This window comes from Lolium perenne, chromosome 1 (assembly GCF_019359855.2).
Source record: "Lolium perenne isolate Kyuss_39 chromosome 1, Kyuss_2.0, whole genome shotgun sequence".
In the NCBI taxonomy this organism is placed as follows: Eukaryota; Viridiplantae; Streptophyta; class Magnoliopsida; order Poales; family Poaceae; genus Lolium; species Lolium perenne.
In genome coordinates, this window is record NC_067244.2 from 137,225,969 (window position 1) to 137,298,057 (window position 72,089).

General features: G+C 45.3%; 2 protein-coding genes across 3 annotated transcripts; one reads left to right on the top strand and one right to left on the bottom strand.

Annotated features, from left to right (window-relative positions):
- The first annotated feature begins 23,083 nt into the window (after nucleotides 1–23,083).
- Nucleotides 23,084–24,244, top strand: LOC127305745 (protein CDI-like). The gene has a single exon (XM_051336277.2). It carries the CDS (start codon nucleotides 23,286–23,288, stop codon nucleotides 24,093–24,095), a length of 810 nt encoding a protein of 269 aa, XP_051192237.1. The 5' UTR covers nucleotides 23,084–23,285; the 3' UTR covers nucleotides 24,096–24,244.
- A 781-nt stretch (nucleotides 24,245–25,025) lies between these two features.
- LOC127305729 (electron transfer flavoprotein-ubiquinone oxidoreductase, mitochondrial) lies at nucleotides 25,026–30,758 on the bottom strand. Of its 2 annotated transcripts, none has more exons than XM_051336259.2 (18): nucleotides 30,366–30,758; nucleotides 30,167–30,243; nucleotides 29,706–29,812; nucleotides 29,523–29,604; nucleotides 29,343–29,451; nucleotides 29,086–29,132; nucleotides 28,895–28,969; nucleotides 28,282–28,398; nucleotides 27,578–27,646; nucleotides 27,386–27,478; nucleotides 26,911–27,013; nucleotides 26,676–26,800; nucleotides 26,508–26,557; nucleotides 26,361–26,427; nucleotides 26,192–26,271; nucleotides 25,763–25,891; nucleotides 25,577–25,643; nucleotides 25,026–25,327 (listed from the first exon to the last, which is right to left on the bottom strand). In XM_051336259.2, exons 1-18 carry the CDS (start codon nucleotides 30,625–30,627, stop codon nucleotides 25,244–25,246), a joined length of 1,743 nt encoding a protein of 580 aa, XP_051192219.1. In that variant the 5' UTR covers nucleotides 30,628–30,758; the 3' UTR covers nucleotides 25,026–25,243. The 2 variants fall into 2 exon arrangements, with proteins under 2 accessions (XP_051192219.1, XP_051192226.1); XM_051336266.2 differs by having other exon boundaries at nucleotides 30,370–30,498.
- Nucleotides 30,759–72,089: the final 41,331 nt, after the last annotated feature.

The window sequence follows — 72,089 nt, forward strand, 5'->3', positions numbered from 1 at the left end:
ATTAGGGTAAAAAATAAATCTATCAAAGGAAACCTTTATTGTTCATAGAGGATGACATGTGGGACCGACCTGCCAGCTGCACCGTCATCGTTTCAAAGGGGGTAGGGGATCAAAAGAAAAAGGCAAATAGCCAGAAATTAGGGGTAAAAAATAAATCCAACAAAGGAAACTTTTATTGTTCATAGAGGATGACATGCGGGACCCATGAGCCAGCAGGTTCCTTAACGTTTCAAACTCGGCATGAGATTGAAAGAAAAAGGCAAGTGACCAAATATCAGGAGCAAAAAATAATCCAAGAAAAGAAATTTTATTGTACATAGAGGATGACATGCGGGTCCCATTTTGCAGCAGCGGTCTCAATGTTTCCAAGGCGGCACAGGACCAAAAGAAAAATGAAGTAACCAGAAATCAGGGGGTGAAAAAAATCCAAGAAAAGAAAGATTTCAATTGGGCTGCATCTGGACATCTGAGCCTTCGAACTATCCTGCTGGGCCTTCTGACTCGTACAATTTCAGCCCACTCCAAAACAGGAAAGTTCGGATTTATCTAAAAAAACAGGAAAGTCCTATGCTTCGCAAAAACACAAAACAAGGAGATTCAACATATAAGTTTGTTTATGTAAAAATAAATATTTAATTTATCCGTTTGCAATAGCTCAGAGCGAAATACAATGTTTATTGTCTGCAAAATAATCAAGATATCACATGTTTCTTGTACGGGGAGGCTGACATCGGGACCCATGAGCCAGCAGCGTCGTCAACGTTTTAAAGGCGGCAGGGGATGAAAAAAACCAAAAATCAGTTGGTAAAAAAATCGAAGAAAAGAAAACATTTATCGTTCTGAGAGGATGGCATGCGGGACCCATGAGGCAGCATCCTCAACGTTTATTGTTTATAGAGGCTGACATGTGGGACCCGTGAGCCAGCAGCCTCTCGACAACGTTTTAAAGGAGGCAGGAGATCGAAAGGAAAAATAAGACAAAAATCAGTTGGTAAAAAAATCCAAGTAAAGAAATATTTACCGTTCTGAGAGGATGACATGCGGGACCCATGAGGCAGCAGCATCCTCAACGATTCCAAGGCAGCAGGGGATCAAAAGAAAAAAAAAGGAAATAGCCAGAAATTAATTAGGGGTCAAAAATAAATCTACCAAAGGAAACTTTTATTGTTCATAGAGGATGACATGTGGGACCGACCTGCCAACAGCGTCCTCATCGTTTCAAAGGGGCAGGGGATCAAAAGAAAAAGGCAAATAGCCAGAAATTAGGGGTCAAAAAATAACTCCAATAAAGGAAACTTTTATTGTTCGTAGAGGATGACATGCGGGACCCATGAGCCAGCAGCTTAGTCAACGTTTCAAAGGCGGCATGAGATCGAAAGAAAAAGGCACGTGACAAAATATCAGGAGCCAAAGATAATCCAAGAAAAGAAACTTTATTGTACATAGAGAATGACATGCGGGTCCCATTTTGCAGCAGCGGTCCCAACGTTTCAAATGCGGCTTGAGATCAAAAGAAAAAAGAAAGTAGCCAGAAATTAGGGGTAAAAAAAATCCAAGAAAGGAAAGTTTTATCGTTCATACAGGCTGACATGTGGGACCTATGAGCCAGCAGAGTCCTCAACGTTTCAAAGGCGGCAGGGGATCAAAAGAAAAAGGAAATAGTCAAAAATCAGAGGGTGAAAAAAAACCAAGAAAATGAACTTTTATAGTACATAGAGGATGACATGCGGGTCCAATGAGCCTGCAGGTTCCTAAACGTTTCAAACGTGGCATGAGATCGAAAGAAAAAGGCAAGTGACCAAATATCAGGATCCAAAAATAATTCAAGAAAAGAAACTTGATTGTACATAGAGGATGACATGCGGGTCCCATTTAGCAGCAGCGGTATCACCGTTTGAGAGTCTGCACGGGATCGAAAGAAAAAGGCAAGTGACCAAATATCAGGATCCAAAAATAATTCAAGAAAAGAAAGTTTTATAGTACAAAGTGTTGGAGATATGCCCAAGAGGCAATAATAAAAAGTGGTTATTATATATCTTTATGTTTATGATAAATGTTTATATACCATGCTATAATTGTATTAACTGAAACATTGATACATGTGTGATATGTAAACAACAAAGAGTCCCTAGTATGCCTCTTAACTAGCTTGTTGATTAATGGATGATTAGTTTCATAATCATGAACATTGGATGTTATTAATAACAAGGTTATATCATTATATGAATGATGTAATGGACACACCCAATTAAGCGTAGCATAAGATCACGTCATTAAGTTATTTGCTATAAGCTTTCGATACATAGTTACCTAGTCCTTATGACCATGAGATCATGTAAATCACTTATACCGGAAAGGTACTTTGATTACATCAAACGCCACTGCGTAAATGGGTGGTTATAAAGGTGGGATTAAGTATCCGGAAAGTATGAGTTGAGGCATATGGATCAACAGTGGGATTTGTCCATCCCGATGACGGATAGATATACTCTGGGCCCTCTCGGTGGAATGTCGTCTAATGTCTTGCAAGCATATGAATAAGTTCATAAGAGACCACATACCACGGTACGAGTAAAGAGTACTTGTCAGGAGACGAGGTTGAACAAGGTATAGAGTGATACCGATGATCAAACCTCGGACAAGTAAAATATCGCGTGACAAAGGGAATTGGTATTATATGTGAATGGTTCATTCGATCACTAAAGTCATCGTTGAATATGTGGGAGCCATTATGGATCTCCAGATCCCACTATTGGTTATTGGTCGGAGAGAGTATTCAACCATGTCCACATAGTTCGCGAACCGTACGGTGACTCACTTAAGGTTTGATGTTGAAATGGTAGAACTTGAATATGGAATGGAGTTCGAAGTATTGTTCGAAGTCCCGGATGAGATCCTGGACATCACGAGGAGTTCCGGAATGGTCCGGAGAATAAGATTCATAGGAAGTCATATTCCAAGTTTGGAGATGATCCGGTGCATTTATGGAAGGTTCTAGAAGGTTCTAGAAAAAGTCCGGAAGAAATCACTTTGGAAGGCGGAGTCCCGAGGGGACTCCACCACCCATGGCCAGCCAACCCTAGTGGGGGAGTCCAAGGTGGACTCCACCCAAAGGTGGCCGGCCACCCCCTCCCAAGGGAAGGTGGGAATCCCACCTCAAGTGGGAGTCCTAGCTTGGGTAGGTTTCATGCCATATGGAAGGTTTTGGTTTGGGGTCTTATTCGAAGACTTGTAGACCAACTCTTGGGTGTTCCACCTATATAATGAGGGCAAAGAAGAGGGGGCCGGCTACACCAAAGCCATTGTGGCCGCACCCCCTATAGTGGCCGGCCACCACCCCCTCTCCCAAACCCTAGCCGCCCCCTCTCCTCCACTTCTCCCGCATACGCTTAGCGAAGCTCTGCCCGAAATCTCCATCGCCACCGCCACCACGCCGTCGTGCTGCCGGATTCACTGGAACGGGGAGAAGGACGTCGTCTTCATCAACACCGAACGTGTGACCGAGTACGGAGGTGCTGCCCGATTGTGGCACCGTCATCAAGATCTTCTACGCGCTTTTGCAAGCGGCAAGTGAACGTCTACCGCAACAACAAGAGCCTACTCTTGTAGGCTTTGGAAATCTTCAAGGGCGAGACTCGATCATCCCCTCGTTGCTCCCGTCTTCTAGATTGCATCTTGGCTTGGATTGCATTCTCGCGGTAGGAAATTTTTTGTTTTCTATGCAACGAATCCCTACAGTGGTATCAGAGCCGTGTCTATGCATAGATGGTTGCACGAGTAGAACACAATGGTTTTGTGGGCATTGATGCTCTTGTTGTCTTCAGTTTGAGTACTTTGCATCTTTGTGGCATAGTGGGATGAAGCGGCTCGGACTAACTTTACATGACCGCGTTCATGAGACTTGTTCCTCGTTCGACATGCAACTTGTATTGCATAAGAGGCTTTGCGGGTGTCTGTCTCTCCTACTATAATGAAGATTCAATTTACTCTTCTATCGACAACACTAGTATCACCGTTGTGGTTCATGTTCGTAGGTAGATTAGATCTTACTCGAAAACCCTAAACCACGTAAAATATGCAAACCAAATTAGAGACGTCTAACTTGTTTTTGCAGGGTTTGGTGATGTGATATGGCCATAATGTGATGATGAATATGTATGAGATGATCATTATTGTATTGTGGCAACCGGCAGGAGCCTTATGGTTGTCTTTAAATTTCATGTTGAGTAGTATTTCAAAGTAGTTGTAATAGTTGCTACATGAGGTGAACAACCATGAAGACGGCGCCATGGACCTTGACGCTACACCGACGATGATGGAGATCATGCCCGAAGATGATGGAGATCATGTCCGTGCTTTGGAGATGAAGATCAAAGGCGCAAAGACTAAAGGGCCATATCATATCACATATGAACTGCATGTGATGTTAATCCTTTTATGCATCTTATTTTGCTTAGATCGCGACGGTAGCATTATAAGATGATCCCTCTCACTAAAATATCAAGATAATAAAGTGTTCATCCTTAGTAGCACCGTTGCCAAGACTTGTCGTTTCGAAGCATCTCGTGATGATCGGGTGTGATAGAATCAACAAGTGCATACAACGGGTACAAGCCAGTTTTGCACATGCGGATACTAAGGTGGCCTTGACGATCCTAGCATGTACAGACATGGTCTCGGAACACGTGATACCGAAAGGTAGAGCATGAATCATATGATTGATATGATGAACACTTTGAGTGTTCGCCATTGAAATTACACCTTGTCTCGTGATGATCGGACTTAGGTGTGGTGGATTTGGTTCGTGTGATCACTAAGACAATGCGAGGGATATTGTTTTGAGTGGGAGTTCACCTAGATTTTTAATTATGTTGAATTAAAATTTGAACTCAATTTTTCATAAACTTAGTCTAAACTATTGCAAATATATGTTGTAGATATGGCGTCCCCAATCAATTTTAACCAGTTCCTAGAGAAAGAAAAGCTTAAGAACAACGGTAGCAACTTCACCGACTGGTTCCGTCATGTGAGGATTTTCCTCACTGGCGGAAATCTGCAATATGTGCTTGATGCACCGCTAGGTGACCCTCCTGCAGAAACAGAAACCGATGAAGTAAAGAATGTTTACGCAACTCGGAAAACTCGGTACTCTCAAGTACAGTGTGCCATCCTATGCAGTCTAGAAGCCGATCTTCAAAAACGTTTTGAGCACCACGATCCACATGAGTTGGTCAATGAGTTGAAAACTATCTTTGAAACTCATGCGGCCGTGGAATGCTATGAAGTATCGAAACACTTCTTCAGTTGCATGATGGAAGAGGGTAGCTCCGTTAGTGAGCACATGCTCGTTATGACCGGGCATGCGAAGAAACTCAGTGACTTGGAAATAGTTATTCCTAACAGACTGGGGATTAATCGTATCCTTCAATCACTGCCACCTAGTTACAAGAACTTTGTGATGAACTACAATATGCAGAACATGAACAAAGAGTTACCTGAACTCTTCGCCATGCTTAAAGCTGCTGAGATTGAGATCAAGAAAGAGCACCAAGTGTTGATGGTCAACAAGACCACCAGTTTCAAGAAACAGGGCAAGTCTAAGGGAAAATTCAAGAAGGGTGGCAAGAAAGCTGCCACGCCTCCTATGAAACCTAAGAACGGCCCTAAGCCTGATGCTGAGTGCTATTACTGCAAGGAGAAGGGACACTGGCAGCGTAATTGCTCCAAGTATTTGGCGGATCTGAAGAGCGGCCTTGCCAAGAAGAAGAAAGAAGGTATATCTGATATACATGTTATAGATGTTTATCTCACTGGTTCTCGTACTAGTACCTGGGTATTTGATACTGGTTCGGTTGCTCATATTTGTAACTCGAAACAGGAACTAAAGAATAAACGAAGACTACTGAAAGATGAAGTAACGATGCGCGTTGGAAACGGATCCAAAGTCGATGTGATCGCTGTCGGCACACTTCCTCTACATCTACCTTCGGGATTAGTTTTAAGCCTAAATAATTGTTATTTTGTACCCGCGTTGAGCATGAACATTATATCTGGATCTTGTTTAATGCAAGACGGTTATTCATTCAAGTCTGAGAATAATGGTTGTTCTATTTTTATGAATAATATCTTTTATGGTCGAGCACCTGAAAAGAATGGCTTATTCCTGTTAGATCTCGATAGTAGTGATACACATATACATAACATTGATGCTAAGCAAATTAAATTGAATGATAATTCTACTTATATGTGGCACTGTCGTCTTGGTCATATTGGAGTGAAACGCATGAAGAAACTCCATACCGATGGATTACTTGAATCACTTGACTTTGAGTCACTTGATAGATGCGAAGCATGTCTAATGGGAAAAATGACTAAGACTCCATTTTCTGGTATGATGGAGCGAGCTACTGACTTATTGGAAATCATACATACCGATGTGTGCGGACCAATGAGTGTAGCATCGCGCGGTGGTTATCGTTATGTTCTAACCTTCACAGATGATCTGAGTAGATATGGGTATATATATTTCATGAAACATAAATCCGAAACTTTCGAGAAGTTTAAGGAATTCCAAAGTGAAGTAGAAAATCAACGTAACAAGAAGATTAAATTTCTACGATCTGATCGCGGAGGTGAATATCTGAGTTATGAGTTTGGCATGCATTTAAAGAAATGCGGAATACTTTCACAATTGACACCGCCGAGAACACCACAACGAAACGGTGTGTCCGAACATCGTAATCGAACTCTCCTAGATATAGTTTGTTCTATGATGTCTCTTACTAATTTGCCGTTATCATTTTGGAGTTATGCATTAGAGACAGCCGCATTCACTTTAAATAGAGCACCATCAAAATCCGTAGAAACGACACCGTATGAATTATGGTTTAATAAGAAACCTAAGTCGTTGCTCCTTAAAGTTTGGGGTTGCGAAGCCTATGTAAAAAAGTTACAACCGGACAAGCTAGAACCCAAAGCGGAGAAATGCGTCTTCATAGGATACCCTAAGGAAACTATAGGGTACACTTTCTATCACAGATCCGAAGGCAAAATCTTTGTTGCTAAGAACGGAACCTTTCTTGAGAAAGAATTTCTCACTAAAGAAGTGACTGGAAGGAAAGTAGAACTCGATGAGATTGATGAATCTTTACTCGTTGATCAGAGTAGTGCAGTACCGGAAACTGTTCCTGTGCCGCCTACACCAGCAACAGAGGAAGCTAATGATAATGATCATGAAACTTCGAACGAGGAAACTACTGAACCTCGCAGATCGACAAGGGAACGTGCCACTCCTGATTGGTATGATCCTTGTCTAAATGTCATGATTGTGGACAACAATGATGAGGACCCTGCGACGTATGAAGAAGCAATGATGAGCCCAGATTCCAACAAATGGCAAGAAGCCATGAAATCCGAAATGGGATCCATGTATGATAACAAAGTGTGGACTTTGGTAGACTTACCTGATAGCCGCAAGGCTATCGAGAATAATGGATCTTCAAGAGAAAAACAGATGCTGATGGTAATATTACTGTCTATAAAGCTCGACTTGTCGCAAAGGGTTTCCGACAAATTCAAGGTGTTGACTACGATGAGACTTTCTCACCTGTAGCGAAGCTAAAATCTGTGAGGATTTTGTTAGCAATAGCTGCATTTTTCGATTATGAAATTTGGCAGATGGATGTCAAAACGGCGTTCCTTCATGGAGACATTGAGGAAGAGTTGTATATGGTACAACCCAAAGGTTTTGTCGATCCTAAAAATTCTGACAAAGTATGCAAACTTCAGCGTTCAATCTATGGACTGAAGCAAGCATCAAGAAGTTGGAACCGACGTTTTGATAAGGTGATCAAAGACTTCGGGTTTATACAGTGTCATGGAGAGGCCTGTATTTACAAGAAAGTGAGTGGGAGCTCTGTAGCATTCCTGATATTATATGTAGATGACATATTATTGATTGGGAATGATATAGAACTATTAAGCAGTATAAAAGGTTATTTGAATAATAGTTTTTCAATGAAAGACCTTGGTGAAGCATCGTGTATATTAGGCATCAAGATTTATAGAGATAGATCAAGACGCCTAATAGGGCTATCACAGAGTACATACCTGGACAAGATTCTAAAGAAGTTTAGAATGGACGAAAGTAAGAAAGGGTTCTTACCTATGTTACCAGGCAAGGACTTGAGTAAGACTCAAGGTCCGGCTACGGCAGAAGAAAGAGAAAGGATGAGTCAGATCCCCTATGCTTCGGCAGTAGGCTCTATTATGTATGCCATGCTATGTACTAGACCGGATATAGCACATGCTGTTAGTTTGACTAGCAAATATCAAAGTGATCCAGGAATGGAACACTAGACAGCGGTCAAGAATATCCTGAAGTACTTGAAAAGAACTAAGGATATGTTTCTTTGTTATGGAGGTGACCAAGAGCTCGTTGTAACAAGTTACACCGATGCAAGTTGGAACACTGATCCTGATGACTCTAAGTCACAGTCTGGGTATGTGTTTATATTGAACGGTGCTGCAGTAAGCTGGGCAAGCTCGAAGCAGTGCACGGTGACAAAGTCTTCAACTGAATCAGAGTACATAGCGGCTTCAGAGGCTTCATCAGAAGCGGTATGGATGAAGAGGTTCATTGTAGAGCTCGGTGTGGTTCCTAGTGCATTGGACCCACTAGTCATCTACTGTGACAACATGGGTGCCATCGCCAATGCACAAGAACCAAGGTCACACAAGAGGCTGAAGCATATCAAGATGCGTTACCACTTGATTCGCGAGTACATCGAAGATGGAGAAGTAAAGATTTGCAAAGTACACACTGATCTGAATGTAGCAGATCCGTTGACTAAAGCTCTCCCTAGGGCAAAGCATGACCAACACCAGAATACCATGGGTGTTAGGTACATTACAATGTAATCTAGATTATTGACTCTAGTGCAAGTGGGAGACTGTTGGAGATATGCCCAAGAGGCAATAATAAAAAGTGGTTATTATATATCTTTATGTTTATGATAAATGTTTATATACCATGCTATAATTGTATTAACTGAAACATTGATACATGTGTGATATGTAAACAACAAAGAGTCCCTAGTATGCCTCTTAACTAGCTTGTTGATTAATGGATGATTAGTTTCATAATCATGAACATTGGATGTTATTAATAACAAGGTTATATCATTATATGAATGATGTAATGGACACACCCAATTAAGTGTAGCATAAGATCACGTCATTAAGTTATTTGCTATAAGCTTTCGATACATAGTTACCTAGTCCTTATGACCATGAGATCATGTAAATCACATATACCGGAAAGGTACTTTGATTACATCAAACGCCACTGCGTAAATGGGTGGTTATAAAGGTGGGATTAAGTATCCAGAAAGTATGAGTTGAGGCATATGGATCAACAGTGGGATTTGTCCATCCCGATGATGGATAGATATACTCTGGGCCCTCTCGGTGGAATGCCGTCTAATGTCTTGCAAGCATATGAATAAGTTCATAAGAGACCACATACCACGGTACGAGTAAAGAGTACTTGTCAGGAGACGAGGTTGAACAAGGTATAGAGTGATACCGATGATCAAACCTCGGACAAGTAAAATATCGCGTGACAAAGGGAATTGGTATTATATGTGAATGGTTCATTCGATCACTAAAGTCATCGTTGAATATGTGGGAGCCATTATGGATCTCCAGATCCCGCTATTGGTTATTGGTCGGAGAGAGTATTCAACCATGTCCACATAGTTCGCGAACCGTAGGGTGACACACTTAAGGTTTGATGTTGAAATGGTATAACTTGAATATGGAATGGAGTTCGAAGTATTGTTCGAAGTCCCGGATGAGATCCCGGACATCACGAGGAGTTCCGGAATGGTCCGGAGAATAAGATTCATATATATAGGAAGTCATATTCCAAGTTTGGAGATGATCCGGTGCATTTATGGAAGGTTCTAGAAGGTTCTAGAAAAGTCCGGAAGAAATCACTTTGGAAGGCGGAGTCCCGAAGGGACTCCACCACCCATGGCCGGCCAACCCTAGTGGGGGAGTCCAAGGTGGACTCCACCCAAAGGTGGCCGGCCACCCCCTCCCAAGGGAAGGTGGGAATCCCACCTCAAGTGGGAGTCCTAGCTTGGGTAGGTTTCATGCCATATGGAAGGTTTTGGTTTGGGGTCTTATTCGAAGACTTGTAGACCAACTCTTGGGTGTTCCACCTATATAATGAGGGCAAAGAAGAGGGGGCCGGCTACACCAAAGCCATTGTGGCCGCACCCCCTATAGTGGCCGGCCACCACCCCCTCTCCCAAACCCTAGCCGCCCCCTCTCCTCCACTTCTCCCGCATACGCTTAGCGAAGCTCTGCCCGAGATCTCCATCGCCACCGCCACCACGCCGTCGTGCTGCCGGATTCAAGGAGGAGCTACTACTTCCGCTGCCCGCTGGAACGGGGAGAAGGACGTCGTCTTCATCAACACCGAACGTGTGACCGAGTACGGAGGTGCTGCCCGATTGTGGCACCGTGATCAAGATCTTCTACGCGCTTTTGCAAGCGGCAAGTGAACGTCTACCGCAGCAACAAGAGCCTACTCTTGTAGGCTTTGGAAATCTTCAAGGGTGAGACTCGATCATCCCCTCGTTGCTCCCGTCTTCTAGACGCTATGGAGGAACTCTCACTATATTGGCCTTCTAAATTTTTCACCCATTTCGGCAATTGGTGCCAATGGGGGAGAAGTTTGGAGGGTTTAAGGGAATTTGGTTATGTCTTTGCTTTGTGCTTAAGCATGTGCCTTTATTGCATTGCATCATGTTGCTTTGCATAGTTGAATATTTAGAGGAAACTCCACTAGGCTTTGAATGCCAATATATGCAACGAAAGTCAAGATCATTCACACATGCATATATTATGGGGGAGTTTTCTCTATATATTCAACTTATTTGTTACTTAAATTCCTTATATAAACCCTCTCAAAGAGATTGTCATCAATTACCAAAATGGGGGAGATTGAAAGTGCATGGAGCCCCCATGTGTGGTTTTGGTAATTAATGACAATCCCTATGGACTAATGTTTGCATTGAGTTATATTTGTAGGTGTTGTCCATAGGCAATGCTTGAACCATTTGTTGGCTTCAAGGTTGCAATAAGAAGAAATTGATGAAGGATATCAATTGTCAAGTATGTCTTGAAGATGAAGATGAAGTGAGCCCTCAAGTTACTTCAAGACATCAACATGATGAAGAATGAAGAAATGAAGTGCAAGTTCAAGATGAGCCATCTCGAAGAGATCCTTTGCTTGAGTCTTGCCATCCAAATGAAGAAGATCAATTCTCAAGTATGTCTTGAAGATGAAGATGAAGTGAGCTCTCAAGGTTAACTTCAAGACATCAACGAAATGAAGTGCAAGTTCAAGATGAGCCATCTCGAAGAGATCCTTTGCTTGAGTCTTGCCATCCAAATGAAGAAGATCAAGTCTCAAGTATGTCTTGAAGATGAAGATGAAGTGAGCTCTCAAGGTTAACTTCAAGCCATCAACGAAATGAAGTGCAAGTTCAAGATGAGCCATCTCGAAGAGATCCTTTGCTTGACTCTTGCCATCCTTATGGTGATCATGGATATGTGAAGATGCGCCGAAGAAGAAGCTCTCCCATGGAGGATTATGGGGGAGCAATCCACAAGACTTCGTCAAGCAAGCACAATCAAGAAAGGCGTTCCATCTTGTTGAGGTCCAGATCGTCGTCATCGAGCTCAAGTGGAATGCGCAAGCATAAGGTTTGCTCTTGATAGGGTTTCTTTCTCACCGGTCTCATAGTGTAGTTGGAGACCGGTTTATAGTTTAGTTGCCGTATTATCAAGAGGGATCTCGAGTGAGTAACTCGATCGTATCGTTCGGAGAGAGATCAAACCTTTGCATCTTTGCATCATCTTTCTTGGTTGTTATTTGTACCTTATCCATGTGATGTTTTAGAGCTTGTGCTTATTCTCATGACAAGCTCTAGTTCATCGAAAACGGATTTCGCATAGATCACTTGTTGCGTTTTCGAGTTTGGTTCATCATATTTCTTGGTTTTATTTGGATCTTATCCATGTGATGTTTTAGAGCTTGTGCTTATTCTCATTACAAGCTCTAGTTCATTGAGAATGGTTTTTGCATGGGCAACTTGTTGCATTTTCGAGATTGGAGGTTTTACCGGTATGTCTTTTTTAGATAGGTCAAACCTTTCATCATTTGTTTCTATCCCCCCTTGTTGGACTATGATGGTTTCCTGCATGATCTTGTGGAGCTTGTTCCTAGCTTCAAAACAAGCCCAAGATCATCAAAATCGGAGTTCGGATGCTAAAGTTATGTCCGTTTTAGTTTTGGTGTTTCTGCAGTTTTCTGGGGGGCGGATAATCCGGCCCGAATGGAAATTCCGGCCAAATATCCGGCCCGAGTCCAGGGGTGATTTTCGGGGGGCGGATAATCCGGCCCGGGGGCGGATTTTCTGGCCTGGGAGGTCCCAAACGGTCATATTTCGTTGGGAGGGGGTATATAAGACCCCCTTCTTCCTCCTTGGGCTGGTTAGTTCAGTCTCTCTCTCCCCTCCATTGTTGTCCTTCAAAGCTTGCCCTAGTTCTTGATTCCTCCCATGATTCTTGCATATTCTTGAGGGAAAAAAGAGAGGAGATCTAGATCTACATCTTCACCAATCAAATCCCTCTCTTTGTGAGGGGAGCCCACTAGATCTTGATCTTGGAGGATTTTGTGTTCTCCTCTTTGTTCTTCCTCTCTTATTCCCCCAATAGCTTTTGTAGCTTTGTTGGAATTTGAGAGAGAAGGATTTGAGCATCTTTGTGGTGTTCTTGCCATTGCATTTTGTGCATAGGTTTGAGTTCTCCACGGTGATTCGTGGTGGTGAAAGCAAGAAGGTTGTTACTCTTGGGTTCTTGGAACCCTAGACGGATTCTAGGCCTTTGTGGCGATTTGTTGAGAGCCTCCAATTACGTTGTGGATGTGTGCCCCAATCTTTGTGTAAGGCCCGGTTTCCGCCTCAAAGGAAATCCCTTAGTGGAACCGTGACCTAGGCCTTTGTGGCGAGGGTCACCAGAGATTTAGGTGAGGCGCCTTCGTGGCGTTCGGTGTGTGGTGTGAGTACTGCATCTTGGGGTGAGGCCTTTGTGGCGTTGGTGTGCATCGAGCAACCACACCTCAAGGTGAGCCTCTTGTGGCGTTTGATACGTCTCAGACGTATCTATAATTTCTTATGTTCCATGCTACTTTTATGATGATACTCACATGTTTTATACACACTTTATGTCATTATTATGCATTTTCCGGCACTAACCTATTGACGAGATGCCGAAGAACAAGTTGCTATTTTCTGCTGTTTTTGGTTTCAGAAATCCTACAAAGGAAATATTCTCGGAATTGGACGAAATCAACGCCCAGGGTCTTATTTTTCCACGAAGCTTCCAGAAGACCGAAGGGGATACGGAGTGGGGCCACGAGGGCCCGTACCCATAGGGCGGCGCGGCCAGCATGGGGCCCGCGCCGGCCTATGGTGTGGGGCCCCTGCACCGCCTCCAACCCTGCCCTTCCGCCTACTTATAGCCTTCGTCGCGAAAACCCCTGTACCGAGAGCCACGATACGGAAAACCTTCCAGAGACGCCGCCGCCGCCAATCCCATCTCGGGGGATTCAGGAGATCGCCTCCGGCACCCTGCCGGAGAGGGGAATCATCTCCCGGAGGACTCTTCATCGCCATGATCGCCTCCGGATTGATGTGTGAGTAGTTCACCCCTGGCAGTAGCTAGATGGTTGTCTTCTCCTCATGTGCTATCATTGTTAGATCTTGTGAGCTGCCTATCATGATCAAGATCATCTATTTGTAATACTACATGTTGTGTTTGTTGGGATCCGATGAATATGGAATACTATGTCAAGTTGATTATCAATCTATCATATATGTGTTGTTTATGATCTTGCATGCTCTCCGTTGCTAGTAGAGGCTCTGGCCAAGTTGATACTTGTAACTCCAAGAGGGAGTATTTATGCTCGATAGTGGGTTCATGCCTCCATTAAATCTGGGATAGTGACAGAAAGTTCTAAGGTTGTGGATGTGTTGTTGCCACTAGGGATAAAACATCAATGCTTTGTCTAAGGATATTTTTGTTGATTACATTACGCACCATACTTAATGCAATTGTCTGTTGTTTGCAACTTAATACTGGAAGGGGTGCGGATGCTAACCCGAAGGTGGACTTTTTAGGCATAGATGCATGCTGGATAGCGGTCTATGTACTTTGTCGTAATGCCCAATTGAATATCATTCTACTCATCATGATATGTATGTGCATTGTTATGCCCTCTTTATTTGTCAATTGCCCAACTGTAATTTGTTCACCCAACATGCTATTTCTTATTGGAGAGACACCACTAGTGAACTGTGGACCCCGGTCCATTCTTTTACATCTGAATACAATCTACTGCAAACATTGTCCTTTACTGTTCTTCGCAAACAAACATCATTTTCCACACCATATATTTAATCCTTTGTTTACAGCAAGCCGGTGAGATTGACAACCTCACTTTTAAGTTGGGGCAAAGTATTTGGATTGTGTTGTGCAGGTTCCACGTTGGCGCCGGAATCCCTGGTGTTGCGCCGAACTACACTCCGTTACCAACAACCTTCACGTGCTCCTTGACTCCTACTGGTTCGATAAACCTTGGTTTCTTACTGAGGGAAAACTTGATGTTGTACACATCATACCTTCCTCTTGGGGTTCCCAACGGACGAGTGCTTTACCGTCACAAGGAAGCTACTTTCTGGTGCCATTGCAATCCAACTCCCACGTCAGCAGCTACTTTTCTGGCGCCGTTGCCGGGGAGATCAAGACACGCTGCAAGGGGAGTCTCCCACATCCAATCTCTTTACTTTGTTTTTGTCTTGCTTTACTTTATTTTATTTACTGCTTTGTTTGCTTTCTTCTATCAAAACACAAAAAAATTAGTTACTTTATTTTATTTACTACTTCTTTTGCTTTCTTATATCAAAATACAAAAAAATTAGTTACTTGCTTTACTTTATTTATTATCTTGTTTGCGTTCTCTATATCAAAAACACAAAAAAATTAGTTACTTGCATTTACTTTATTTAGTTTGCTTTATTTACTATTGCTAAAATGAGTAATCCTGAAGTTGAAGTTCGTTCGTTTAAGCAACAAGGGGGAGAGAGTTTTAAAGATGCTTGGTATAGAATTAGTGATGCTCATCATAGATGCACTAAGAAACACTCCACTATTATCCTCCTTAGGAACTTTTATGTTGGTATCTCTAGCTGGAATAGGTATGTTCTTGATACTCTTGCGGGAGGTAATTTCCTAGGCACTCCTGCTTTAGAAGCTAGTTGCATTATTGAGAGTCTAGTTGGAATACCACCTGTTAATGAAGTTAAAATTGAAATCTCTCTTGAAGATGTCATGAAAAAGTTGGAGACCATAGAGCAAAATCTTCCAAGTATTAAGACTAAATTGGGAATATTACTTAATAGCACTGATAAACTTGATAAATCTCTAGGTGGAATTAATGAGAGAATTGCCGTCTTAGAAACTTGTGCTACTCATGATAATCAAACCCATAGGATTAGTGAACTTGAAGAAGCCATGGGAACCTTGGGTTCAACTTTTTCTTCTCTTAAGTTTAAGGAGAAAGCTTATGTGGGTAAGGAGCAAAAGTTCATGTATGTCTCTAAAGTGCCTAAGCCAAAGAACTATTATAGGCCTAAAATTGACAAAGCCCTTAGTACCACTATAGATAATGGAACAACTAAAATACCTATTGTGACAAGTTGTGAAAATTATGATGTTAATGCTTCATCTCTCGATAATACTTGATTCACACTTTCTGAGCCTAGCTGAAAGGCGTTAAAGAAAATCGCTTATGGGAGACAACCCATTATTTTACTTCTGCACTTTTGTTTTATATTTCAGTCTTGGAAGTTGTTACTACTGTAGCAACCTCTCCTTATCTTTATTTTATTGCATTGTTGTGCCAAGTAAAGTCTTTGATAGTAAAGATGATACTAGATTTGGATTACTGCGCAGAAACAGAATTTTTACTGTCACGAAATTGAGCAGCCCCGTCTGTAGGTAACTCAAAAAAATCTGCCAGTTTACGTGCGTGATCCTCAGATATGTACGCAACTTTCATTCAATTTGAGAATTTTCATCTGAGCAAGTTAAGTGCCCCAGAAAAATTAATCTTTACGTACTGTTCTGTTTTGACAGATTCTGCCTTTTATTTCGCATTGCCTGTTTTGCTATGTTTGATGGATTTCTTTGTTCCATTAACTTTCAGTAGCTTTATGCAATGTCCAGAAGTGTTAAGAATGATTATGTCACCTCTGAATATGTTAATTTTTGATTATGCACTAACCCTCTAATGAGTTTGTTTTGAGTTTGGTGTGGAGGAAGTTTTCAAGGATCAAGAGAGGAGGATGATACAGTATGATCAAGGAGAGTGAAAACTCTAAGCTTGGGGATGCCCCCGTGGTTCATCCCTGCATATTTCAAGAAGACTCAAGCATCTAAGCTTGGGGATGCCCAAGGCATCCCCTTCTTCATCGACAACTTATCAGGTCACCTCTAGTGAAACTATATTTTTATTCCGTCACATCTTATGTGCTTTACTTGGAGCGTCTTTATGTTTTTTGTTTTGTTTTTTTTTTTGAATAAAATCGGATCCTAGCATTCTTTATGTGGGAGAGAAACACGCTCCGCTGTTGCATATGAACACATGTGTTCTTAGCTTTACTCTTAATGTTCATGGCGAAGGCTGAAACTACTTCGTTCATTGTTATATGGTTGGAAACAGAAAATGCTTCATGTGGTAACTGGTATAATGTCTTGAATAATTTGATACTTGGCAATTGTTGTGCTCAAATAGATCATGTTTAAGCTCTTGCATCATGTACTTTGCACCTATTAATGAAGAATTACCATAGAGCTTGTTGAAATTTGGTTTGCATGATTGGTCTCTCCAAAGTCTAGATATTTTCTGGTGAGGGTTTGAACAACAAGGAAGACAGTGTAGAGTCTTATAATGCTTGCAATATGTTCTTATGTAAGTTTTGCTGTACCGGTTCATACTTGTGTTTGCTTCAAACAACCTTGCTAGCCTAAGCCTTGTATTGAGAGGGATTACTTCTCGTGCATCCAAAATCCTTGAGCCAAAAACTATGCCATTTGTGTCCACCATACCTACCTACTACATGGTATTTCTCTGCCATTCCAAAGTAAATTGCTTGAGTGCTACCTTTAAAATTCCATTCTTTGTCTTTGCAATATATAGCTCATGGGAAAAATAGCTTAAACACTATTGTGGTATTGAATATGTACTTATGTATCTTATTTCTTATAAGTTGCTTGTTGAGCGGTAACCATGTTCCTAGGGACGCCATCAACTATTTCACCTTTGTTGAATATCGTGTGAGTTTCTATGCATGTTTGTCTTGTCTGAAGTAAGGGTTATTTATCATGATCAAATGGTTTGAGTATGCATATTGTTAGAGAAGAACATTGGGCCGCTAACTAAAGCCATGATCCATGGTGGAAGTTTCAGTTTGGACAACAATCCTCAATCTCTTATGAGAATATTATCTGTTGTTGAATGCTTATGCATTAAAGAGGAGTCCATTATCTGTTTTCTATGTTGTCCCGGTATGGATGTCTAAGTTGAGAATAATCAAAAGCGAGAAATCCAATACGAACTTTCTCCTTAGACCTTTGTACAGGCGGCATAGAGGTACCCCTTTGTGACACTTGGTTGAAATATATGCTATGCAATGATAATCCATGTAAATCCAAACTAATTAGGACAAGGTGCGGGCACTATTGGTAATCTATGCATGAGGCTTGCAACTTATAGGATGTCTTATACATAACACATATGAATTATTACTACCGTTGACAAAATTGTTTCTATGTTTTCAAAATAAAAGCTCTAGCACAAATATAGAAATCCATGCTTCCCTCTACGAAGGGCCATTCTTTTACTTTTATGTTGAGTCAGTTTACCTACTTCTTTCTATCTTAGAAGCAAACACTTGTGTCAACTGTGTGCATTGATTCCTACATACTTGCTTATTTGCATTCATCATATTACTTTGTGTTGACAATTATCCATGAGATAAACATGTTGAAGTTGAAAGCAACTGCTGAAACTTATATCTTCCTTTGTGTTGCTTCAAAACTTTCTACTAAGAATCTATTGCTTTATGAGTTAACTCCTATGCAAGTCTTATTGATTCTTGTCTTGAAAGTACTATTCATGAAAAGTCTTTGGTATATGATTCAGTTGATTCATTGTCTTTACCATTGCTTCGAATCACTGCATTCATCTCATATGCTCTACAATAGTATTGATCAAGATTATGATAGCATGTCACTTCAGAAATTATCCTTGTTATCGTTTACCTACTCGAGGGCGAGTAGGAACTAAGCTTGGGGATGCTTGATACGTCTTAAACGTATCTATAATTGCTTATGTTCCATGCTACTTTTATGATGATACTCACATGTTTTATACACACTTTATGTCATTATTATGCATTTTCCGGCACTAACCTATTGACGAGATGCCGAAGAGCCAGTTGCTGTTTTCTGTTGTTTTTGGTTTCAGAAATCCTACAAAGGAAATATTCTCGGAATTGGACGAAATCAACGTCCAGGGTCTTATTTTTCCACGAAGCTTCCAGAAGACCGAAGGGGATACGGAGTGGGGCCACGAGGGCCCGTACCCATAGGGCGGCGCGGCCAGCATGGGGCCCGCGCCGCCTCCAACCCTGCACTTCCGCCTACTTATAGCCTTCGTCGCGAAAACCCCTGTACCGAGAGCCACGATATGGAAAACCTTCCAGAGACGCCGCCGCTGCCAATCCCATCTCGGGGGATTCAGGAGATCGCCTCCGGCACCCTGCCGGAGAGGGGAATCATCTCCCGGAGGACTCTTCATCGCCATGATCGCCTCCGGATTGATGTGTCAGTAGTTCACCCCTGGACTATGGGTCCATAGAAGTAGCTAGATGGTTGTCTTCTCCTCATGTGCTATCGTTGTTAGATCTTGTGAGCTGCCTATCATGATCAAGATCATCTATTTGTAATGCTACATGTTGTGTTTGTTGGGATCCGATGAATATGGAATACTATGTCAAGTTGATTATCAATCTATCATATATGTGTTGTTTATGATCTTGCATGCTCTCCATTGCTATTAGAGGCTCTGGCCAAGGTGATACTTGTAACTCCAACAGGGAGTATTTATGCTCGATAGTGGGTTCATGCCTCCATTAAATCTGGGACAGTGACAGAAAGTTCTAAGGTTGTGGATGTGCTGTTGCCACTAGGGATAAAACATCAATGCTTTGTCTAAGGATATTTGTGTTGATTACATTACGCACCATACTTAATGCAATTGTCTGTTGTTTGCAACTTAATACTAGAAGGGGTGCGGATGCTAACCCGAAGGTGGACTTTTTAGGCATAGATGCATGCTGGATAGCGGTCTATGTACTTTGTCGTAATGCCCAATTGAATCTCACTCTACTCATCATGATCTGTATGTGCATTGTTATGCCCTCTTTATTTGTCAATTGCCCAACTGTAATTTGTTCACCCAACATGCTATTTCTTATTGGAGAGACACCACTAGTGAACTGTGGACCCCGGTCCATTCTTTTACATCTGAATACAATCTACTGCAAACATTGTTCTTTACTGTTCTTCGCAAACAAACATCATTTTCCACACCATACATTTAATCCTTTGTTTACAGCAAGCCGGTGAGATTGACAACCTCACTGTTAAGTTGGGGCAAAGTATTTGGATTGTTGTGCAGGTTCCACGTTGGCGCCGGAATCCCTGGTGTTGCGCCGCACTACACTCCGTCACCAACAACCTTCACGTGCTCCTTGACTCCTACTGGTTCGATAAACCTTGGTTTCTTACTGAGTGAAAACTTGCTGCGGTACACATCATACCTTCCTCTTGGGGTTCCCAACGGACGAGTGCTTTACCGTCACAAGGAAGCTACTTTCTGGTGCCGTTGCAATCCAACTCCCACGTCAGCAGCGTTCGGGAGCACTAAGCCACCGCACCTCTCCAACGGAGATTAGCACTCGCAAGAGTGTGAACTTCGGGATAAATCTTCGTCTCCCGCGTGCCTCGGTTATCTCTATACCCGAGCTCTTTACTTATGCACTTTACCTTGTGATAGCCATCGTGCTTGAAGTTATATATATCTTGCTATCACATAAGTTGCTTGTATTGCTTAGCATAAGTTGTTGGTGCACATAGGTGAACCCTTGCTTAGAATAAGTTGTTGGTGCACATAGGTGAACCATAGTATATAGTCTTTGGGCTTGACAAAGTAAACGCTAGTTTTATTCCGTATTTGTTAAGCACATCTCGTAAAAGTTTTAAACCGCCTATTCACCCCCCCTCTAGGCGACATTCGTGTCCTTTCAGTTCCTACAGGACCTCCGACACGAGGACGACGAGCCTCGCGATCTCGTTCTTGGTCATGGTGTCCGACAACTCGAACTGTCGGCCCTCCTCCTGGCCATCTGCCAGTCATAGAACACGCTAGCGATGAAGTCGTCGCTGTCGTCCTTGGCCTCCTTGCTGTAGTAGGCCAGCGCGACATCATCGTGGGGAGGCGCCAGAGGCGACACCTGGTGTGCTCGATGAGGCGCAACAGGGCGTGGGGGAAGCGAAGGAGGGTCGTACGGGTAGTCCCAGTCGCCAAGGAATCCCGCCTTCCACCTATTGTCTGCCTCGATCCCACGCCAGGTGTGCCATCAATCGAAGTTGACGGCGTAGTCTAGGTCAGCGCGAAGATCCGACGACAGGTACCGCCGCCTGCGCTGGATCTCGTTTGTCCTCTCTGGCTTGTGCCTAGACACCAGCGAGAGAGGCACCTGGCAATGGCTGAGCTGCCAGCCGCTGCCGGGGAAGATGCACGTCCTGCCAGTTGCCGCACGACACCCAGTTGTCGTGCATCATGCGCTCTATGTCGGCAACGAGCGGCACCCAGTTCGGCCGATCGTCCTTCTTCACGCCGTTGCCGGACGCCTCGTGGTCGTTCTTCTTCTTCCCCATGGTGACGCGGCGGCGCACGATCGTGGTTGTGGGAGTGGAGGTGGGTTCAACGGTGGTAGGGAGATGTGGGCGATGGTAGGGATGATGTCGCTCATGTTTTAAAACGCCAGGCGTGCGTGGGACACGATGCCATTGATGGCAGCGCGCAAATCCAGCCGCCGCCCGGCCAGGCCTGGCGCGCGTGCAAAAGACGAGGGGGATCCATTGATGGCGGCGCTGACATCTGCGACGCAGACGTGGAAGCGAAGACCGCTGGAGCGAGGGCCGCCGAAACGATGTGGCCAAAACATGCCTCGCGCCCGCTACCACGCGGGCCCATGGTGGCAGGATACAGTCATGCGGTGCGAGCGCAGACGCATCCGAGGTGCAAATTTGGGCCACGTTTGCACCTAAGCGGACAACTCGGTATGCGTCGGGCCATTGGACAGAGATGCAGCGGATATATCGACCGCTCGGCCGCAAATGGTTGCGTATCCGTTTGCGTCGGGCTGCTGGAGATTCACTTACCACCTTAACAGCTAGGAACACACAAAAGAATTTGGGACAATTAAGCAGGTTTCATATACACTTACATCCATAATCAAGGGTTCAGACAACACCCATGTTCATCATTGTCTCACGCAAACTAATACTAGATACTTACATAGCCAGGCATACATAAATAGGGAGGTCGGCGATTAGCCGTGGTCAGTGCAGAAGTAGGTCTTGGCGCTAGAGCTGTTGTGCTCTTAGATGTTCATCTTGAGGCCGAATGTCTTGATCTTCAACTCCAGCACATCGCAGCGCTCCAGTTTGTACTTGAAGACGACCTCTGTCCAGTTCCTCGCCAGCACCACCTGCCCGCTGCGATAAGCGATCGACATCCATTCGTCGCACCATCGACATGCGGAGATGGAGACACATCGCGATAGAGGGATCTTGATCCACTCCCTCAAGCCGGCCTGGAACGCCGGTGGAACAACGAGCATGTGCAAGTCGTTCTCGTTCAGTTGGACGTAGTAACGGTGTGGGCTGAGCGCCCTTGGTAGGTGGCTGCGTTTCGACCTTTTCCCCACGACTGGCGGTGGCAGCACAGCTGCCTCGATCCTTCCTAGAACCACCGATTTCAGCGCCTTAGTCCACCGATTGAGCGGCAACTTGTCCCCGTACCTGGGTGGAGGATGACAGCCCTTTCCCACGGTGTTGCACTCCAACTTGACGACCTTGTCAGCAAATGGACAGAATAGTGAGTCCATGTCCATGGCATTGTAGACAACTCCTAGATCATATCCATGACATTGCATAGACAGATAGTAGAAATAATGTGCAAGCTGCCGCCATCAATGGGAATTGGCCTTTCGATCTTGTTCGCCATCCAATGCTCCTACGCGGACCGACGATGCACGTCGAGTGGCTTCAGTGGCGGAGGAGGGAGGGGGTGGAGTTGCAGAGGAGGTGAGAGTGTTTTTTTGTGTGGTGAGGGAAGTGGAGTACGAAGTTAACGCGAAACGTCCCATCTCCCGCACTTCCCAACGCTTGTAGAGGAGGGGGCACGTTGTGCTCGCCAGCGCTTGCACGCGGAACAATGCCCATTTGAAGTGTGTCTGACGGGCTAATATTTAAGCTGCTTGAAAACTCGTGTGGTGCAGAAAAACAGCGTGACACGTCAAGCAAACGGACTAAATTTTTTCTCAAGAAACCATTTCGCGAGAAACCGGCCCCTAGAAATGCTCTTGCACCGAAGCACATGGCCGCGCAGGCGCAGCGCACTCCATCTAATCCGGGGCCCCTGTTTCCACGTTCCCGCCCGTGCCGTGCCGCATCATCCCGAGCCCCACCAAATCATACGCCCGCCGCGGCGCCGCACCCGGCCGCGTCGCCGGCAAACCGTGACCATGGTTGCTTCCCGGCTTTACCGCGATCTAGCTGTCAATCCTCCACCGACGAAGAAGAAAATCGATCCTCCGTCTCACCGTGCACCGGGCCCCACCCATCAATGCAGGAACAGCCAATAGATTAGCTCAGATTTGATTCCAAACCTCAAAGATCACCCATCTCTCTCGCCATTTGCCATCTTTAGTTCCAGCCCCCACCTCCCGATCCATTAAATCCCGCGGCGCCCTCCTGCTCGCCCCATTCCTCCCACCACCGCCCAGATCCAGGCCATGCCGCCGCCACCGCCGCCGCCGGAGCCGTTCCGGGTCTTCGTCGGGTACGACCCGCGGGAGCACGAGGCGTACGAGGTGTGCCGCCGCAGCCTGCTCCGCCACGCCACCGTGCCGCTCGACGTGCGCCCCATCCGCCAGCCGGACCTGCGCGCCGCGGGGCTCTACCGCCGCGCCAGGGGCCCCACGGAGAGCACCGAGTTCTCCTTCACGCGCTTCCTCACGCCCTACCTCGCGGGCTACCGCGGCTGGGCGCTCTTCGTCGACTGCGACTTCCTCTACCTCGCCGACGTCGCCGACCTCCTCGCCGCCGCCGCCATCCCCCCCTCCCCCTCCGACTCCGACCTCGCCGTCGTCTGCGTCAAGCACGAGTACCAGCCCGCCGAGGCCACCAAGATGGACGGCGCCATCCAGACCGCCTACCCGCGCAAGAACTGGTCCTCCATGGTGCTCTACAACTGCGCCCACCCCAAGAACGTCGCCGCGCTCACCCCCGACGCCGTCAGCACCCAGACCGGCGCCTTCCTCCACCGATTCTCCTGGCTTGAGGACCACGAGATCGGGGAGGTGCCTTTCGTCTGGAACTTCCTCGTCGGGCACAACAGGGTTGACCCCGACGATCCGGACACGCAGCCCAAGGCACTGCACTACACCTGCGGCGGGCCGTGGTTCGAGAGGTACAGAAACTGCGAGTTCGCAGACCTATGGATCAAGGAGGCCGAGGAACTCAGGGCCGAGAAGGAGAAGCTCAAGGCCATACAGGACCACCACGACAACGACGAGGAGATCAACAAGGGGAATTCGAATTGATTCATGATATGGTCGACGACTTCCCCGATATTGCATTGCATTGGTTCTTTTTGTGAGCGCCCGCTGAAATTCTTTCCATTCAATCTGTCCCCACGCAGATATATGTAGCCACTAGCTTCTCTTACTACTGTTATCATGTTGATTTCTTCTTGGTTTAGGGTGGTAAACAAGGACTTGAGTAGATATAGCTTGAGTATATTGCCAGTATGCTCTTGTGTAGTTGCAACCAATCTATATCAAATCTCATCAAAGAATCCTCGATTTATCCTGTGGCCTCGCGTCAGTCACTTCTGCTGCTAATTTTTCTGATGACACCATACTGAAATACTGACCATTGGCTGGTGTAGTGATGTGAGCATACAGACTAAGAAATCTGGTTGCTATTCGGTGCCACATGAATGAATTGTGATCCTTGTTGTTTGGCCGCATTACTGAAACGATGAAGCACGAACTGGTCCCAGTTTCAGTTTCAGTTTCATTGCCTTGCAGTTGCAGGCAGCATTGCGTTGGTTCTGTGTGCATTCAACTGCTCTGTTTACCATATTTGGTTCAGGAGATGAAGTTCCACACCACTTTCACCAGAATGGCTGGTTTCCTGTGTTCCGTGAGACTGACTCTGTGGGAGGCTGGGAATGTTCCTGTATAGAAAACTCTGCAGAGACAGCTTCCTTGTGCTTTGCTTAAAGTAAACAAGTTCAGATGTTGTTTAAGGAACAAATTCAGATGACAGATACAAAGGTCGACCTGGTGCATGTACTCTCAAATCACGTGCGAACAGCTACGAGTCTGTTCATTATGCCACGCCTGTGATAGTTCTCTTTTGGACCAGCCAGTGATCTCTGTGCTGGGACTAGAAGCTACTAGGAAGCAAAGTATCCTGTTCTTCTTCTTAAGCCAGCAACCACTAGCTCTATATTTTGCCCTCCACTGTGACTTTGCTGAAACAAACCGATTTTCACTTTGCCATCACGTTTCAGTTACACGATGTAATCGACTACTCTGAGTCATTCAGATGGAACAAATTCGAGTGCAACGCCACAACACTGGGTACCATATATACCAACCCCAGGTTGATGTATTGTCCAACAAGGTTCTCTAGAAGTAAAGTGTCAGATAAGCTGACTTGAGATCAGATTTTTTTGCAATATTTACATCACTGTGTAACCAGGCCCTCCTCCACCTTCTGGAACAGTCCACTCAATGTTCTGTTTAGGATCTTTGATGTCACAAGCCTGCAGGTACCATCAACAATTTAGGTACAAGTAAGACTCAAATGTGTACTCCCAACAATTTTTAAATTGGTTATCCAAGATCATAACATCGACCGTGTCATTGTGTACTAGTCCAAGCAACCGTCAGTACCGAAATCTAACTGAGGCACATAATGCATGACACAACTTCATCAATGGGCACCCAAAGCAGCTGGTGCACCGAATACACAAGAATGCATAATCCCTGAACCATCGAATGAAGAGAGTTACCTTGCAATGAAGACAATTTTGAGCATTTATGTGAAGCTTTGGGTCACCGTTCTCGTCGGAGACATATCTGCGTGGGAACAAGAATGGTCAGTAGCAATCAACAACTTCTACAAAGCAGTTTTTAATGTATATTGGCTACTCCGTGCGAAAAAAGGATAATACAAGCTGGCAAGATCATATACATACTCGTAAACTCGAGCTGGACAATAACGTGACTCTGGTCCAGCATATTGGGGAAGATTTACACTTTCAGGTATTGAGGGATCCTTCAAGCGAAGATGAGGAGGCTGGTTGTGCTCATGGTTTGTGTTGCTCCTGTACAGAAGAAAGGATTAGTGATATAAGTACAGATCAAGAAGCTACTCTGCATTCCCCAGGTTCAAGATAAAGAAATGAGAACGCATAGCCGTGCACCCACAAATTCTGATCAGTGCATCTGCACTATTTATGGTCCTTCAAATTTACACTATCAGCTCTAAAATTTCTTGATACAGTATGGCGTTTGTTGTACGACTAGGTTCTGAACTGATACATATCAAAAGCACCACTGTGGTATTAAATGAGATATTAAAATAATGTGAAAGAAGCCCACTGTTCTTGCTGCAGGGCTTGTACCTGTATAAAGAAGATGGAACATCAAAGGACACCTGGCCATCTGGTTTTGGATACTGAATTGGTGAGTGGAGATTAGCCATCTGTTCACAAGTGTTTAGTCAAACTCTCTAGTAACTTAGCAACATTGCGATTTAAAGAATATTGAGCAGCGGTAGCACTTCACACTCACATCTGTTGCTTCATGGTCAGGTTTTCCGTGCTTCAATGTAAAAGGTAACTTCCCATTGAATATGTAGCTAAAACATTGAGAAGATAATATATGTGAGTAAACTGGGTAGAACATTGGATAACATCAACTTACCAATCTGAAACTCACTGTTCCACTGCTGACAAGGCCATGCCAGGAATAAATCCGTACTCAAATGCCTAGGTGCAAAGAAAAAGAAAGCATAACCTATTATCCTCTGGGATTTCTGCAAGACAAAATTTCACAAACTAGAAAGTAATGATTGTTTTTCGAAATCACAATAAAATAACCACATACCGGTCTATAATTCCGAGATCTATAGAGTTCTTCCCATATCCATGACTTCTTGAGATTCTCCCAGTACAGATCCATGGAAGTTCCTTCAACAAGAGTCTTGAAAGTTGCTTCCGCCGCAAGCATACCTTGTGTACACATCTCTTCTTTAGTACAAGGCTTTTATCGATAAAGCTGATATGAATTGAACCGTAAATCCTAGTCAAGATCCAAGCAAACAAACATGTAGAAGAGATACCTGATTTCATTGCGGTATGTGAACCTTTGATTTTGGGAACATTTAGGAACCCTGCAGAGCATCCAATAATTGCACCACCGGGGAAAACTGGATTCGGTATCGACTGAAATTTTGTAGACACTTCATCAGTACCTTTTAATGATTGAGCAGCAACTACAAAGCAAACATAGAGCAGGGTATTCAACTGAATAACGGAAGTGAACTACGATTCACAGCTAACAGGCAAACACAATAAAGGTTATTCAACTGAATAACAAAGTGAAATGCTCCACTCAGTGTCGAAATATAGCATAACAAACGAGCAAGACCAGAACCACGTTTCAGCTTAATACTGGAGCGAAACGACACACAAGCTAGCACCAGGTGAAACTACACTGACGTCTATGTACAGTGTAATGTAATACCAAAATGCTCAATGTAGATAACACACAGAGCTTACATATGCATTTATTTTTCACCAACCATATCACCTTACCTGGAAACCACCTTCATTCAAAGTACGAGCACCATACTGAAGAACTGTTCCACCTTCTAGAAGTGCTCTGATAGCAGGGTGCTGCTTGAATTTCTAAAATATTGGAGATAAGAGTTTGCTTTGACTGTTAAGTATTCAAATCAGCTGCATACTACTTGCCACAAGACTACGATCATAGAGAAATTTACACACCTGAAATTCATCGTAGGGGCTCAGGAAAGGATTTCGATAATTCAAGGCAACAACCAGACCAATTGCTAACTGAAATAAGAGCATACCTATTAGTATTAGATATAGTTAATTCAAACTAATGATGAACATCTCAGGAACTTATAAGCCATAGGAATAGGATTCACATCCATTTACTCTGCAGACCAAGGGCCGATACATGATGAATTAGTGGCTTCTCCTTTTTAACCCAGACTGAACATTTCTTATGTTTTTCCTTCTTTCTGGTGTTTTAGGATCTAGCGTTTTGGTTTCTGTTTTAGGTCGGCAACGCACCAGTGGTTGTGTAGCTTCCAGATCATTCTTCTTCTAATACAAGTAACAATGTTTTGGCATTTGTTCCACAAAGAAACTCCAATTAAATATTTTTAATCATAAAACAGGCCACTACAAACAGCACAGGTGGAGGAACTTTCCTATTGCTGACTAGGAACTTATGCTGTGCAGCAGTATGCAACCCACAATCTGAACTTGTATATTACTCCCTCCGTTCCAAATTAATCGACTCAACTTTGTCTAGATACGCATGTATCTAGATGCGTTTGTTGATACATTCGTATTTAACAAATTAACTTGGAACGGAGGGAGTATATATTTTCTCAGATACCAATCTTCGCAAGCAAAACATATAATATGTGATAAGGACAATCTGCAGATCTAGAAAGTACCTGTCTATCATCAAGGTGATACAGAAACGATCCTCCGTATGTCTTCATGTCCAAAGGCCACCCTACAGTATGAACTACAGAGCCTGGCCTATGCTTTCCTTCTTCTATCTCCCAGACCTAAATGCAAAATATTCAGTTTGTTCCAAGAGCATTATTAAACCATCAATAAGTAGTTAGCGAAAAGGAGGTGCATTTTTTCAAGAGAACCTAGTAAATACAGTCTAGTAACAATATAAAGGTGAATTAATGAAACATAAAAAACAATAATAATTCTGGAAAATTATTACTCCCTCCAGTTCAAAATAATTGCCCCAAAAAAGATGTATCTAGACATGTAGATACATCTTTTTCGGGCAAATATTTTGAACCGGAGGGAGTATGAAAAATGATGTGCTTATGTATGACAAATAAATAGTAAGAATTTCCCTAATCTATATATAGTGCCTATTTAAGTAATTAGAGGCATTGATAATCTATGCAATCCACATTGCCTCTATAATGTGGTAGCTGATATGCAAAAACAATATATTCAAATAAAGGACCTTGCTCTGTTATGTTTTATCAGAACTGAGAATACGGTACTTGGAAATGGCATTAATGAATTTCAATATACCTCTTTAATTCCGAGAGCATATGTCTGGTGTTGCCCTTGCCCAGTTTCTCTGAGCTTGTGATTTGTTATTATTTTCTGGAAAGCACAAGAGATATGAGGATAACGTAATAGAATTTAGCATCAATTGCATAATACATATAAAAACAAATAATCCTTCATACACTAAATTAACCAAACTCGAATATGCTGACCTCTGATAATGAACCTCGGCAACCCTCGGCCAGAAGAGTTATTCGCCCTGCATTCTAAGTAGTTGACCATGAGAATAGATACGTGAGTGGCACAAGAAGAGTGGAAAAGGAGGTACATCAACTTTTGAGTAAGAACAAATCGAAAAAAAATCATTACGATCTATCTCTCAAACAATTCGAAGGGAAAATATGCAACAGATGATAGCATATACTTCTGTGTGAACATCCATGTGATTAGCTATAAGGAGGTTACTCGCCTCTTAGTTCCACACCCGGTTGAAAAGTTTCCCGTTTGGTACCATCTTTAGCAATACCAACATCATTGGTTGCAACGCCGTTAACCATTTGATTTTGATCATAAAGGATCTGTCAGAACAGAATTGAGGAAAATATTAGTCCTTCCACGAAAGAGTTCTTTAAGTAAAAATGGATGGTACCTCACTTGCAGCAAAACCTGGATACACTTCGACACCTAATTCTTCAGCCTTTAGGGACATCCATCGCACCAGTTGGCTCAAGCTGGATGAAAATGAGTATGTTGTCACAAGTGAGTCACTGGAATAAGAGGAATATACGAACTTGCGAGAATCAAGCTGAGGTGAATAAGAAAACACCAGCACCTTATCACATAGTTCCCTCTGTTATCGAAAGGAGATGGAAGTGTCCATGCCTTGTTCTTTGTTAACATCCAGAACGTGTCAGATGAGACAGGGACTCTGATCGGGGCCTGTCGAACATATCATAGGCAGATGAAAATGAGTTCCTGGCTACTTAGTGCATACCAGTCTGAGTTATCTACAGAGTATTCCTAGATGACCATGACTGAAGGAACCCAAAATAGGAACACAGATGGCATGTGGTACGATCTGGCAAGTCCAATTCCGGCGAAGGGTCTAGAAATTAGAGTTCTCTTATGATATCATTGCAACTACAGTATTACAAAGCACGATAGGTCTAGAAATCATAACAACACCCTCATACACAATAAACTTTGTAATTTGTAATGGCATACGTGAGTAAATGGACAAGAAGCAAGCACGATTGGTCTAGAAATCAGAGTTCAGGGTAGAGAAGGGCATACATCCTGTTGCCTCCAGTTGGGGATGAGCTCATCCAAGGCTCGGGGCTCGAACACATTCCCCGACAGCACATGAGCACCTGCAGAGCAAAGGCCCAAATTACACGAGAAGCGACACCCTCGCGAGCTACATAGCACTCTGACAAGACAGCCAGCAGTGAGAATTGAATTTAGCGTGCGAGGCGAAGCAGGAGCGGCGCACCGACTTCGGCTCCCTTCTCGAGGACGCAGACGGAGAGGTCGGTGTCGGCGGTGCGGCAGAGCTGCTTGAGCCGGATGGCGGCGGCCAGCCCCGCGGGGCCTGCGCCCACGATCACGACGTCGTAGCTCATCGCCTCCCGTCCAGCAGAGAACCACCTCGCCGTCGCCGCGCCCCAGCTCGGCATCGGCGCGCGGTGGCGGCGAGCCGGGGCCCTGGCGATCCCCGCAGCTGCCGCCGCGGCCGCGCGGAGGACCCGATGCATTAGATATAGGGCGAAGGTTCCTTCCCGATCGGTGGAGCTTGCGTCTCGCTTCGGATTTTGAAGTGCGGCTGACTGCGCGAAGCAGCGAGAGAGAGAGGGGAGGTGGAGGAAGAGACGGAAGTGCAGAGTGTCAGTTTGCTCCGGCACTTGGCTGGATCAGATCGTTGAGGTGGACGACGACGAATACGAAATGCTCTTCTCCTTGGTCCTGGGCCTGATTTCATGGGCCTTGTCCATACCTCCCTACGGCTGCCTACATTGGCTGGTTGTTGTGGTTGAGTCGCGGAAATCCGGGAGTGCCTATGCTCCGCCTTTAGCGGGAGCGATGGTACGCTCCGCCGGAACAGATTCTTCCTGGGCCGCTCCAAATGCGGCCCAACAAAAGGTACTGCCTCTTTCTCTTTTTTCTCCTTTCAGTTTATATTTAAAAATATTTCAATTCAAAAAATATTTAAATCTAAAAATAATTGGATTACAAAATGTTCAGATTTACCAAATACCTGGATCTAAAAAAAATTAAATCTCAGAATTCTAAATTAAAAAATGTTCAAATTAAAAAATTGTTTAGATTAAAAAATGTTAAAATCTAAAAAAGTTCAAAATTAAAAAAGTTCAAATTAAAAATGTTCCTATTAAAAATGTTCGAATATGAAAAAGTTTGAATTTGAAAAAATTTCGAAGTAAAAAAAGTTCAAAATTAAAAAATGTTCAGATTAAAAAATGTTCGAATCTGAAAATTTTCGAATTTAGAGAAAGTTCAAAAATCGAAAAAGTTCAAATTTTGTAAAGTACATATAAACCGACCGAAAAAGCAAAGAAAAATCGTTGAGAAACCAACACACAAACAACCACTTGACAGCCAAAAACTGAGAAAATCGCAGGAAAAAATCGTCACTGGCAGAAACTCGGTAGTAATGGGCCGGCCCAAAAACATCGCTTCATGAGCGGAGCCCCAGATATATCCCGCTATAAGCGGAGAATAGGATTCGCGCGGAAATCCTATTTCCCGATCATTAGCGGGGCGGATTAAGGCCGCCAATGTGGGAAAGCGAGCGGGCCGCGGCTCATCTAATGTGGCTCTGCGTTTTCTCGGGTTTTTCCACAGGTTTCTCTGGTCGGTCGGTTTTTGTCGGTTTATTTTTTTCGGGGTTTCCTTTTCTTTTCTATTTTTCTGATTTTCCTTTTCTGCTTTTTTTTCAATTTTGAGTAAATTTTAAATTTAAGCAAATTTTAAATTGGAGCAACTTTCAAGTTCGAGATAATTTCATATTTGAGCAGATTTTTTTAAAAAAGCAAATTTTAAATTTTTGTTCGGTTCTGAAATTTACTCAGATTTAAATTTCTCCCCGTTTTGAATTTTTTTCAAATATTTTGATTAATTTCAAAATTTTGTTCAAGTTCGTAGAAAAGGAAGCATACTTCCTAGATGTTAGTATTTGATCTCTGGTGTCTGCCATAGAGGAGAGGAGCTGATACCACTAGGATATGGTTCAGTTGGCGTGCGTTTGGTTGGTGACTTGAGAGGGATGGGATGCATGATCCAGATTTTTGGGGGATGGGATGGTCCATATTGGGTGATCCCATATTCTGTTTGGTTTGAAGATCTTAGTGGGATGGGATGAAGTGTGTTTATGTTATGATATTAATAACAGTTTATTAACAGCCGTCCAATTGCAATTAGCAAAAAACAGGAACATCATCTTCATGAGCCGCCTGTCGAGCTCGTGCCCCTCCATCCCAATGAGCCGCCGCCAGGCCGTGCCCAGCCGCGCCGCCGTGCTTCAGCCGCCGCCGCCGGCCGTGCTGCCACGCCGCCGGCCGTGTGAGCCGCGCCACCGGCCGTGCCCGATCGCCGTCGCCGGCCGTGCCCACCGCGCCGCCGGCCGTGCCCATCCGCCGCCGCCGTGCCCACCCGCCGCCGCTCGGCGTGAGCATGCGCCGCTCGGCCGTGCGCAGCCGCCGCCGCCGGCCGGGCTCATACATGGCCCAGTTGCCCCGCCCACGGTTGAATCGCCGCGCGCTCCCGGGCCGAGGACGCCGCGCGCTCCCGGGCCGAGGCCGCCGCGCGCGCCTAGAGCCGAGGCCGCTGCCACCGCCTGGGCCACCGTGCTCGAACACGGCCGATGTCGCCGCTAGTGCCAGTGGTCGGGCTGTCGCACCCACCCAGGCCGCCGCGCCCCCAGGGCCGAGGCCGCCATGCTCACCCAGGGCCGAGGTCGACGCGAGTGCGCCCAACGCCGCTCTTGCCGTCGGCGACGTCGCAAATGCTTTCTATATCCGCCGCAGGCAAGCCGGAGGTGGGCAAGACGCGGCGCGATTGGAGATGAGGGAGAGGGATTAGCCACGGTCCATGTTTTTAGGAAAAGGTGGATTGGGAGGTTCGGTCGATTTCGAGGGACGGGTTGATTCAGGATTTTTAGGGAATATTCCTTTCTGAGGATGGTCCCATCCACCTTAATTTGTAACCAAACGTACCAAGAAAGAGGACCATCCCATCCCATCCATGTTTTGGTCCAGAACCAAACGCACGCTTGTTGTGCAGACAAAAGAAAGCGGTCTAACATTTGTTTCGCGATCGAATGACTTAATGGGCGGTCCCATCCCGAGTCGCCTTTAGGCGATGGTACGGCCCGGCACGCTAACGAGCGTGGTATAGGGGTTCAAATCCTATTCATCGCTAATTAGCGATGGCGAATAACCATCGCACGCAGGCGAACATGGTGGGCTGCGGCCCATTAGCGAACGGAGTGCTAGAGTGTTTCCGGTTCTTCAATGGTTAAATCTGGTTCTATTTTTTGGTTATTCGGTTGTTCGCTCGGTTTTTTTATTTCTTTCAATTTCTGGTTCTTTGGTTTTCTTGTTCGATTTTCAAACATTTTTAAATATAAACATTTTTATATTCCGAGCAAATAATTTTTTGAACAAAAAAATTTTGAGCGAAATTTCTATTGAACAAAAAATATTTTGAGCAAAAGTTTAATTGAACAAAAATTATTTTGAGCAAAGAAAATTGTTTGAAATTATTTTTTGCTCAGATTTATAATTTGTTTAAATTTAAATTTTGCTCAGATTCGGAAAATTTGGAAAAAAGTCATTCCCTGTGAATTCGAACGTTATAGCCATTCGGCTACAACTCATATCTTTTACACGTTGAATAAAAGATAATACTTCTTTCGGTGAGCGAATAGTGGGCCAGTCCATGCGGGATTTGCTTTAGGCGATGCGTACAAACGCACGCTAGTGGGCGATGTATAGGCGCGCACAAGGTTCCGGTTGAGTCGGCTTTCATTCGTTTTAGGGCTCCCTGTTGGGCTGGACGAGCCTTGCGGGCTGAATACGTTGTCGAACGAGGCCCGTTTCTTGGTCTGGCTTAGCCCGTTCAGTACGTGGGCTAACAATTTCTATACGGCGGCCTTGATTGCCTGATTGTTGTGGACTTGTGGTCGAGTCGGGTTTCGTTCGTTTTAGGGCTCCCTCCTCCCTGTTATTTAGGATCATGCCCGGGCGGACACATGTGCTGAGTGTGCACCTCGCACAGGGTCCCAGAATTTTCGGGGCCCTAAATTTCTATATAAGTCCATATATTTATATAGGAAAAAAGTAGAAAAAGAAATAGAAAGAAGCTTACCTGGGCCTTTGGAACGCTGCAGCCGCGCCGGCTTCCTGTGCGACTGTGAGAGGAAGCGCACGACACGAAGCGACATCGCCAGACGCGAGTAACGAGGCACCAATCGTCCTCGTCTAACGCATCCCCTCTTCTCCAGTTCTCCTCAGTCTTCCACTCCTCATTCACCTCGTAGGGTATTCCCATGTTCGGTTATTCAAAATTTCCGATCCATCGGGGCAAAAGGCAGCCACAGCGAGCAGAGCCAGCGATGAGATCACGAGAGACGTCGGTTCGACCAGGACCCGGACTCCCGCTCCATGACGCCGGACAACAGCAACGGAAAGCTCGAACCGTCACACATCCGTATTCCGTCTAATGATTAGACGAGGTAATTCAAATTTTTCTCATCTTCTATATTCTGGGCTGATCGTTGATCATCAATGTTGCGGCATGCTTCTAATCTTTTTATTTTATTATTTATTTTTGTATGTAGTGTTTTAGAATCAATAGGGTGCGATTTTGGTGTCAAAAAGCGCAAGAGAAAAAAGAACAGACTCTAATTCGATCTCAAAAAGGGCTATGGACAAGATTGATTGGGAGGATATCATCAAAGATTTTATTTCGAAGAACATATCATAGAAGATTTGATTTCAAAGAACCATAAAAGAATGATGTTGCTTAAATAAACATTATGCAACCAGAAGTGGGATAGGTATGGTTCTTAATATTTCCAATTATTTGTATAAAATATTAAAACATATAAATTATATTTATTGAATATTTTAAATTATCTTGTAAGAGAGGGCTCATTTTAAAGTTTCCGTCCTGAATTTTGCCGGCTCGGCCCTGTTTAGGATCGTGCGTCTGCCTGCCTGCGGGATCAATCCACCCACCGTCAGACCGGAGAAGACCGATGGCCGGTTGCGACGAGGTTCCGCCGATGGCGGCGATCGAGACAGCGGAGGCGATCGAGAAGATCCAGATGGACAAGGCAGCAGTCGAGGTGTTGGACAATCTGCAGGCAGAGAAGATGGACGACGAGTGCGATGAGTCTGCCCCGCCTGCCGGCGTAAACGGCAAGCATATGCTTCCTGACGACCTCGTCGCTTTGCTCCTGGCCATGCCCAGAGAGACGCCCAGAGACACCGAGGGCATCTCTTACATCACCGACCTGGGCAAGCTCCTGGGCCAGTCGGAGGGCTGGATCGAGGAGCAAGAGCAGCTGTACAGGGAAAGGGCTGCCCTTTGCAACAGGATAAACGACCAGTTCGTGCAGTTCCAGATAGTATCCGTGACAAGTGGATCAGCCAGGGCTACGTCGAGGCGGAGGCCGGGAGACTTCGACGCCAACCTCGCAGAGGTGCAGGAGTTCAGCAGCCAGCTCTGGAAGAAAAACAGCGACTTCTCTGGACTTGTATGATCTCTGCAAATCCAAAGAGGATTGCTCTCGATGAAAGTAAACTGCAGAGTATGATGGCCCTAGCTTGAATCTAACCGAGAAGATATCTACTACCTCACTTTTGAAATAAGGGTCTCAGTCTTGTATCTAGAATATTTTTATTGCAGGTATCTATATAAAGTTGTGATACTTATTTTGAAACGAAAAAGTATCTACTTAGCCATGTCTATATGTCATTCTGTATATCTATTACGTATCAATCTGCCCATGTCAACCCGTAGGTTGTAGCTAAGTTATAAATGTTAGTTTGATCTTCACGTACGACCCAACGGTCGCACGACCTTGTCTCGCGTCCTGATCGGGGGCGTCCAACCCGTATGGTTGGTGGGCCCCTGTCGCCAGCGCCATATAAAAAGAGGTGGGGGCCGGGGCACGGACGCCAAGGTTCGTCCGCTGCCGTCCTCCCCACCGACACACCAAACCCTAGACCATCCGATCTGGTGAGGCGCTGTAGCGGCGGGAAGCTACACCGACACCGTCGCCACCTCTCCGTCGCCGCCATGGCGAGCTCGTGCACGAACAAACACGACGGTATGCACCCTGCTGTTCCTCTTTAGTGTTCATCCCGGTTAGGCTAGATGCAATTACTCACTAGATGCAACACCTAGAGGTCCTACGAAATCTAACAATGGTATCAGAGCATGTCTAGTTTGTTGATCTAGTTGAGGTAGAAACCATACGGGATAGAATCGAAAACAAAGAGCTTTAGTTTGTAAATCCTAACCCTAGATCGGATCATCCCGAGATGAACCAGTAACAGATAAGAAATAAGGAGAAAGAACAGAGAGGGAGGCAGCACACCTGCCGGCCTCCACCTACCGGCGCAGCTCGGGAAGGGGCCTCCGCAGAGGCGATGTGCTAGGGCACCGCGGCCAATCCGCTTGACTGCGGCGCGCCACCCGCAAGGGAACGCGCGCACCGGCGAGAGGGCAGGCTACGGCGCCACCATCTTCCCGCGCGACGGCCCGTCTCGGCGGCCACCGTCGTCCCCCTCGTTTCCCTCGCGCCGCCGCAGTCGGGGATGTGAGTGAGAGGAAGAGGGTGAGAATGAGGGGTTAGGGTTAGGGCGCCGGTGTCGGGCTGGTTTTGTTCGGCCGATCCCGGCGGACAACCGTCCGATGCGATCCGGCGGCCAAGAGTCACCCAGGCCCCGTTTTCGGGCCAGAGAGAGGAAAGACGAGGCCGTGGGCTGGTGTTGGGCGCAGCCCATCTAGCGGCGCGGCCCCATTTCTGCCCACAGCGCTGTTTTTTATTTAACAGAGAGAAGAGAAAGAGGCCCATCTGGGCTGTTTTGACTGTTTTTGTTTCCAGTAATTTTTTCTGTTTTAATTTTCTGGAAATAGTTTAGTAATAAGAATAAAAGTGAGATATGGAATTTTTCCAGTGGGTTAAGATTCGAAAATTAAGTTAAGTTTCCGCTGTGCTAGTTAAGTTGAAGTCATATTTTATTGTTTCCTAATTTAATTGGAACCAACGGGGAAAATTGAATTAGGAAATGAGAGCTATTTATTGAGTATGGTAATTTTATTTAATGACCAACGCTGTTAATAAAATTATATTCCGCAAGATTCAGAATTATCATTATTGGTTCTATTTCCACCCAACGGTGATGTAGAATTAATATTGAGAAGTGCCATGTTTTAATTTGATCAACGTTGAATTAACTCATTTTGATAGAAATTTTGTTTCAGGAAATCCTATGAGTTTTATCTCGGCTATTGAGCCCCTCAATGGAGGGAACTATGGCTCATGGCGAGAGAAGATTGAGGTGGGGCTTGCTTTGCTTGACCTCGATTTGGCACTAATAGAGGCTTGTCCCATAGAACCTAAGGACCCCGTGAGGGGCGACAAAGAAAGTGAAGATGACTTCAACAAAAGGATTCTTGACCATGGACCAAAAAGAATAAAGTATGATCTTGATCGTGCTAAGTGGGACTCGTCTAACAGAAAGTTCTTGATGGTGATCAAGAGCTCCATTTTGGAGGCTATAAGGGGAGCAATCCCACAATGTGACACCGCCAGTGAGTACCTGAAAAAGTTAGAGAGTCAGTTTAATGGGTCCTCCAAGGCCTATGCTAGCACTCTCATAAGAAAGCTTGTCACTACCAAGTACACTGGTGGTGGAGTAAGGGATCACATATTGAGGATGATCCATATGTCTTCCAAGCTCAAGTCTATGGAGATGGAGCTTCCAGAACAGTTTGTCATCCATCTGATCTTTGCCTAACTCCCAAAAGAATTTGAGACCTTTGCTGTGAACTACAATGCACAGACAGAAAAGTGGGCCATTGAGAAGATGATTGCCATGTGTGTGCAAGAAGAAGAGAGGATCAAGGGGCAATCTGGTGATTCTGTCAATTACCTAAGCCCAACCAAGAAGAGGAACTTTCAGAGTTCCAAGCCACAAGGGAAACCTCAGTGGAAACCTCCTTCTGCTAAGCCGCATGGAAAGGCTCAAGATCACCAGCCGCATGAGGAGGTGGCCAAGGACACTCGCAAGTGGTGCAAGGAAAAGGGCCACTACCAGAAAGACTGTGTGGCATTCCTGAAACATCTGTGCAAGAAAGGTGAGGATTTAATTACATTTGTAGATGAATCCTTATTTTTAAGTTATGCAAAATCTACTTGGTGGATTGACTCAGGTGCAACTATTCATGTTGAAAATTCATTACAGGGATTCCGTATGAGACAGACCCTGCAAAGAGGAGAAAGATGTATTAAAGTAGCAAACGGCGTCCAAGCTGAAGTCGAAGCCATTGGAGATCTCCCATTAGTATTAGAAAATGGCTTTGTACTTTTATTAGTAGATGTGCTTTATGTACCCTCTTTGCATCGGAACTTAATAAGTGTATCACGCTTAGATGATGATGGTTTTGCTTGCCATTTTGGTGATGGTCAATGTAAGATCAAGTTTAATAATGAGATTGTTGGTCTTGCCTTCAAACAAGCCAAGCTTTATTTATTGTCACTTTGTGATGAGAATGTGAATGTTTTTAAGCGCTGATAATGAGAATGTCTCCACATCCCTGAATGAAAATAATAAGCGGAAGAGAATTGATGAAGTCTCTTCGAAATTATGGCACTGTCGTTTAGGCCATATTTCGAGGGGGAGAATAGAACGCTTAGTAAAAGAATCAATCCTTCCGCCTATGGAATTTTCAAATTTAGAACAATGCATCGATTTCATTAAAGGAAAGTTTGTAAAGAACATTAAGAAAGGCGCCAAAAGAAGCACAGGAGTTTTTAGAAATAATTCATACGGATATATGCGGTCCGTTTCCTGTGAAATCTGTGGATGGCTATGATTCCTTCATAACATTCACGGATGATTATTCGCGTTATGGTTATATTTATCCAATTAAAGAGCGTTCAGAAGCATTGGATAAATTCAAGATATTTAAGGCTGAAGTAGAAAATCAGCATAGCATAAAGATTAAAGTAGTAAGGTCTGACCGTGGTGGGGAGTACTACGGCCGGCACATCCCATATGGCCAAGTTCCTGGACCGTTTGCAAGGTTTCTACAGGAACATGGCATAGTTGCCCAGTATTCTACACCGAGCGAGCCTCAGCAGAATGGAGTAGCTGAAAGACGAAACCGTACCCTGATGGATATGGTGAGAAGCATGTTAAGTTACTCCACCTTACCGGTTAGTTTGTGGATGGAGGCGTTAAAAACTGCTATTCACATACTTAATCGAGTTCCTAGTGATATAGGCATCCCCAATGGACCTGCCGAAGATGGTATCCGGGGTTTACTAAAGGCCCACAACTCGAAGGATGTGAAGATTCGGAAGCCCAAGATACTATTAAGGAAAGCTAGAGTTGTAATACGAGTCATTGTTTGTAATCTTGCGGGATGGGTTAGAAACCCTCCCGGACTCTGTAAACTTGTGTATCACGAATCCCTCGGCTCCACCTCCTATATAAGGGGGAGTCGAGGGACAAAGAAAGCATCGATTCATTGCCTCACAAACCCTAGTTTTACATCGTCGAATACTTTTCGGCTGAAACCTTCGAGATCTACTTGCCCTCTACATCCAACGAAACCCTAGTCTACTACTCGTAGGCATTGACAAATTAATACCTTGTCAATTGGCGCTGTCTGTGGGATTTAGAGGTGACAAGGAGCTGATCTCGATGGCACGTTCAAGATCGTCGACTTCATCGGTAGCAAGCAACATCATGGACAGAGGTAAACAGATCGAAACTGGTCTCGTTGATTTTGTTCCTCACCCGCCCTCCCGTTTGGATGCATATGCGTATCTAGAGGAGCCCATGGAGATGATGTTCGGAAAGTTTCACTTCCGCGTCGAGAAAGAAGGAGCATATCATCTCGAAGTTCCAATCTCGTCGGGATTATCGACGGTTGATCCTGATTTTTCGAGCTCAACATCATCCATCGAGTCAGGCGACGAGGAGACTTCGTCGCCACGCTTCATCAACACCAAGGCAAGCGAGAAACTTGCCAAGATCTTCAGCGACATATCCTTTGAGTCATCCGCAGACTCTTATATAAGCGATGACTCAAGCGACACCGACAGCTTCGACTTCATCGACAAGTCCATCTCCCTTGGAAAGGTCTTCACCAATCTTTACGATGGTGTCACCAAACCAAGCAGAGTTCAGAATTCAAAATATCATCAGATCTACGCCATCGGAGAAGCAAGTCGCGATCAGGAGGAAACATCAGAGGCTTTCGATGACTTGGAAAATCCATATGTCGATCCCTCTGACCTAAGGCGAGGTTTGGGCACTAAATATGTCGGGCCTACACCACGTGTTAGAGTTCAACTTCCACAAGCAGCATGGGATAGAGCAGCAAGAGCTATGGATGGTTCTGAACCAATGGAGACAACCGCTACGGTCGAAGAATTGCAGGCTTACCAATATAGGCTTGCTCGAGCTGGAAGAGATTTGGAAAAATAGACAGCCGCTCTAAATAGAAGAAAGGAGGCAGCTTCCGCGTCAAGTAGGCAAAGAGCGGAGTTAAGTCGACAATCAGGAACTTCGGGAGACAGTCACAGAGAAGCTCGGAGGAGAGCAAGATCTCGGCTGCAAAATATACCAGAGGCTGAAAGAGAGACCTTAATTCAAAACCTCGATATGTCCTTTATGTCAATCGACACGAGGGGAAATATTATCCCGAAAACACCAGAAGCAGGATACATGGCAACGCAAGCTTTTATCTTAGCGTCCAGGCCACCTCCCGGAGATCCAAGAGAAGCGTTGTATAACATGGCCATGGCAGGATGTGGAGCCATGGGAGCAGCGTTTGCAGCCACACCTCCCGAAGGAACTGCAAGACAAAATAGCCCGAGACCTACTGCAGCAGTGCAAGATCCACCAAGAGCAACTGGAGTCAGAGATACGGCGACTCAGGCCAGGGTAGATAGAGCGTGACAAGATAGAAGAGAACATCGGCGTTCACCAGAACTTGCCGAAGAGGATATGTGCGGACTCCCGTGTTTCACACGACGGGTCCGAAAAACTCGAGTCCCATCAGGATTCAAGCTACCCGATAGTTTCAAGAAATTCGATGGCCTGCAAGATCCCGAGGACTGGCTAGTCGATTACCTCGAGACGGTAAAATTGATAGGCGGAACCAGAGCAACAGCCATGCAGAGCATTCAAATACATCTGAGCGGAGCCGCCAGATCGTGGATAAAGAAGCTTCCCCCATGCTCCATCGACAGCTAGGAAAGCTTTGAGGATGTGTTTATCAAGAATTTCCGATCAACCTGCAAGAAACCCGCGACACTAGAGGAATTGAGGTCATGTCGACAAAAGCATGATGAGTCAATGAGGAAGTACATTCAAAGGTGGAACATCATCAAAAACTCGGCAGAAAATATATCTGACGAGAGAGCAATAGATGCGTTTGTAGCAGGAGTGCGACGAGGAGATTTTGTGGAGGACTTGGGAAGAACAAACCCAAGGACAGTATCAGCATTAATGGAAATAGCAAACAGATGGGCAGATGGCGAAGATGCAGTACATAATAAACGACATAGGTCACCAGAGGAGGACCGTAGTCGAAATTTTCAAAACAGGCGCCGATTCCCTCGACAATTTTCAAGTTACGATGCTCCTGGCCAAATATCGGCCGGGTTTCGAGGAAACAATGGAGGAAACAACTATCAAAGGAGTAATGAGCAGCAAGGCGACAATAGAGATGATCCTCGGAATAACATGCAAAATAGCGGGTCAAGATTTCAGAGATCTTTTGTAACTCCCGAAGATATGATGAACGGGCCGTGCCAGATGCATTTTTTATCTCGATAGCAATGGGAAGAGGCAGTCAGGACATCTGCAGAAGGACTGCCGAAATTTTCAAGCAATGCTGCGGGTTGCAGGGATAGCCAATGCTCAAGCAACAAATAGAAACCCCCAGGGGCCCAGGAGTGAGATCCACTTACCACCTCCTCCCGCGATCACGGACGAAAATCGACATCAGCTCAGAATAGCGGCAGCACCACAGCCTCCTCCGTATGTTCGTCCTAACTCCAATGGTGCGGTCTCAATGATTCAGAAGGCTAGGCCATCTAATAGGGCTCAGAAGGTAATTTCGCGGCAAGTGTTCATGGCAGAGAAGATGCCTCCACCAACGGTTGAGTACCTAAATTGGTCAGGGCAAGACATTGGCTTCACAATAGCGGATCACCCGCAGCAAGTTCCTCGACCAGGGCAATCATCACTTATCTTACCTGCGGTAATTGCGGGATTCGACGTATCTCGAGTATTTATAGATGGTGGCAGCAGTTTAAACCTTATGTACGCAGATACGCTAAGGAAGATGAACATCTCCTTAGCAAATTTGAAACCAACTGATACACGTTTTCACGGCATCACACCAGAGAAGCCAAGTTACCCATTAGGGAGGATCAATCTCGACGTTCAGTTTGGGACCCGAGAAAATTACAGGATAGAAAGGTTGGAATTCAAAGTTGTGGATTTTCCGTCGCAGTATCACGCTTTGTTGGGACGACCAGCATATGCCAGGTTTATGGCAGTACCACATTACACATACCTTCTTTGGAGGTTACCTGGACCTAAGGGACCAATCACAGTCAAGGGAAGCTTCGCGCTAGCCGATAAATGTGACAAAGATTTTCATCGACTGTCAGAAACTTTCGGGATGCAAGCAGAATACATGGCGTCGAGACTTACGACTGACTATGATGTGCTGCCAGACGTAGGGAGGCCCAACAAGGAATCAACCTTCAACACTGCAAAAGATTCTAAGGAAGTGCAGATCCACCCGACAGATCCGAAGAAAACGACGTCCATCGCAACAAACATGGACCTCGCATAGGAAAGCGCGCTCGTCGAGTTCCTCCGTGAGCACTGGAAAATCTTTGCATGGTGTCCAGCTGACATGCCAGGAGTACCCAGGGAACTTGCCGAGCACCACCTAAACTTGGATCCAATAGCGAGACCAATAAAACAACCTTTGCGGTGTTTTTCGGAGCCAAACCGCAAAGCTATGCTGTCGGAGATTGATCGATTGAGAGAAGCTGGTTTCATCAAGGAGCTACATACAGAGGCCACTTGGGTCGCAAACCCAGTATTGGTTCCGAAGAAAAACACTAAAGTCCTTGACGCTTAGCAACACAGAAGTGCTTAGCAACACAGATTGGGAAAAACGTACAAGTGTACATTGACGATGTCGTCATAACATCAAAAAAGGGGGCAACGTTAATCGAGGACCTGAAGGAAACCTTCGACAACCTCGACAAATTTTGTCTAAAGTTGAATCCGATGAAGTGTTCTTTCGGCGTCCCTGCAGGAGAACTTCTCGGGTTCCTAGTTTCAGCAAGAGGGATCGAAGGTAATTCAAAAAAAATCCAAGCTATCGTAACAATGAGGAAGTCAACAAAGTTGAAAGAAATACAACAGCTAACTGGGCAAGTCGCAGCTTTAAGCAGATTCGTCGCCAGACTGGGAGAAAAGGCGTTACCGTTCTACGCCCTCATCAAGCAAGGTGACAAGTTCCAGTGGAACGAAGAGGCAGATAGAGCTTTCGAAAATCTTAAACGCGCAATTTCGACACCACCAATATTAGTGGCGCCAAAGGAGAAGGAACCCCTCCTGCTATACATTGCGGCTACACCCCAGGTGGTTAGCACGGCGCTAGTTCTCGAAAGAGAAGAAGAAGGAAAACTCCATGGAGTACAAAGGCCAGTATATTTCATCAGTGAAGTATTGTCGCCTTCAAAACAGAGGTACCCGCAGTACCAGAAGCTAGCATACGGAGTGTTCACAACTGCAAGAAAATTGCGGCACTATTTTTCGGCGCATCCGATAATAGTGGTCAACGAGGCGCCTTTATCCAATATACTCAACAATCCAGAAGCTACAGGCCGTATCTCCCTTTGGGGAATAGAACTTTCTCCTCGGGACATCACGTATGAAAAAAGAAAAGCAATAAAGTCGCAAATTCTGCCAGACTTCATCGCAGAGTGGATGGAGCTGCAAAACACAGGACCCCCAGATCTGTCGAGAACCTGGACTATGAACTTTGACGGGTCCAAAAGGTTAGAGGGAGCTGGAGCAGGCGTGATACTCATATCACCTGAAGGCGACAAACTAAAATATGTCTTACGGATGACATTCCCAAATGCGTCCAATAACGAGGCAGAATACGAAGCTCTTATACACGGGATGAGGATGGCGAAAGCTTGTGGTGCAACTCGACTAAAAATCTTTGGCAACTCACAATTGGTGGCTCAGCAAGTCATGAACCAATGTGACGCAGTCAATGATAGCATGGTAGCGTACAAGGAAATGTACAACGAGCTCGAGAAGTTATTTGATGGGTGCGAAGTAAATCACATCAGCAGGCTTAGCAATGATGAAGCCGATGTCCTTGCAAACATCAGATCGCAGTGTCTCGCGATTCCTCCGGGTGTGTTTTGGGAGGAGATAACGGAGAGATCCACAAAGTCGAAGAAATCAACAAAGAAGGAGAAGGATGAGAAACCCTCGGGGGTTGTGAAAGAAACATTGGAAGAAGAAGAGGAACAGAATCTAGTACTGATGGTGCAAATCCCATGGATGCAGGCGTATATATCATACATCCTAAGGAAAACAATACCCGACGATCCAGTTGAGGCAAGGCGAGTTATTAGACGATCCAAAGCGTTCACGGTGGTCAAAGGGGAGTTGTACAAGCGAAGTATCTCGGGTGTGTTACAAAGGTGCATTACACCCGAAGAAGGAAGAACAATCCTGAAGGACGTACACGAAGGAATATGTGGTCACCACGCGAGCAGTCGAGCTATTGCAGCCAAAGTTTTTCGAGCTGGATTCTACTGGTTGACAGCAATTGAGGACGCGAAGGAGATAGTGCAAACTTGTGACGCATGCCAGAGATTTGCCGCAAAGCCTCACTCTCCGGCAGCAGAATTGATGCCAATACCCTTATTTTGGCCCTTTGCTCAATGGGGTCTCGATATGGTGGGGAAGTTACATAAAGCTTCGCCAGGAGGATACGAGTACATGCTCGTCGCTGTCGACAAATTCACCAAATGGATAGAAGCAAAGCCGACAAATTCACCAGATGCAGCCTCAGCAATAAAATTTGTGAAGGGCATTGTTTTCCGGTTTGGCGTACCTCACAACATCGTCAGGGACAATGGCAGTAATTTCACATCCAAGGAATTCAAGGTGTACTGTGCAGAGGTTGGCATCAAATTACACTTCGCGTCAGTCACGCATCCTCAAACCAATGGCCAAGTCGAGAAAGCCAATGGTATCATCTGCAATGGTATCAAGAAGCGTCTGTTGGGGCCACTGGAAAAAGCTCGACACACTTGGCCAGAGGAGCTGCCAAGTGTGCTGTGGAGTATCCGAACAACACCAAATACGGCGACACAGGAGACCCCGTTCTTTCTGGTCCATGGAGCAGAGGCAGTACTGCCGATAGAAATAGAGCATGATTCTCCAAGTGTCACGGAGTATGATGAGGAGGCTTCTAGAAAGGCACTGGAAGATGACGTCGATGCATTGGACGAAGCCAGAGACGAAGTACTGTCACGAGTCGCTAAATACCAGCAAGACCTAAAAAACTACCACAGTCGACGCCTGCGACCAAGATCCTTTCAGGTTGGGGACTTAGTTCTGCGACTCAATCAAGAGCGTACTGAAAAACTCGAGTCACCATGGCTCGGCCCTTACGTCGTCACAGAAGTAATCGAAGGAGGAGCATACAGGATCAAGGAGAAGAAGACAGGGGTTCCCGAAAAAAACCCTTGGAACGTGGCGCAGCTAAGGCGTTTTTACGCTTAGTGTCGAAATATAGTCTTCCTTGTAAAAATACAATGTACTGAAACGCCCGCGAGTTTTCAGACGCACTCTTTTCCTTTTTCGGGGCACCGAGTGGGGCCGGGAAAGGTTTTTAATGAGGCGGGCTCGCGGTGCATCAATATAATAAAAATAGTGGAGATACATATCTTTTTCTTCGACATGCTCGGGGGCTTACGTCTCGAAGTTACAAGTATATATATATAGATGAATCTAACTGGCAAAAATATCTCGCCTTGGTATTCAAAGTACCTCGCCAGATAAAAAGAATGTACAAAATAGCAATCGAAAAAGAACAAATTACTCGGGGGCTAGTACCCGCAAATATAGTATATTCAATAATAATTTGGGTGCCTTGGTTCACAACCTCGCATACACAATAAAGAGATTTACCACCGAAACACTCGGGGGCTTGAGGAGGAAAAATAGAAGTGTTTACTTTACAATATAGAATGTGTACAACATACAAGACGCAATTCCTGAGAAAACTCGACAAGACTAGAAGGAAAAATGTCAATGGCGGCTCAGTATATTATCTATGGTCATCCGTCCAGTATTTGAAGCACGAGTACTATGTTCAGCGTAGCTACCCCTTACGAAAAACTCAGCATCCATCCGAAGAAGTTCATCCATCATATCTTCGGCAACAGGGGTCACTTGATCCTCAAGCTTGCTAACATCCCTTTTCCTTTTCGCCATCTTGGCTAAACACTTGGTAACAATCTGGCACATGTCAAACTTGGGATAGCAGATTTTGATCATCATCATAGCAAACTTGACACCGGCAGACAGTTGAGCTCGCACAAAGTGATGAATACGAGGAGCATCTTGAAATTTCTCCAACAAACCAAGAAGAGTGTCGGGCGCATCGTTCCGAGGAAATAGCGTCTTGTAAACCAAAGTCAATGTTCTGGTACAGAAATCAAGGAAGTCTCGAACCTGACAGGTGCGGTCTTGAAACCTGACAATCTGTCGGGTACGTTCTGGAGTAGCCCAGAAAAGAGAACCGTGGTCGAGAGAAAGGTTAACAAGGAGGTTCGTCCTGGTGTTTACCCTTTCATCTTCAGCAGCAGCGTCGAGAAAGGAACCTATTTGGCGACTGTTGACTGCCAAAACCCACCGGCGGGCAGCGGCCTGTCAACACAGTGTAGAGCCGGGAAGAGCCTAGAGCTGCAGCTGGCTGAGACCCCTCCGAGCGACGGCCCGCAATGCTCTTCTGGTCACACGCGGTGATGCGAAGTGCAAGGGCGTGCCACCTGACCTATACCTGGTCAGGAAGGTGATGGGGATGCCTCGCTTAGTTCCTGCATGGCATACACGTAAACATTAAATAAGAGCCTCGATCGGCTCTCAGGTTATCCTGTGAATCGGCTCAAAGAGCCGATCCACCCATGATCCGTACGGGGTGCACGAATACTTGGTGATCCTGCTTGATCAAGATAAAGCTAATGAGATCTACGACGATTTAGGGTTTTCACCGCATAATCGGATCATCCTACTCCAGGTTGGGCCTCGCGGCCACGCACGGTGCTCGTAAGCCGATCCTAAACAAGGCCAAAAGAACCAACATGGCGTTGATCCTCGGAACATCCTGTTTAGGACTTGCGAACGCCACCCTACGTGCCGCTGGATCCTCCCCCCCTTTGTAAGGCCTAACTATTGCAGATATTAAACTAATCCTTGCAGAGCAAGGAGCAATCGTAACGGATCAGATCTACTAAATAATGAACAAGCGGTGCCGCCCCACACCGAGATAGGTGTGAGGGCAGCTAGACATGCAAGGGTTGCACTACGTAAGCATGTTATACGGAGAACTATGCTAACCCTAACACATCTATGATAACTACGTTGCCCGCCATCAAAGACGCTTCAGTACGGGCAACGCATGAACAACGTGGAGCTTGTGCTGCCTAGATCGCAAGATGCGATCTAGGCAGCATGTCGCTTACCTGATTGAAACCCTCGAGACGAAGGAGTTGGCGATGCGCCGAGATTGGTTTGTTTTGGGGTGAACGTTGTGTTGTTGTTTATTCCATAAACCCTAGATACATATTTATAGTCCAAGGGACTTTCTAATTCGGATGTGCACCTAACCGTGCACGAGTAAAACTCTAACTTTTAATCTAAGATGCGATCTACTATATTACAGATACATGGGCAATTCGGCCCAACTTCATGTATAAGGCCAATTCTTGTTTTTCCTTCCATGTATATCTTCAAGTCTATCTCAATCGTGGCCCACCTCTGACTCGGTCAAATTCTGGTGATAACACATGCCCCCCTGGTTTTGGAATTGGTAATTCTGAAATCACTCTGTTTTCCTTCGTCGGGTCATGTCGTGGCAGAACCGTTGCAGTATCCTTCATCATGATGCCCTGCCCTCTCAACTTCTCCGCGTGATCTGGCAGTTTTTCTTTTTCTTTTTAGGCACCACTTCCTCGGAAACTGCTGTGGCATTGAATTTTTTCACCGTAGCCCCCTTTTATTTAACCGCTCTGAACAATTTGCCACTTCACCATCCTGCTCTGTCCTGGCCATCGGCACCAAAAAACCCCAATCTCCCACAGCCATGTCTTCCTCTTCTTCCTCCTCGTCGTCGGCCTTCCACGACTCCCCCTCCGAGCTTTCCTACGGGTCCTCCTCCTCCCGTGAGACGCCGCCGGACATCCGCGCCCCAGAAGCATGGGACCTGGAAGACCACGCCTCCTCGGTTTGGTCCGAAGACGACCAGTCCCTGACCAGCGGGGACGAAGATCTTCAGTTCCTTGCCGTCGGGGAACTGGAGTCGGAGAGCGAGGACGATCAGTTCCCCTGGGACGGCTGCCCCACCTCTGAAGAAGAGGAAGAGGAAGACGACGATGACGACGACGACTCCCTCGAGGGCTACCCGCCAGCGAAGCGCCTCCGCATGTGGTGGGACGACGACAGCAGCGACGATGAAGACGAAGATGAAGCTCCCATAGAGGGCTATGGGAGCAGCGACGAGGAACCCATCGGCAGCAATGCCGATGAGAGTTCCGAGGATGACGACGAAGGAAGCGACGGCCCATAGATTAGGATCTACTAGTGTAGGCCTAGCAGTAGTAGATTGGTCAATAGACCCTTCTTTTGTTCTTCCTTCCTAAGAAATCGGCTCTTTCTTTGTAAGAAATCCTCTTATCAATGAAGAAAATCCCTTAATTAATTTCGCTCCCTTGCCGATTGTCGAATGGAGTCGTCGTACAGGGAGCCGATAGCAGAACATCGGCTCATATCGCTGCCTGAGGCCAAGCTGTTGTATAAACTTATTTCGCTAAAGTCGATATCAGCGTATCGGCTTTGTTTTCTGAAGTCGATGCCCGTGCATCGGCTGTACTTGCATACTGTTAATCTCCATATGTCTTCTCAAGTCGATGTCTGTGCATCGGCTGTGATTTTTCTTATTATTTTTTTTTTACTGGCCGATTCTGAAATCGGCCCCCACATCTTACTGTCCATCATCCCACATGCTTGGGAAATATTTCTTGAGGTGTTGACCATTTACAGCCACTGGGAATTTTTCGCCGCTCAACTCTTCCAGCATGTATGCATTACCCTTCAAGGCCTGGACAACTTTGTACGGACCGTGCCAATTAGGAGACCATTTGCCATATGCCTTATCCCTGGTTCCCAATGGCAACACAGCTTCCCAGACAAGATCACCAACTTGGAACTCCTTTGGCCTAACCTTTTTGTTGTAAGCACGAGCCACCCTGGCTTTGTTCTCCTTAATCTTCTCAAACGACCAAAGCCTGAGTTCCGTTGCATCTTCAATAGTGTCGCTCATCAAAGCTGCATATTCTTCAAATTTGTCGAGATCATTACGAAACGTGACACGTCTTGACCCAGCCGTAATTTCCCAAGGCAATACAGCTTCCTGTCCATAGACAAGCTGGTACGGCGAAGTCTTTATGGCTCCATGGCACGACATGCGGTAGGCCCATAATGCTTCTGATAACTTCTCATGCCAATCCCGAGGGTTCTCGTCGATTTTTCTCTTGATCAACTTGATCAAACTCTGATTGGACGCCTCAGCCTGCCCGTTAGCTTGAGCATAGTACGGGGATGATCGGATCAATTTAATCCCTAAGTCATCACAGAACTTCCTGAATTCTTTAGAAGTAAAGACCGAACCTCCATCGGTCGTGATAGTTTGGGGAATCTGATACGTCTCCGACGTATCGATAATTTCTTATGTTCCATGCCACATTATTGATGTTATCTACATGTTTTATGCACAATTTATGTCATATTCGTGCATTTTCTGGAACTAACCTATTAACAAGATGCCGAAGTGCCAGTTCCTGTTTTCTGCTGTTTTTGGTTTCAGAAATCCTAGTAACGAAATATTCTCGGAATCGGACGAAATCAACGCCCAGGTTCCTATTTTACCCGGAAGCATCCAGAACACACGAGAACCGCCAGAGAAGGGAGGCAGGGCCACCACACCACACCCCGGCGCGGCCTAGGGGGGGGCGCGCCCCCCCTAGGGTGTGGGCCCCCCTTCGACCTTCCTGCGCCGCCTCTCCGCCTATAAAAAGCCCCTGGATCAGAAAACCCTACACCAATTGACGAAACCCACGAAAACCTTCCAGAGCCGCCGCCATCGCGAAGCCAAGATCTGGGGGACAGGATCTCTGTTCCGGCACCCTGCCGGAGCGGGGAAGTGCCCCCGGAAGGCTTCTCCATCGACACCGCTGCCATCTCCACCGCCATCTTCATCACCGCTGCTGCTCCCATGAGGAGGGAGTAGTTCTCCATCGAGGCTCGGGGCTGTACCGGTAGCTATGTGGTTAATCTCTCTACTATGTACTTCAATACAATGATCTCATGAGCTGCTTTACATGATTGAGATTCATCTGAGTTTTGTATCACAATTCATCTATGTGCTACTCTAGTGATGTGTTATTAAAGTAGTTCTATTCCTCCTGCACGTGTGTAATGGTGACAGTGTGTGCACCGTGTTAGTACTTGGTTTGTGCTATGATCATGATCTCTTGTAGATTATGGAGTTAACTATTGCTATGATAATATTGATGTGATCTATTCCTCCTACATATGCATGAAGGTGACAGTGTGCATGCTATGCTAGTACTTGGTTTAGTAGCGTTGATCTATCTTACACTAAAGGTTACTTAAATATGAACAAATTGTGGAGCTTGTTAACTCCGGCATTGAGGGTTCGTGTAATCCTACGCAATGCGTTCATCATCCAACAAGAGTGTAGAGTATGCATTTATCTATTCTGTTATGTGATCAATGTTGAGAGTGTCCACTAGTGAAAGTGTAATCCCTAGGCCTTGTTCCTAAATACTGCTATCACCGCTGCTTGTTTACTGTTTTACTGCGTTACTACTGCTGCAATACTACCACCATCAACTACACGCCAGCAAGCTATTTTCTGGCACCGTTGCTACTGCTCATACTTATTTATACCACCTGTATTTCACTATCTCTTCGCCGAACTAGTGCACCTATTAGGTGTGTTGGGGACACAAGAGACTTCTTGCTTTGTGGTTGCAGGGTTGCATGAGAGGGATATCTTTGACCTCTTCCTCCCTGAGTTCGATAAACCTTGGGTATCCACTTAAGGGAAAACTTGCTGCTGTTCTACAAACCTCTGCTCTTGGAGGCCCAACACTGTCTACAGGAAAGGAGGGGGAACGTAGACATCAAGCACTTTTCTGGCGCCGTTGCCGGGGAGGGAAGGTAAACGGCACTCACACATTGGCAAGCCCAGCAACTAAGCACTTTTCCTCCCTCGTCAACTACGCGCCAAGCACTTTTCTGGCGCCGTTGCCGGGGAGGAAAGGTAAAAGGCTCTCATACTACAGTCCCAGGTAAAGTATTTTTCTGGCGCCGTCGTGTGTGTGCTCGAAGCTATTTCCTTTAGATCCTGCAATTGCATCTTTTTGTTTCTTGTTTACACTAGTTTGGCATAATGGACAACAATGAGCTTCTTGTTCTATTTCCTGATTTAAAACATGGATTGTTTGATGCGAAAATTAAAAAACCTATGAAATCTTCTTTGCATGCTGGTAGTAATATTAGTATGAACGCTTTGAACACCATTGTTGACAATAATATAGAAAGTTCTAAGCTTGGGGAAGCTGGTTTTCATGATATTTTTAGTCCCCCAAGCATTGAGGAGAAAATTTTCTTTGATGATACTTTGCCTCCTATTTATGATGATAATGATACTGGTCTTTTAGTGCCACTTACTATGGAGAGTAAATTTTGTTGTGATTATACTATGCCTCCTACACTTGATGAGAATAATAATGATAGCTACTTTGTTGAATTTGCTCCCACTGCAACTAATAAAATTGATTATGCTTATGTGGAGAGTAATAATTTTATGCATGAGACTCATGATAAGAATGCTTTATGTGATAGTTATTTTGTTGAGTTTGCTAATGTTGCTACTGAAAGTTATTATGAGAGAGGAAAATATGGTTGTAGAAATTTTCATGTTACTAAAACACCTCTCTATGTGCTGAAATTTTTGAAGCTACACTTGTTTTATCTTCCTATGCTTGTTACTTTGCTCTTCATGAACTTGTTTATTTACAAGATTCCTTTGCATAGGAAGCATGTTAGACTTAAATGTGTTTCGAATTTGCCTCTTGATGCTCTCTTTTTCTTCAAATACTATTTCTTGCGAGTGCATCATTAAAACTGCTGAGCCCATCTTAATGGCTATAAAGAAAAGAACTTCTTGGGAGATAACCCATGTGTTATTTTGCTACAGTACTTTGTTTTATATTTGTGTCTTGGAAGTTGTTTACTACTGTAGCAACCTCTCCTTATCTTAGTTTTGTGTTTTGTTGTGCCAAGTAAAGCCGTTGATAGAAAAGTAAGTACTAGATTTGGATTACTGCACAGTTCCAGATTTCTTTGCTGTCACGAATCTGGGTCCACCTCCCTGTAGGTAACTCAGAAAATTAAGCCAATTTACGTGCATGATCCTCAGATATGTACGCAACTTTCATTCAATTTGAGCATTTTCATTTGAGCAAGTCTGGTGCCATTTTAAAATTCGTCAATACGAACTGTTCTGTTTTGACAGATTCTGCCTTTTATTTCGCATTGCCTCTTTCGCTATGTTGGATGAATTTCTTTGATCCACTAATGTCCAGTAGCATTATGCAATGTCCAGAAGTGTTAAGAATGATTGTGTCAACTCTGAATATGTTAATTTTTATTGTGCACTAACCCTCTAATGAGTTGTTTCGAGTTTGGTGTGGAGGAAGTTTTCAAGGGTCAAGAGAGGAGGATGATATACTATGATCAAGAAGAGTGAAAGCTCTAAGCTTGGGGATGCCCCGGTGGTTCACCCCTGCATATATCAAGAAGACTCAAGCGTCTAAGCTTGGGGATGCCCAAGGCATCCCCTTCTTCATCGACAACATTATCAGGGTTCCTCCTGAAACTATATTTTTATTCCATCACATTTTATGTGCTTTGCTTGGAGCGTCTGTATGTTTCTTATTTTTGTTTGTGTTTGAAAAAATTGGATTACATCATGCTTGTGTGGGAGAGAGACACGCTCCGCTGGTTCATATGAACACATGTGTTCTTAGCTCATAATATTCATGGCGAAGTTTCCTCTTCGTTAAATTGTTATATGGTTGGAATTGGAAAATGCTACATGTAGTAATTGCTATAATGTCTTGGGTAATGTGATACTTGGCAATTGTTGTGCTCATGTTTAAGCTCTTGCATCATATGCTTTGCACCTATTAGTGAAGAATACATAGAGCATGCTAAAATTTGGTTTGCATAATTGGTCTCTCTAAGGTCTAGATAATTTCTAGTATTGAGTTTGAACAACAAGGAAGACGATGTATAGTTTTATAATGCTTGTAATATGTCTTTTATGTGAGTTTTGCTGTACTAGTTCATCCTTGTGTTTGTTTCAAACAACCTTGCTAGCCTAAGCCTTGTATCGAGAGGGAATACTTCTCATGCATCCAAAATACTTGAGCCAACCACTATGCCATTTGTGTCCACCATACCTACCTACTACATGGTATTTCCTGCCATTCCAAAGTAAATTGCTTGAGTGCTACCTTTAAACAATTCAAAATTTATCACCTCTGATTTGTGTCAATGTTTTATAGCTCATGAGGAAGTATGTGGTGTTTATCTTTCAATCTTGTTGGGCAACTTTCACCAATGGACTAGTGGCTTCATCCGCTTATCCAATAATTTTGCAAAAAGAGCTGGCAATGGGATTCCCAGTCCCAAATTAATTAACAAAAATAGACACTCCTCCATGGTATGTGATTGTTGGACGGCACCCGAAGGATTCGGTTAGCCATGGCTTGTGTAAGCAAAGGTTGGGAGGAGTGTCATCATAATAAAACTAAAATAAAAAGGCACTCCTTCATGGTATGAGATTGTTGGCGAGGCACCCGAGGATTCGGTTAGCCATGGTTTGTGAAAGAAAGGTTGGAAGGAGTGCTACCCAAAATAAAATAAAATGGGAGCCGCTCTTTGAAGGTTTGTCTGGCAAGGGGGGTTAGAGTACCCGCTACCATTCGTTGACAACAACATACACCTCTCAAAACTTTATTTTTATGCTCTCTTTATGTTTTCAAAACCAAAGCTCTAGCACAAATATAGCAATCGATGCTTTTCCTCTATGAGGACCATTCTTTTACTTTCAATGTTGAGTCAATTCACCTATCTCTCTCCACCTCAAGAAGCAAACACTTGTGTGAACTGTGCATTGATTCTTACATACTTGCTTATTGCATTTGTTATATTGCTTTGCATTGACAACTATCCATGAGATATACATGTTACAAGTTGAAAGCAACCGCTGAAACTTAATCTTCTTTTGTGTTGTTTCAATATCTCTACTTTGAATTATTGCTTTATGAGTTAACTCTTATGCAAGACTTATTGATGCTTGTCTTGAAGTGCTATTCATGAAAAGTCTTTGCTATATGATTCACTTGTTTACTCATGTCATATACATTGTTTTGATCGCTGCATTCACTACATATGCTTTACAAATAGTATGATCAAGATTAAGATGGCATGTCACTCCGAAATTATACGTGTTATCGTTTTACCTACCCGGGACGAGCAGAACTAAGCTTGGGGATGCTGATACGTCTCCGACGTATCGATAATTTCTTATGTTCCATGCCACATTATTGATGTTATCTACATGTTTTATGCACAATTTATGTCATATTCGTGCATTTTCGGAACTAACCTATTAACAAGATGCCGAAGTGCCGGTTCTGTTTTCTGCTGTTTTTGGTTTCAGAAATCCTAGTAACGAAATATTCTCGGAATCGGACGAAATCAATGCCCGGGTTCCTATTTTACCGGAAGCATCGAACACACGAGAACCGCCGAGAGAAGGGAGCGGGGCCACCACACCACACCCCGGCGCGGCCTAGGGGGGGCGCGCCCCCCTAGGGTGTGGGCCCCCCTTCGACCTTCCTGCGCCGCCTCTCCGCCTATAAAAAGCCCCTGGATCAGAAAACCCTACACCAATTGACGAAACCCACGAAAACCTTCCAGAGCCGCCGCCATCGCGAAGCCAAGATGCGGGGACAGGATCTCTGTTCCGGCACCCTGCCGGAGCGGGGAAGTGCCCCCGGAAGGCTTCTCCATCGACACCGCTGCCATCTCCACCGCCATCTTCATCACCGCTGCTGCTCCCATGAGGAGGGAGTAGTTCTCCATCGAGGCTCGGGGCTGTACCGGTAGCTATGTGGTTAATCTCTCTACTATGTACTTCAATACAATGATCTCATGAGCTGCTTTACATGATTGAGATTCATCTGAGTTTTGTATCACAATTCATCTATGTGCTACTCTAGTGATGTGTTATTAAAGTAGTTCTATTCCTCCTGCACGTGTGTAATGGTGACAGTGTGTGCACCGTGTTAGTACTTGGTTTGTGCTATGATCATGATCTCTTGTAGATTATGGAGTTAACTATTGCTATGATAATATTGATGTGATCTATTCCTCCTACATATGCATGAAGGTGACAGTGTGCATGCTATGCTAGTACTTGGTTTAGTAGCGTTGATCTATCTTACACTAAAGGTTACTTAAATATGAACAAATTGTGGAGCTTGTTAACTCCGGCATTGAGGGTTCGTGTAATCCTACGCAATGCGTTCATCATCCAACAAGAGTGTAGAGTATGCATTTATCTATTCTGTTATGTGATCAATGTTGAGAGTGTCCACTAGTGAAAGTGTAATCCCTAGGCCTTGTTCCTAAATACTGCTATCACCGCTGCTTGTTTACTGTTTTGCTGCGTTACTACTGCTGCAATACTACCACCATCAACTACACGCCAGCAAGCTATTTTCTGGCACCGTTGCTACTGCTCATACTTATTTATACCACCTGTATTTCACTATCTCTTCGCCGAACTAGTGCACCTATTAGGTGTGTTGGGGACACAAGAGACTTCTTGCTTTGTGGTTGCAGGGTTGCATGAGAGGGATATCTTTGACCTCTTCCTCCCTGAGTTCGATAAACCTTGGGTATCCACTTAAGGGAAAACTTGCTGCTGTTCTACAAACCTCTGCTCTTGGAGGCCCAACACTGTCTACAGGAAAGGAGGGGGAACGTAGACATCAGAATCCCAAATCTATGAATGACGTGTTCTTTCACAAACTTGATCACATCTTCTGATTTCACCTTTTTCATAGGGACGGCTTCCACCCACTTAGTGAAGTAATCTGTGATAACCAAAATCCATTCATGTTTTTTACCTGACGCCGGATGGATTTTGCCGATCATATCCATGCCCCACCCCCGAAACGGCCAAGGTTTGATGATTGGGTTCATCGCGATCCGGCACCATCTGAATCTTTCCAAACATCTGACACGCTTGGCACCCCTTGTAATAATTGAAGCAATCTTCAAGCATAGTGGGCCAATAAAACCCTGATCGCCTGATCAACCACTTCATCTTATGAGCCGACTGATGCGTTCCACAGGCGCCTTCATGCACCTCATGTAAAAGCCGATTAGATTCAGTCGGTCCTAGGCACTTGAGTAGCAACCCCTCCAATGTCCTGTAAAACATGTCGTCTCCTATAAGGACATACTTCATGGCTTTGTATCTAACCCGTTTAGGTGCCCCCCGAGCCGAATCTTTTAAATAATCGAAGATCTCGGCTCTCCAATCATTCTGTTCCAGGAATTGTATCTGAACTTCCAGTCCGTCGGCTATATCTATGTAGACTGACGCCATTTGTGCGAGATTGTTGGCATCGGTATTCTGGGAACTGGGGACCCAATTAAAGTCGATGAACCGAAACTGTGTCCACAACTCACCCCATTCCATCCAATATGGGAAAAGCGATTCACTTTCGCAATTATATTCATCCGTGAGCTGGTTAATCACCAACTTTGAGTCTCCAAAGAGCTCCACGGCTTCCGCTCCAGCTTCCAATAACAATTCCATTCCCTTGCGTATTGCCTCATATTCTGCTACGTTGTTGGTGCAAGGGGTAGATAATCTGATGGAGAAGGAGTATTCTGCCCCCCGAGGCGACACAAGCAGAATGCCGATGCCACAACCACCGTCACAAACCGATCCATCGAAGAACATAGCCCATGCTCGTATAGATAGTGCTGCTATATTGGTACTGATTCGTTCAGCGATGAGATCGGCCAACGCTTGGCCCTTGACTGCCTTCGCCGGCTGGTACCGGAGATCAAATTACGACAGCGCCAACATCCACTTACAGAGTCGGCCTTTCAAAACAGGAGCCGACAACATGTGCTTGACAACGTCCGATTTACAGATGACGATGATTTCTGCCGTCAGAAGGATGTGATGAAGCTTGGTGCAGGTAAAGAACAGGCAGAGGCAAAGTTTCTCGACCTCAGGATATCTTGTCTCCGCGTCCAGCATCCTTCTGCTGAGGTAGAAAACGACTCTCTCAACGCCCTCGTAGAGTTGCACCACTACCGAAGCAATGGACGTGTCAGCTACTGACAGGTAGATGTAAAATGGCCTGTCTTGCTGGGGCGGAACTAATACAGGCGGTGTTGTCAGATATCGCCTAATTTCATCAAACGCCTGTTGTTGTTACGCTTTGATGAAACTCATCGTCAGATTTAGTCTTCACCAACGCCATGAACGGCTCGATTCGTCCCTACAAATTAGAGATGAACCGCCGGACGAAATTGATCTTGCCGATGAGGCGTTGGAGCTCCTTTTTCGTGGTGGGCGGCTGCATGGTACGCACCGCCTCCTGACTTTTCAGGCCGATCTCAATCCCCCGCTCATGAACCAGAAAACCTAGGAATTGACCAGCCATCACGCCAAAGGCGCACTTCTTCGGATTCATTCTCAGCCCAAATTTCCGAGTTCGGTCTAGGACGCGCCGTAGATCGTCCAAATGCCCCTCCATGGAGACCGATTTGACCACCACGTCGTCGATATAGATCTCCACCAACTTGCCGATCAGATCATGAAATATATAATTCATGGCTCGTTGGTATGTCGCACCAGCATTCTTCAGTCCAAAGGTCATGACCACGTATTCAAACAAGCCTACTGCCCCTGGTACTCTGAATGCGGTCTTGTGTATATCTTCCGGAGCCATGAAAATCTGGTTATAACCGGCGTTGCCATCCATGAAGCTCAACACCTTGTGGCCAGCAGCAGCGTTTATCAATGTTTCTGCCACGGGCATTGGATATTCGTCCTTTGGGGTGGCTCTGTTGAGATCTCGGAAATCGATGGCCACGCGCCATCGGCCGTCCTTCTTCTCCACCGGAACGATACTGGAGATCCACTCAGCATACCTGCATGGCCTGATGAATCCAGCGGCCAACATTTTCTCGATCTCCTTCTTGACTTCTTCCAGGATCTCGGCCTTCATCTGACGTGCTCGCTGTTGGAACGGCCGAAATCCTTTCTTAAGGGGGAGTCGATGCTCAATGATGCTCCTGTCCAACCCAGGCATCTCCGTGTAATCCCATGCAAAGCAATCTGGGTATTCCTTCAACAGGGCTATCATCTGTCCCCTGAGCTGTGGATCTAACTTCTTGCTGATAAAAGTAGGTCGAGGCTTATCCCCAGGACCGATGTCGACTTCTTCTAGCTCATCAGCTGATGTAAACCCGTACCCTAGCTTTCCGTCACCTGTGAGGTCGACGCCACATACCGGGAGAGCATGTGATACGGATACTACGGGCCGATCGCTAGCATCGGCTTCTACCTTGATCATCACCAAGATGTTTTGGCGGTGTCGGGGCCGATCGCGTGGAGCAGCCTCTTCCTTATCTTTGCCACGAGAGCAGCTGCCCTCGCCTTTATCTCCATCAAGGGGGTGTCCCAGTTCTATCATGTTGACGTTGAACGAGTGTCCTGGTTGGCACCTCCCAGGGTAAGTACCGTTGGTCCTGCCAACGGTGCGCGACGGTGAATGAGGCACTCCCGGTGCCGCCGATGTGCACGACAACGGCAGACGGGGCTGGAGTGGCACTTTTCCTCGGTAGGTCCTGAGAGCTGGCTCTAATAGAGAGTGCTGATTCTTCATGACCTCCTTGACCATCCGAACGGCGACGTGCTCCAAAGTATTCACCAGGCTCTCAGAATGGAGACGCAACGAGTGAGCCACCATGCCACCAATCTCCTGGCGCACGGCCCTGGTACGTTCCTCTGACGGGACAGATAGATCCACTTCATCGAGTGCGCCTTCCGGTGAGAACCCCTTCCGCCTGACGCCATGTGAACGAGTTCTGTGATATGAGCCGATGAGGTCGGCTTCGAGGGTGGCCTTGGTTTCGTCATATCGCTTCTTGAGCTCGTCAGGCAGTTCCTCGTAGGTGACTGGCGTGCCGTCCGCCGCCATCTCAGATGTAGATGGCGATGTGGTTGATGTAGACGATGGTCCCACCGGGCGTGCCAGAATGTGTTGACTGCCAAAACCCACCGGCGGGCAGCGGTCTGTCAACACAGTGTAGAGCCGGGAAGAGCCTAGAGCTGCGGCTGGCTGAGACCCCTCCGAGCGACGGCCCGCAATGCTCTTCTGGTCACACGCGGCGATGCGAAGTGCAAGGGCGTGCCACCTGACCTATACCTGGTCAGGAAGGTGATGGGGATGCCTCGCTTAGTTCCTGCATGGCATACACGTAAACATTAAATAAGAGCCTCGATCGGCTCTCAGGTTATCCTGTGAATCGGCTCAAAGAGCCGATCCACCCATGATCCGTACGGGGTGCACGAATACTTGGTGATCCTGCTTGATCAAGATAAAGCTAATGAGATCTACGACGATTTAGGGTTTTCACCGCATAATCGGATCATCCTACTCCAGGTTGGGCCTCGCGGCCACGCACGGTGCTCGTAAGCCGATCCTAAACAAGGCCAAAAGAACCAACATGGCGTTGATCCTCGGAACATCCTGTTTAGGACTTGCGAACGCCACCCTACGTGCCGCTGGATCCTCCCCCCCTTTGTAAGGCCTAACTATTGCAGATATTAAACTAATCCTTGCAGAGCAAGGAGCAATCGTAACGGATCAGATCTACTAAATAATGAACAAGCAGGGTGCCGCCCCCACACCTGAGATAGGTGTGAGGGCAGCTAGACATGCAAGGGTTGCACTACGTAAGCATGTTATACGGAGAACTATGCTAACCCTAACACATCTATGATAACTACGTTGCCCGCCATCAAAGACGCTTCAGTACGGGCAACGCATGAACAACGTGGAGCTTGTGCTGCCTAGATCGCAAGATGCGATCTAGGCAGCATGTCGCTTACCTGATTGAAACCCTCGAGACGAAGGAGTTGGCGATGCGCCGAGATTGGTTTGTTTTGGGGTGAACGTTGTGTTGTTGTTTATTCCATAAACCCTAGATACATATTTATAGTCCAAGGGACTTTCTAATTCGGATGTGCACCTAACCGTGCACGAGTAAAACTCTAACTTTTAATCTAAGATGCGATCTACTATATTACAGATACATGGGCAATTCGGCCCAACTTCATGTATAAGGCCAATTCTTGTTTTTCCTTCCATGTATATCTTCAAGTCTATCTCAATCGTGGCCCACCTCTGACTCGGTCAAATTCTGGTGATAACAGCGACAACATAAGAATCTCAAAAAAGAAATAGCGGGAAAATAGGAATCTTGGTTTGCAAAAGCATACCTGACATATCCGCGCTAGCTTCAATCATCAAATCAAGCATAAAATTTTCTCGAGTGGTCACTTTTTCAGCTTCAGAAACAGCGGCTTCTTTGGCAGCTATGGCATCTTGAGCCTGTTTAAGTGCAATTTTCTCCCTCTCGGATGATTTTCGAGACTGCTCCATCATCATAAGCGATTGTTTCTTCAAAGACTGGAGTTGTTGGCAAAGTTCTTCCAAGTCTTCTGATTAATTTTTACTCGAAGAATTTTCAACACGTTCGACAGCAACAGGAACCCTCTTCGAGCGGGACGACGCAGGTAAAACATCGGAAGGATGAGGAGTTGCAGTATAGTTGTCAAAAATCAACTGGAAATAAAAGATTCAATATCAATCATCAAGCAAAGATAGATTTCCATTCATTCTCAAAGTATATACATCGCTATTACAAAAGAAGGGTCCCTAATAGACTATTGAAGTAGTCGTCGTTGAAACTACTAGAGAAACAGCATCAGAAGAAAAAAGAAAGGGAAAAGAAAGGATGGTCTACTTGACCTCCGGATTGGATGTGCTTGGAGCAGGGGTTGGTTTGACACCAAGGAAGGAGAGAATTGGTTTGGAGGGAGGCTTGGCAGCTTTAATCAGAGATTGCCATTCCTTCGTTTCCATCTCCCTTATGTTGCCAACTTTGGTCCAATCGACGTTTTGTTGGCTATCCGCAATCAGCGCAATAGTGCCTTCCACGCCAATCTTCAGGCCCTCTTGGCGAAGTTTGAGCCCAAGATCTTGCGGCACGTTGAACGCCTTGGCAAGAGCGACGAAGGTGTTGGGCTCCTCTTTCTTCGGGAAGAAATAGGGGAAAAGCTTCGACAGACCTTCCTCAGCGTCAGCAAGGCCTTCGCGTGCTTCATCCCCATGAATTTCAAGAAGAGTCAGCGCGTCAAGCAGCTCGTCGCCTTCAGGACCATCCACCTCATACTCCTGATGAGTTCTCCCTGCAGATAAAATAAAGGATAGCTTGTAAATAACATGCTCGGAAAATATGAAGTAACTCGAGAAAAACAGCAGGGGTCAAAATACTTACTAACAAAACGTCGACTCTGCGACTCCAGGCGAGTGAGGATCTCTGTTTCTCGAGCAGATTGCTGTTGTATATTCTCGCTCAGAGAGTTTTCCGCGTCATGAAGTCTTTTTCGAAGATCTTCGACAGCGGCAGCATCGGCTTCAGCTTTCTTACGGGCCTTTTCGCTCTGCTCCAACTTGGTAGCAAGAGCGTTAGCACGTTTATTGGCTTCCGCAAGTTCTCCTGGTAACATAAGTGACAATCAAATATTATGACAAAATAGTGGAGTGCACACAACAAAGAAGGCGGATGAAGATAGTACCTTCCAGCTTTTTGGTATGATCACGATACCCGATAAATTGGGTACCGAGACAGATAAATTCCTTCATTAAAGGCTGAAGAGAGGACCAAAGGAAAAAAGTAGTCAATATAGCCAGTCTAGATTCGACAAACATATGGTAAAGGAGAGATGAAAGTATCGAAAAGCTCGGAACATAAAAAAAAGAGAGAAGACCGAAACACTTACGTCATCTAATGAAGGTGTCGAAGAGCTACCAGGGAATATGATAGGTTCCTTGGATGGCTCGACCCTTGCCCTCTTTGGCGAAGGGGCACGGGGGCTTGCAGGTGGAGTCGAATGCTCGACGTTTTGCTGAGGAGGCGAAGTTTCCTCCCCATCATGTGGAGCTTCGGACACAACTAAAGTACGCGACGTGCTCGTTCGAGCAGCCGCGTCAATAGGTTGTTCTTCCTCCTCGTCATCACTACAACAAAAATGGCGACAGTGTAAGAGGCAAAAAAGATAAAAAACATCAAAGAACAAAAAATTCAAGAGTAAGGAGTAACTTACGAACTGATGAGGGCATCGGTGTATGGATTGAAAGCTGCTTTCCCATCTGAAGGATTAGCTTCTTCGGCTTTGGAGGTGCTGAATCTTTGACTTCGTTCCTTTTCCTCTTGTTCTTTGGAGAAGCAGGAGGAATGGAGTTTGTCGAAATAGTGGCTTCAGAGTCAGCATCTTTTTCAGAAGAAGCCGCGGATCTGTGAGAACCCGCAACTTCACTGTCAGGGCGAGAGGGGCCTTGGTTGTCATCATCGACAATGGTACGGTCTTCAACTTCTCCACCCTCAGGAAGAGGAGGAAGAGAAGTGAGAGATGGATGGTTCTGATAAAAAAGAAAGAATGTCGATAAAAAAGAAAGAGTGTCGATAAAAAAGAGAGGGGAAGTTATGCAAAAAAGCTAGTAAGATAGTAGTCGACAAATAATGAAACTCGAGGAATCACATTACCTCGGGGAGGGGGTTGGCGCCACTATATGGCGTAATACGGCAGGAGGATGGAATTGGATCCTTCTTGTTGAGCGATGAGATTTTGCGGATAAGCTTTTCAAAATCCTTCAAAGGAAGGTCTTTTGAGAGCCTGTCGACATCCTTTTCACCAACATACTTCCAGAGGGGATTTTTGCGAGCCTGAAGAGGCTGCACTCTAATCCTAAGGAAGTAGGCAGTAATCTCGATACCCGAAAGTTCCTTGCCGCGGGTATTCTGAAGATCATGGATGAGAGTAATCAGCGCTTCTGTCGCCAATTTCTCAGCTTCGGTAGCTTCAGCATCCCAGGAACGGTGGCGAAGGATTTTGGCTTCTCCGTCAAAAGGGGCGATGTTTTCCTCCACTGGATTGGAGCTTTCTTCATGGATATACAGCCACTTCTTCCGCCAACCTTGGACGGAGTCGGGGAATTTGACGTCGAAATACTCGACGTCAGAACGAACACAGATAACAACGCCGCCAATATTGTAGGCGACGTTGTGGGAGCCATTACGGCGGAGGCAGAAGATACACTTCCACAGAGCCCAATTCGGTTGGACCCCGAGGAAGCACTCACACAATGTGATAAAAATTGAGATATGAAGAATGGAATTGGGCGTCAACTGGTGCAGTTGAAGCCCATAGACAAACAAAAGACCCCGAAGAAACTCGTGGATTGGGGGAGAAAGACCTCGGATGAGATGGTCAACAAAACTGACCCGATAATCGATTGGAGGCCTTGGATAGCTTTCCTCCTTGGGAAAGCGGAGAGAGCCCTCGTTCTTGTTGAGCCCCATCTTCTTCAGCAGATTGATGTCTTGGGCAGAGATCTTGGATCTCTCCCACTCAGCGTTTCCCAGATCCGCCGTCGCCATTTTTGACTCCGGAGTGCTGTGCCTAGTCAAGCGGATGCGAGGCGGCATCAACAAACTTGGCAGCGAAGGGATGAGTGTGGTTGAGCGCTTGAAGTAATGGAGAGCAATGGAGGATTTGCAGAGGAGCAGTATAGGTGCGGCGCAAGCGAAGGTACTGGCGGAGGAAGACGATGACTTTATATAGTGGTGCGGTGAATCGACGCACCGTTGGATTGAGAGATTACGGAACAGATGGTGTACACGTGGACAAGGGGTAAAAAGTAATTTCACACGGACGCAAAAAGACAAGAGCTACAGTACGTGCGCCAGGAAAAGCGGAGGACGTGTGTCCCCCACTTGCACGACGTGTCAAGATAATGAAGTTTTTGGGCCCGCAAGGCAGAGAGAGAGAGTGGTTCTCCCGTTTTCCCAATACATTGGTCGTGGCTGTCATCAGCAATGATGTCACTTTGGTAAAAGAAAATCTCGGCTATGAAGATTAGCAAGAACGGCGACAGTGGAAGATTATTGTTTATCTCGAGAGCCTTTGAACAAATACAAGTTTTTGTTCAAATGCTCGGGGGCTACTTTGGAAGAAAGAAATATTCGAGTATGACAAAATAGAAATGGCGAGAGCCAGTGACCAAACTCAACCATTTGATCATAGCCTCGGGGGCTACTCCCATCGGGAGCGCTGTTCGCGCACCCGAGAGATTTGAAAAATTATGTGACATGAGAAAAATATAGAGACATAAGGCGTGGAGCCTACACTCAAGCACAAGTTCTTGACTGTAGCCTCGGGGGCTACTCCCATTGGGAACGCTGTTCGCGTGCCCGATGAAATTATAAAAAAGAAAGAAAAAGAAAAAGAAAGCGGAAGTGAGAATATTTCGAGTTATACAAATAACTCTACATATACTCCCATCGGGAGAGCAATATAAGTCATCCGTTGACTCAATAAAATGTGCTATTCCAACAGCCGAATAAGCACTCGACAATATATTCTCAGAATGCCAAAGATGCGAACAATTTCTGAATGCCGCAAACTTTGCGAAGGTAAGACCCTAGATCCATTCTGTGCGGCGTGGCACCGTCTCTGACGTCGGTTTGCTACTTTTTTCCGTATCAACAGATACGAAGAAAAATCCTAACGGACGCGTTAGGTACCCGATAAAATATGACTGGGACTCGACAGAATGGTAAGACCTTAAGCGGCACCTGTCGAAGTTTACACCAGTATCCCGAGATCATGTCCAGGGACGTGATCTTGAAGTAGGTTTTTGCGGATTGCCACTAGAGCAGTTAACTAGTACCTGATCCGTCAGATGAACTAGCCAACTGATACGTCTCCGACGTATCGATAATTTCTTATGTTCCATGCCACATTATTGATGATATCTACATGTTTTATACACATTATATGTCGTATTTATGCATTTTCCGGCACTAACCTATTAACGAGATGCCGAAGAGCCAGTTGCTGTTTTCTGCTGTTTTTGGTTTCAGAAATCCTAGTAAGGAAATATTCTCGGAATTGGACGAAATCAACGCCCAGGGTCCTATTTTTGCACGAAGCTTCCAGAAGACCGAGGGATAGACGAAGTGGGGCCACGAGGTGGCCAGACACCAGGGCGGCGCGGCCCAGGCCCTGGCCGCGCCGGCCTGTGGTGTGGGCCCCTCGTGACGCCCCTTTACCTGCCCTTCCGCCTACAAATAGCCTTCGTCGCGAAACCCCCAGTACCGAGAGCCACGATACGGAAAAGCTTACTGAGACGCCGCCGCCGCCAATCCCATCTCGGGGGATTCAGGAGATCGCCTCCGGCACCCTGCCGGAGAGGGGAATCATCTCCCGGAGGACTCTTCACCGCCATGGTCGCCTCCGGAGTGATGAGTGAGTAGTTCACCCCTGGACTATGGGTCCATAGCAGTAGCTAGATGGTTGTCTTCTCCTCATGTGCTTCATTGTCGGATCTTGTGAGCTGCCTAACATGATCAAGATCATCTATCGGTAATGCTATATGTTGTGTTTGTCGGGATCCGATGGATAGAGAATACTATTTTATGTTGATTATCAATCTATTACCTATGTGTTGTTTATGATCTTGCATGCTCTCCGTTATTAGTAGAGGCTCTGGCCAAGTTTTTGCTCTTAACTCCAAGAGGGAGTATTTATGCTCGATAGTGGGTTCATGCCTCCATTAAATCCGGGACAGTGACAGAAAGTTCTAAGGTTGTGGATGTGCTGTTGCCACTAGGGATAAAACATTGATGCTATGTCTAAGGATGTAGTTATTGATTACATTACGCACCATACTTAATGCAATTGTCTGTTGTTTACAACTTAATACTGGAAGGGGTTCGAATGATAATTTGAAGGTGGACTTTTTAGGCATAGATGCATGCTGGATAGCGGTCTATGTACTTTGTCGTAATGCCCAATTAAATCTCACAATACTCATCATATCATGTATGTGCATGGTCATGCCCTCTCTATTTGTCAATTGCCCGACTGTAATTTGTTCACCCAACATGCTATTTATCTTATGGGAGAGACACCTCTAGTGAACTGTGGACCCCGGTCCATTCTTTTACATTGAATACAATCTACTGCAATACTTGTTCTACTGTTTTCTGCAAACAATCATCATCCACACTATACATCTAATCCTTTGTTACAGCAAGCCGGTGAGATTGACAACCTCGTTGTTTCGTTGGGGCAAAGTACTTTGGTTGTGTTGTGTAGGTTCCACGTTGGCGCCGGAATCCCTGGTGTTGCGCCGCACTACATCTCGCCGCCATCAACCTTCAACGTGCTTCTTGACTCCTACTGGTTCGATTAAACCTTGGTTTCTTACTGAGGGAAACTTGCTACTGTGCGCATCACACCTTCCTCTTGGGGTTCCCAACGGACGTGTCAACTACACGCATCAAGCAAATTTCTGGCGCCGTTGCCGGGGAACTGAAGAAAAGTTACACCACAGGGATCTCTAACTCCCACGTCAACTTTGCGCCAGCAACAAATTTCTGGCGCCGTTGCCGGGGAGATCAAGACACGCTGCAAGGGGAGTCTCCACCATCCAATCTTTTTACTTTGTTTTTGTCTTGCTTTATTTTATTTACTACTTTGTTTACTGCATTATATCAAAACACAAAAAAATTAGTTGCTAGTTTTACTTTATTTACTGTCTTGCACTCTATATCAAAAACACAAAAAAAAAATTAGTTACTTGCATTTACTTTATTTACTTTCTGTTTATTTCATCATGTTTCCTCCTAAGTACACTCTAAAAGACATACCGGTAGGACGTTGTCAACACCCGGATTTCTAAGTCCAGATGCCTATTATGTCATTCATCGCAATCCCAGGATAATGTTGTTGCGAGGCATAATAGTCGAATATCACAGTCATTATTTATTACAAGCCATAATGTCTTACAATCTTGAATCACAGGATTCATCTTACATAAATAGTTGATCTTTCAATCAACATACATACACAAGTTCATACATAGCGGAAGCGTAATAGAAAAAGGGACTCTCTAGTCCACAGGCCAACATCTGACGTCAGAAACCCCTAGTTGTCGTAGGCGTCCGGCTGGTCATCCTCGTGATAGTTCTGTTCATCATCGTACTCTGGCCATTTGAATAGCCAGGGACAAAGCCGTAAGTACTTTAAGTACTCGCAAACTAATACTAGTGTAAAATGCTTACTAAAGGTATTTAAGCTCTAGTTTAACTTGAGCCAATTTTTAGTTCACAAACTTGGATCATGTGCTAGCTAACTCAAATGGGAACATTAGTGTCATTCCCACATCATTGGTGTAATTTCAACAAGTCACCAAATCACCATTCACATTCACTAAGGTTTTCAAAATATCTGACACCGGAAACTGTATGGCCCTTCCAACCGTCCGTAACCGTGGACACGGCTATTCGAATAGATTTACACTCTGCAGAGGTTGCACACTTGTGCCACAACATTTGATTTCATCCGTCGGAATAACTCCGAGTCACCGTAACACAGTACACGGATCATCAACCATAACCTTTCACTTACACATCCTAGTATGAGCACCTCTCCCCATGAGCTTGGCCTCCCAGTGAAAACCAAGCGTTAACACAGGAACTGCACAGGGCTTGGCCGTACAATTTCACCTCAATTCACATCATATCTTAACAACGGAGGCAGCCTCGGCATAACCCCTATGACGTGTGTTCAGAGGGAACTCATACTAAAATCTATAAACTTCCAGTTACGCCCTACCCATAATCAGGTATTGTGGGGGTACTCAAAAATTGGAAAGGTATCGCATTCAAACCAATATCAGGATTTTATCAAAAATCACTATCTTCTTTTGTTCACCATCAACTTCAAATTATTCAATGGAATGCTCATCATTCCAAGGTTTCAAATTCAACCAGTCACATGTTCCCATCTAGAGTAGTCAAGTTTTAGTATTTTAGCACTAGCACTAATCATGAGGGGTGCTACATTGCTTGGCTATCTATAAGACTAACTTTGCTACTCTAGTAGTTTTACTCACCTATACCATTTGAAATCAATCTTTGAAAACACAACAAGTAAGACTTGTATGATATAAATGTAGGATATGATTGTATGAAGAAAGATAAGAGTCATGGTGCCTTGCCCAAGGAGGGCTTTGCACTTTGCAAGAGTATTAGCTTGCCTTGGTAGTTCTCTAGGTTTTCTTCTTCCTCTTCTGGGTAGAATTCTCCTTCCTCTGGGAAATCTCCGGTGCTAGCGTCTAAATTTGAATACGAGGTATAATCACTAAACAAGCTCAAGGACTATGCTAAGCACATCATTATCTCACACAATCTAGGCTAAGCACACACATAAAATAATTAGGTGCATTGGTTTTCTTTATTAAAGAAAAGTGATTTCCTCTCATAGCATATGTAGTTAATAAATTTCCATTTAGTTCTTGAGGATACTAATTTCCTCTCATTGAAATCTTCTTAAGATTTAACTTCTCAAATAACCATACTTGAATTCATATTGACCAAAGTCAACATTCATTATTAGTATTTGAGAAAATGATTTAAATGAGGTATGTCACCTCATACCATTTTATAATTCTATAAATGATTTAAATCTCCAAATATTCATATAGGAGGGTTTGGACCAGGGGTGCAAACATCACATGAATTCATTTGGGACAAGATTTAAATGAAGTAAAATACTTCATATGCTTTACATAATAGTTTTGGACAATATCACTTAGCTAGACTAGCCATATAGTCCATTAATTAATCTAGGGCATGATCATGCAAAGTGACCACACCATTTTCTTGCAGAAGCAATTAGTGTAAGTCAAATGTGAGCTATAGGAGTTGGAATTAATTCAAAATCTATTTTGGTGGATTTTTAATAATTATTTGAATATGAAAAAGTCCCAACCTTCTTCTTTTTATCATTTTATTTCTACAACAAATCTCGAGGTGAGACCAGTGGCATAGTGTAGATCTTTTTACTAGCTTTCCAAATATATAAAGTTTGTTAAATTTGGCCAAGCCAAACAGATTCTATGAATTTTCAAAGTTGGGTTCTGTATTGAATTTAAACTAAATTTGTTAAACGAAGTTTGAATTAAAAAAAACCGGCGGGAAAACTAACTGGTCCCAAACGTTTAAAAACGGCCCAAGGCCAGCCCACCACGCATCTGTGCACGCGCGGGCCGCCTGACAGTGGGCTCCACCCGTCAGCGACGCTTAACGCTGAAACGGTATGAATCAACAGGGGGCGTTGGATTAGAACGCGATCTAACGGCTCATGCGTGTCGTCGTCGACGGCGAGAGAGAAGCTCGTCGGCGACGCAGGTAGGGGGTCGGAGGGCTTACGGTGGCTCTAGCTAGGGTTGGCAGTATGCTCGACGAGGTTGTAGACGACGGCGAGGCTCCTGGTAGCAGTGGCGTCGCCTGGGGAGGCCTGGATCGACGGCGATTGCTGCAGAGCTTCCGCGGCGGTGAGGCGTTGATTGGCCTTGCTCCGGCGACGATTGAGGTGGCTACTGGTGCTGGGCGAGGCGGTGGGGAGTGGTGGTCATGGTGGTGTGCTTGGTTGGGCCCAGGGAGTGCTCTATTTATAGGAGGGAGGGGATGCTGCGGGGCATGGAGCTGGTCGTCGTGAGCGCGGCGTCTCCGGCGAGCTAGAGGGCTAGGCGTGACGCAGCGACGATCGGAAGAGTACGGCGAATCCGCGAGCGTCCGCGGCGAGTTAATGCGACGCGTACGGTGGTCGGGTCCTTGCTTGTACTGGCGCGGCCGTGGCGGGCGCGCTCGTCCTCTCCGGCGGCCGTGGTCACCAAGGCATGACGTCGGCATGTCCAGCGAGCTCCGCGTGGCGAGGTAAGTACCACGGCGCGCGGATATGGTCGGGGTACGGCAAGATTTGGCGAGCGCCGCGTGGGCGGGTCGCGCGCGTCCGTGCGCCAGTGATGTCGCCCATGCCGCTCGCGGCATACCTGGGCGTACGTGGGCGTGCGTCGTCCGGGGCTTGTCGGCGTCCTCGCGGTCAAGGGCTGGTACTGGCGATCTTCTGGGATCTTTGGCTTCGTGTTTGGCAAGGTGGAGAGGAGTGGAGAGGCAGAGATGAGAGGGGAGGGTGTCGAGGTGGAACGGGGTCGGCATGGCCATGGCCAGCCATGTTCTGGTCGTGTCCATGTCGATCTTTTGCATGGGCTAGGTAGGGTTAGGTCAGGGGAGTAGGGCTAGGTCAAGTGGTGGTCAAGATTTGGCCAGGTTTGATCACATTTTGAATTTTGTGAATCTTGCATATGTTTCAATGTCTCATCTTCTCTTGATCATAACTCTTGATCCAAAGTGAATTTGGTATCATGATCTTTACAAAAGTTGTTCATCTTGTTGTGTACTTGGATGACATGCCAAGAGTTGGATTTGTTTAGTTTAGAAATTTTGAAATAGAGAGGCTCAAAGTGGTGACCAGACTATAAAAGTCAGAAATGACCATTATCTTATGTGATCATATTTTCAAATTTGAATTTGGTTTAAATGGTATATGTTTGATTCTCAAAGTTGTAATTACTCTTTAATATCATATGACAAGTATTGGTGAAGATCAAATGGGTCTAGGGTCAAATTTTACAAAAATGCCATAGACCATATGTTAGGGTTTTTAGGGTTTTATTAATATTTGATTTTTTTTCTCTTTTTGCTTTATTTGTTTGGTGATCATCACTTGATCACTCTAGGGTTTTGGAGTTCATCACATACACATCATAACAGTCATCATGGCATATCACTCAAAATGCACAAGTCCTATGCAGGGTACTATATGCAAGGTAAAAGTTTTTGTTGGTTCTAAATTTTGGATATTTGGAATTGTTCTTCTTCCTTTATCTGAAATTTGGGATGTTACAAACCCTTCCCCCTTACAAAAGATCTCGTCCCGAGATCTTAAAGAAACTTAGGTACTAAAGAGATCTGGGTATTCCTTCTTCATGTCTTCCTCTCGCTCCCAAGTGGCTTCATCTTCGGTATGGTTACTCCACTGTATTTTCAGGAACTTGATGCTTCTGGTGCGAGTGGTTCTGTATGCCTCTTCCAAGATGCGAATCGGCATTTCGCGGTATGTCAGATCTTGGTTGATATCCACAGAACAGTGATCGATGTTCTTGAACACTTCAGTCTTCTCAGGAACTTCAAGGCACTTCCTAAGAAGTGAGATG

What these genes read in the sequence shown, in the direction of transcription:
- LOC127305745 (XM_051336277.2), top strand. Translation starts at nt 23,286, where the DNA reads ATGCCGCCGCCACCGCCGCCGCCGGAGCCGTTCCGGGTCTTCGTCGGG.
- LOC127305729 (XM_051336259.2), bottom strand. Translation starts at nt 30,627, where the DNA reads ATGCATCGGGTCCTCCGCGCGGCCGCGGCGGCAGCTGCGGGGATCGCC. An exon ending in AGAGGGAACTATGTGATAAG is followed by an intron (nt 29,605 to 29,705) that starts GTGCTGGTGTTT and finishes ATTTTCATCCAG; the next exon opens with CTTGAGCCAACTGGTGCGAT. An exon ending in GCCTTGTCAGCAGTGGAACA is followed by an intron (nt 26,428 to 26,507) that starts GTGAGTTTCAGA and finishes TCAATGTTTTAG; the next exon opens with CTACATATTCAATGGGAAGT.